Here is a 72089-nt window from a genome sequence, read left to right as displayed (position 1 = left end):
TAAGTCTTATTTTGACGTAACAAAGTGGTTATATCTGTGAGTCGTTTACTTATTTTACATTTTGTGTTGTTATTTTACTATGGAAGAAATAATGTCACAATGTGAGTTCGCAGTGACATGAGTAACAGTAAATGATGAAAGAATTATAATTTTGGGGTGAATAATCCCACCAAAATTTCCCAACAATTCCTTTCCAGTGTAAATTCGATATCTAAGCATGCTATAGGGTAGAGGGTGTAAGCATCCTATTTGCCGGAAGGGAAAATAATAGTTTTCTAAATTAGGCCCAGTGACTTTTGCAAAACTATATGTGAGTCAATGTTTTCCATCCAATTTACAACTCAAAGGCAAATTCCTAGATGAGTTTTAATTGTAAAAGGAACATTTCAGTAAACTTGTCCATTGCTAACAGCCTAGTCTTTGAAAACAAGGCCCAGTCTTTTCTGAGCAGGCATCATAGGAACATTATTTGGGCTTGAGCCCAGACTGCTATTGCAACATTAGTTGAGCTACATTTAATAATTTAGCAGTGAAAGTAGGTATTTCCGTGTGTTCAAAGCAATGGGCTGAGTGGGCGAGAATCATCAGTAATGTGCCAAGCTTGCCTCTAAGGATGACGACGGTTGATAATCAGTGATCGAAAGCAGAAGCAGCTTCTGATGCACCTCTACTCTGAAACTCTCTCTCTCTCTCATTCTCATTTCTGTCAACTGAAGCCCTTCAGACACGGTTGTCTAAATGAGAGAGCCACAGCTTGAGGGTTCGTTGCCTCCCACATCGACACTCCATTTCGGAGTATTTTACAGTTTGAGAAGAGAAAAATGGTTCATTTCACTGTTGCTGACATTATGACAAATGAGATTAGAGAATAGTTGATAATGTCTAATAGAACACAAAAGCTGTTAATCTAGCAGACAAGCACAGTGGTTAAAGGAATAGTTCACCCAAATATCAATAAATCAAAATTTTGCTTTACATTTGCTCACCCAGAGGCCATCTAAGATGTAAATGAGTTTGTGTGGATTACTTGTGCATTATTGTGATGTTTTTATCAGCTGTTCGGACTTTCATTCTAATGGCACCCATTCACTGCAGAGGATCCATTAATGAGCAAGTATAATGCTAAATTTATGCATATATAAATGCATATAATGCTAAATTTCTCCCAGTTTGATCTGATGAAGAAACACACTCATCTACATCTTGGATGGCCTGATGGTGTGTAAATTAAAATTTTTGAGAGAACATTTCCTTTAAAGTTTAGTTTATGAAAAAGTTATGATTTTGATGCACGTAAAAGAGCCTTAGGACTTTTTTTATGCAAAATGCAAAAATATCCTGCATTATGTTCTGCTACATGCAAAAATGGATTAAAAAAAACTTGACTTTAAAGGAAGTTATGCTTCTGTTTTCTATGTAACAAAGTGGCTCATTATAAATCATTCACATCACAAGCCATCTTTCATTACCATACATTTTAGTGAGGGTGACATCATAAAGGTTGTTTAGCTGTTGCCTCTTTCTTCCCTGAAAGAATATAGATACCTGAAGCATTATAAGCATGAAATATTTCTCTGGAGTTGCGTCAGGGTCATTCATCCTTCCCTGCAGTCAGTCTAATCTCTAGGATAAAAGCGCTTTGAGTCTTAACAGTAAACACTACTAATAAAGGATAACTGTGAATAATTGTGGATTTATTTCTCAATTAAAAGACACCGCAGGGAAAGCTCAACCAATGATGAATGCAGAGTAATTTGTATACTTCTTATAGATGCCCAGATAAAGCAGGTGCAGATTAATGAATTCCTGACACAAAGGAGTAAATAAGGTCAGTACAACGGGCAACAGATTTGAGCTTTAGTACTGTGGTCGTTTCACTTTACAAGAAATTTTTTAACAAATCACAGAATAAAATCTTGGATGTACCAGACTGCCAATATTTTACTTCTGTTGTCTAAAGTTCCAAAGTCTTTCAATGACTTTGAATGAAAAAAATATGGTATACAAATTCTTTGTAGTACTAGTCAGTGCTCTTGTCATTACCCAGACAGAAGCCATTTAAAAGCAGCACTGTGAGACTCTCAGAGGAATAAAAGAAAACACATTGTAGAAGAAAAAGTAAAAGTAAAAGACAAGAGCAGAGCGAAAAAAAAACAACAACCTTGGACAAGCAATTTCCCAGGAACAGGGACCTTAAGTGTGCCATGGGGATTTTCATCAATGCAGCTGAACACTGATTCAAACCCACAGAGAACACAGTCTTTGAGGAGTTGTGTTTCACAATGCACATATCTGAGGTAGACCACAGGCAGTTCTGAGATGCGGCAAAACACATGCAGAGAAAGACAGGAAAGACATTTTCTCAGCAGTTCAGAATACATAAGACACATACCGAGTCCTTAAGATTGACATGACACTTGTGCTCGCACAGAAGCTGAACTATCACAGTGTCTCCGCTGGCAGCTACAGGAAAAAAAAAAAAGAAAAAAGATAATCAGAAGCAGTTCTTTATCCCCACAGAGACACAAACAAGTGTTTAACAGCTGGCCAACAAACTTCTGTAAGAGTAATTACACTTCAAACTTTCCCACAGAGACTGAAACCAGGCTCATAGTGTGTGACAGCACTTATTCCAATTATTAACACCCCTCAAAAAATTATACCATGTCCCATTTCTCAACCAATCACAATCATTATTATTATGTGGCGGATGGGCATAAATGCATCCTCCCATCAGCAGAAGGATTTATCTGCTTTGTTTTTCCTCTGCAGGATAATGAGATCCTGCCAGCAGATTTTTGACCTCAGGGTGGCTGAAATCTTCTCGCTCTTCGTGGCCTATCCCACCCTAGTTCAATCCCTAACAGCTGGCAAAAGGCTCAATTATCAGCAAACAAGCTGTCAGGTTCCCACCTCCCACACCACATTTTTTAAAGAGTGAAATGGGTTTGCTAGGGAGCAATTTTCTGAACGAAGACTCTTCACAAATAAAAACAAGAGTTGTTTTTTTTTTTTTGGGGGGGGGGGGGGGGGTGTGGCTCCCTATGTCTGGCAATTTGGTGCAAACCACCTACAATAAAATTGTGTGCTCGAAAGTAAAGTGGCAGCGGTGAAGTCGTGGGGTTAACGTTTGGAAATGCACATTTACGCCAAGATGAAACTCTGAGCAATCAATCCTCAACCAAAATAATGAAATAAAACGAGACATACTGAAGAGGAAGCCTGCTGCTTGTTCTTGAACGGCTCCTCTATGTTTGTTTTTATTTTAAGTTGAAAAGTGTTTAAGCAAGCAAACTATTCGATAAAACACGAAAGGTTGCACCTCACCTGCGTGATGGAGAGCTGTCCTCCCGGAGCTGTCCGCAGCATCCACCACACACTTGGCCTGTAGAAGGAAGCACATTAGATTACTGCTTCAAACCCATCCTCTAAAACAACCATGACATGTTTTACCCAAGAGGAACTGTTGGACACCAATTACACCTTTCAATCAAAACAGCTACACTTTTCAATGCAGTTTTTGATTGGTGTGATTTAATGATGTTCACTCCTATTAAACAATTAATGTGTTCATGGAGGAACAGGCATTAGGCATTTATTTGACAGGCATTATCAAAGTGGAGGTGTAATATATTCAATCTAACTGTGGCAGCCATTCAGACCTAAAATTGTAGCTAAGGTGAAAGTCTCATTAAATGAGATTAACGACAAAGTAATTAAGCCTCCATACTGCTACTACTGCATAAACAAGATTCCATACGCCAATGGCTTGTCTTGTATGCCCAGATAAACTGCCAAAGCTTAATTTAACCAGTATGGAGGCCAATGAGTTTTTTTTTTTTTTTTTTTTTTTTGCCATTAGAAATTATCTATCTACTCTTTGGAAAAAATATTAAAGAAAGCATTTGAAGATTGAGGAGCAAGGAGTTTTGGTTTATTACTGCTGGATGAAACCGAATTACTACTGTCAAGCCCCATTCATTAGTGCAGCAGAAAATTTTTTCTAAGTCTTGTTTCACAGGATCTCCAGGGGAAAAAGGCTAATGAATTCAACGCCAGCCTGGCCGTGTGAAGGGGATTATATTTCCAAGGCTTTCCTCAGTGAGACGACACTATCGAAAACCTCAAATTTTTCACTTAATGTTGGATGGTTAACACTGGCTAAAAGAATAATCTACACTACCATGGGTTCTGTTCTAATTGTTTTTGAAAATCATTGATGTTCACCTGCACAATCACTGTTCACACAAAATATTGGCTGTTCAAAATTGAGAAAGTATTTGGATATTTTCTGGATTTTGTGAAATGATATTCAAACGTGTTAAAGTGTGTTTCACCATGTCCAAATACTACTGTGTGAATACAGCTTCACTGCAGTGTTAAATTGCTAATGTCGATGCCTCTTTTAATCTATACTGGCAAAGCCAATACTGGTACCCATTAGTGCACAGAGCTGACCTGCTGTGGATATTTCAGATCTGTTCAGCTCTTTTATAATCACATGGAACAGGGAATGAGTTGTCCATGATGATAAAAGAGATGCTAGATAATGTAACTGGCGCTTCGCCAGACCGAGCAGAGCCTTCGAACATGCCAAGCTGCCCACACACATCCAAACATACAACACTCTCCAAGCTCACAGAGGGAGGCCGTGGGATTTGCTAGTTTACGAAACTGAAAAAAAAATGTGCTTCCTTTGTTTAGCTGGCACACACTGCATGGCAACAGACATGGCTGTTGTTCCCATTAGCATTCGCTCCATCTGTGTGCGAACATTGCACTCTCAGTCTATGATTCACAATCAATCCAAAACATTACCTGAAGCAACTTTTTGGCACACTCTGGATGGTTGTTTTTGGCAGCAAGGTGCAAAGCAGTAAACCCTGATATGAAGAGGAGAAAACAACGCTTGTTATTTACATTTTATTCATGATGTGTTACTGATGTAACATAAAAGTAATGCAATAAAAAAAAAAAAAAAAAAAAAAAAACATGTTAATCTAGTTGTAACCAACCTGAAGCGTCTTGCAGAGAAACATCAGCCCCGTGAGCCAGGATGACAGCAAGGCACTCAGCTTGACCTCGTGTGGCTGCTACATGCAGACTGAAAAGGGAGGGGGGGGGGGGCGGGGGGGTTTTGATTTAATTTTAGTTGCACATTAGCCATGTCTCTCACATTTGGTAAGTTTTTACACCATGTACAACATCTCTATAACCTACATGCTGTAAATAGAGGGCTCTTTAATTTCAGAGGTAGGTCAAAGACATGCTCTACATATAAGCTTGTCCTAGGGCAATTGTAAAGCATTCTAGTGTGAATGAGTGACATTAGATCAATCCTATTCATTCTGTGTAGTAGTAAGTCAAGCACAAAGCAGCAATCAAAAATGTTGTCAACATAGAGTAAACTTTAAAAGGAGGCTGCATTTATTTGAGATGTGACATCTAAAAATAGCACAATTCACAATTTTATTTTAATACATTTAAAAAACGTAATGTATTCCTGTGATGACAAAGCTGAATTTTTAGCTGCCATTACTCAAGTATTCAGTGACATGTACAAACACTTGTGCTGCCTAATATTTATGTGAAAACCATGATTTTTTTTTTCAGGATGCTTTGATGAATAAAAAGTTCAAAAGAACAGCATTTATTTGAACAGGAAAACTTTTGTAACAATGTCTTTTCTCTCAATGTTAAATTTTATGTGTCCTTGCTCAAGAAAAGAACCATTTTTTTTTTTCAGAAAACAGGGTCTAAAACTTTTTAACAGTTATGTTTTTAACACATTTTGGAGGCGTTATTTGCATCTTGATGTTTCCATCCAATTTTAACCAAAATTTAATAAAAAATAAAAAGTGATAACATAATAATAATAAGTATAGTATATCCCAAAACATCCCAAAATTCACATTAAAATACATGGTTGGAAACCTAGCTAATGAGGAATAAATATGTGTGGGTAAACTATTACTTTAAATCCTTTATTAGTCATGAAATCTCTGACCTGAGGGCACAGAAAACTAGAAAAGGGGAAACTTTCCTTGTGATTAAAAAGTTTAGTGTTCTCTAGCATGTAATAAATAGCTCCCACTGAATCACATTGGTTTGATATCTAACATCTCTTCATTAATTGGCTCTTTGGAGGACAAACTTGAGAAAATAAATTAATTAATCTACAGGAAATTGATTACAACCTATCTGGAAGATGCACTGGGATCTCTCTTTTGGGCAGGAATAAAACTAAAGCTACACAAGATGTCCTGAAAACGACCTTGATAATTATGCCACGCACGACAGCAACGTCATGGGTCTGACCTTTAAATGAACAAACCAAGAAATATTCAAATCTGGCCATTTAAGAATAATACACACCACTCTAATGTTATTAAAGGTCAGTCCAGGAAAAACTACACTGTTTTTGGAAGAATTAAAAAACTTAAATCATTGGAGCTTTTAAATTGGTCTGAAACAATCTATAAAAGGATAGTTCACACAAAAATTATAATGTTCAATTCTTTTTTATGCAGAAGAAAGCCAAGTTGGCAACCAAATCTTTTTTTTTATTGTATGGGGAAAATATATTTCTCAAATTCTCTTCTTTTATGTTCCAATGAAGGTCAAACAGATTGGAAAAAATGTGTGTGAAAAATGTTGAGTTTTGAGTGAACTTTTCAAAAATAAAAACCTTTTTTGGTAAAGTTTTTAAATTATGAGTCCTAAGTGTTTGCTCTGTACAGGTCTGGTATAAATAATGTTTTTGCTCAGGTGGCCGAAATGTCCACACAAAAGAGAAAAGTTTTGCTCAGCAAGAAAAACAATTAGAGGGAACATTGCTAGATCACTGGCATTCTTAAATTTGATTAAATGTTTAGTCAATTTAATGTTCAGTCGCTCTGCATTCTCCACAAGGTAGAGAGGAGATTCTGTTTCTTTTAACCCTGAAAAGTAGTGGTAACACAGCATTTGTCTTGTGTTTTTGTAATAAATATGATTAAGACAGAGCTCTCACAGTCCTTTTCAAGGTAAATAACATGAGCAAATGATTACCTAATCACATAGGGTCTTGTGATCGACTCTTCATTATCAGGAAATTATATCTCCATGACCACTGTGACAGTTTGGAAATTCTGCAAGTGTCTCTCTTTGGCTTGTGATTCGTGAACCCTCTGGAGCGCAAACACTCAAACACAATGAACTCCTCAAACGGGCAGATAAGCATTTATTGTGAGCCTATGAGCGAGCTTCAGCTCGAGCCATCGTAACACAGGACACTGGAGACTCATTCAGGTCAGCAGTGTCCGAGTTCATTATACAGAGTGAAGAGAGCAAGCTCTTCTTTCTGTATTCACTGTAACTCATTCACCTCTGCTCTACTGTTCGTAGGAATGTTGCTAATGCTTTCTTAGTAACTGAAGCTTTCAAGGTATGTTAATAATTAATAATGGAGAGTTTTATTCTCATGAATTACATCATACAGTCTTACAGACTAACTCATGCTAATATTGTGGTCAAAATCACTGTGCACATTTTCATCACAATATGATTCTATACATCTGAGTGTTTTTGTTGTGAATTTATATTAAAGCCTCTAGTCTCTATATTTATGAAGTCATTCAGAACACTATAAATGCCCAAGCAACCAGATAGAAACGGACAGTACTGAGCTCTGCATATGAAAAAACCAAACATATTGAACATAGTGCTTTGTGATGGATTTTAATTTCCTGTTATTCTCACAAACACAATAAATCCATCCACATCATCACAAAACATATATATTTTTCACTAAAATGTAGACACAAGCATGTAATTACTATTTATATCTGCCAAAACAAAGAAACAAAGCATTCAAACTTCTTTAACTAGTCTAGTATATATTTATGTGTCCTTCCGATCACTTCTAAGCAAAACAACACAAAGTCGCTTAATAAAAAAATCAGAAAAGCTAAACTCTGATTTAATTTTTTACAGGATTTCAAGTGTTTAAGTCATTGTTGGTTCAAATGTGTGTCATGCAACATTTTTAAACTGGATGAGTTGCATAAACAAACTGAGCATTCACTTCTGAACATCTGTGTTCCTGCTACGGTAAATAAGGGAAAATGAAGTCTGATGTAAAGGCAATGAAAGAATGTTGACTGGGGTTTAAATTATCATTTCTACAGCTAAATAAACACTCTAATGAATGGATGCAAAAAAAAGCACAGCTCATATCTCTCCTTTAGTTGGAGTGTAAACACTCATACAAATTCATTTGTTCAAGTTCAGAAGATATAATCTAGAAATACTCTCAAAACACTGCTGAAGCCACAATTAGAGCAGTCAAATGGGAATGAGAGCAATATCAGTTCAGTACTCACGCAGACTTGCCCTCGCTGTCAAGCTTGGTGGGACAGGTTCCTTTCTTCGACAGGAGGGAGGTGACTTTATCTGCTTCTCCATGCTCTACTGCACTGAGGAGACGCTCATCATTCTTGTTCCATTCATGGGCCTAGAAAATAAAAAAGGGTAAAACAATTATTGGATGAGAGAGGCATATTACAAATAATGTTTAGTGAAGTTTAGTTCAGAAAACAAAGATTAAAAGATTTTTAAAAAATCCATCAAAAAGGTAGATTGCAAACTAGGGCTGTGCAAAAAATCCTCAGTAAAACCACTTCTGTGATTAGTAGTTAATCTCCAGCAACTGCTATCAGATGGAGCAGCATTTACCGTATTTTCCAGACTTAAAGTCACACTTTTTTTCATAGTTTGGCTGGTCCTTGAAGAAGCTTGGTCCTTGGCTTGGTCCCTGACTTATAGTCAGGTGCGACTTATTTATCAAAATTAATTTGACAGGAACTAAGAGAAAACATTACCGTCTACATCCACGAGAGGGCGCTCTATGTTGCTCAGTGCTCCTGTAGTCTACCACTGAAAACAGAGCACCCTCTCGTGGCTGTAGACGGTTATGTTTTCTCTTGGTTCTTGGGTCTAAATAAATGCGACTTATAGTCCAGTGCGACTAACTGCGTTCACACCGCCGGTGTCGAGAACGTCAAAAATCGTTCTTGCCACTCTGCTCACGACGCTGCAGAAAGATTCAAGAGCGCTCAGACGCTCTGACGTAGATCGAATTCTTATTTTATATTTAAAGTGGCCGCAAAGCAAACAAGCTTGTTGATCTCGTGCAGACTAACCCCAAAGAGGGTAACGTTATAAGTTAACCTCATTAAATATTGTTGTGGACGAAATATTAAGATCCTTTACTTAAAATGAACAAATCTCAGACACCTTGGTCCACGTATCACTTTTAATTCATTTTTTATGTTGCTGTACGCAAACAGGGACACATGATAGATTATTGCAAATGCGAAACAGCAATAATCAACCTTCATTGTGCTTGGGAACTAACTGCGTTCTCTGGAATCCTCTCAAGCGGTGGACTTCTACGTTCCGATTGGTTGCTGCCCAACCTCGTCATAGCTCATTACCATAAAGTTGCCTTGATTTCAACTCTCCTCGACGCTCTCAACGGCCAAGTCGCACCGTGCCGCTCCTCGCCGCTGCTCGACGCCGGCTTACATTGAAAATGAATGACTTACGGCCGCTTTGACACTCTCGATGCGGCGGTGTGAACGCACAGTTATAAGTTATAGTCCAAAAAATATGGTACTTCACAGAGCCATAGTTCGCTGACAAGCTACACAAAATCGTGTTCATAATAGGCAATGAATCACCTGCAATTTTGAATGCGATTTTGAATATACGGTAAGTGATCTACGACTCTGTATAGTAAATGCCGCTCAATCTGAAAGCGGCTTTATGACGAGATGTGCATGAAAATCGCATTCGATTTTTTTTTCCACAGCCCTATAGTAAACCCATTTCTAATCATTTGTAATGAAAAAAATAATTCACTGCAAAAACTAGCAATAATGAAACAATTTCACTGGTGGCCTCAGATTTTTGTGCCACACTGGGTCTAGCTTATATGATAAAGACTTGAACAATTGCAGTAACAAGGGACTTATGGTAGCAAACAAAAATGTGTGGTTTAGTAAGAGTTCCCATGAAGTGATTTCATCAGCTCAGAAACAAGGGTTATGGGAGCTGTTCATCATTTAATTGTCCTCTTTAATAGATGGAGCAAATCTGGTCTTAGTTAAAAAAATGTCTGTGAACCGGAAATAAACTTTGTCATTGTTTTAAATGAGTAAACAGTTCAAGTTAATGATTATTGGCAAACAACAGTTTTTCCTCTCTTTAGCAGACCCTAATGGAAATCGGACAGCTTCTCTCATTTGTCTTTACCCATGACCTTTGAAAAATGTATACTTATGAATCAAACAGAAAGAACATGAATTACTAGCCTTTGGACAGATGAGAGAGCATGTTGAAAGATCTTTTACACACTCAAAGAGAGGTTGAGAAGAGAAGGACAGAAGAGTTTAGATCAATCAGAGAAGCTGCTCTTAGTATGACTAAAAGGGGAATAAAAGATATGCCTCCTCCAAACTTCCAGCAAGAAAGAATGATCCAATGACACCAAATTTATGTATTTGTCACAAACCTGTGGGAAGCACTGCAATTACTCATATACTGTATCATTGCATTGTGGTATTGCTTAACAGCCCTTTGAAAGTGAAAGTGACATGACACACAGCCAAGTATATGGTGACCCATACTCAGAATTCGTGCTCTGTATTTAACCCATCCAAAGTGCACATACATAGCAGTGAACACACACACACTGTGAACACACACCCAGAGCAGTGGGCAGTCATTAATGCTGCTGACCCTGGGAAGCAGTTTGGGGTTCAAGTGCCTCGCTCAAGGGCATCTCAGTCGTGGTATTGAAGGTGGGCGAGAGTGCTGTACATTCACTCCACCCACCTACAATTCCCGTCTGCCCGAGACTCGAACTTGCAACCTTTGGAGTACAAGTCAGAATTTCTAACCATAAGGCTACGAGCTCCACATTTACAAGCATCTCAAAAGGAATGAAACGCCTGCAGCATGAATCACATTACTTCCTTCCAGTTCTTCTGAAACCTCACCACAGGAACAGACAAAACTGTTTCCTAACAAGGGCTTATTCGCAGCTGAGATTCAAATGCAGACAGATCTAGACTTTGTAGCAGTGCATAACAGTGAAACAATGCCTAATGTTGAACAGCAAATCAGATCAACTGCTTGAATACCCCCTCTGAAGTTATCAATGCAGGAAATCATTTGGAGAAGTCCACAGATACTAAAAACTTGAAGAGTTCTGAATGAACTGGAATGCAATTACTCTAAATGTAGTCGAGGCAGTAAGCTAAAATCAGACCGCAGAGGTCAGCCAGCGAAACGCAGAGGCCACTGCTTAAATCTGTCACTATTTTTAAAATGCAGTGTAACATTACACGAGCCACAGTAAACCAGCACTATTTTTGGGAGCTGTTTTTTGGGACTTTGGCCTACTATCTGCAATCAGCCGATGCTATTTAAAGTTGACTCATAAAACAAAATGAAGATAATTTGTAAAAGAAACAGAAGACAAATTTTAAAGAAACGGTCTGAATTTGCCTCCTGGCGTTCCCAGGTTGCTCAAATACACATACACAATTGATTTCTCTTTTGTGTAGTACTAGAAATTGAGAAATTTTGTAAAAGTGGTAATGAAATAAAATACATTAGACTTCAGCAATAAAAGGATGTGAAAATCTACATAAACTTCCAATAGAAACTTTAAACAACTAGCAACAGCCTGGAGATCTCTCTTTTTTTGTCATGGGGGGCCTTTGAAAAAACAGGAAACACTTAATATTATCTCAGAAGGGCCTGTCGGGACGAAATAACCACTGGAGAACAGGGATGTATGGCACAAACATAACCTCCACCCATCGCTCAGTGTAAGCATTTAACTTTCATCTGATAAAGGTCCTCTTCAACCATGCAATTTTTAGAGCCAGAGGCAAGACAAGTTGTTTAGATCAAACGGTTTTCAAGCTGAATTTGTGTTGTCTGCTCACAAATATATGCAATTAACTAAGTAGGAAAGAACATGGCAATTTCATTTAGAAGTTAAGAATCAAAAAACATCAAGCATATTTCTCTAGCACAATTTACCATCTCTGTCTTTAAAGTGCTCATACACTGATATACCTCCCTTCAGTAAAATATATGGGAGATCATTTAACTTCCTAGCCCACCGGCAAAACCATGTAGGCATGTTGCAAACTTTTGACAAATTGTACTTGACATGTCATGCTAAGTATTTTCAGTTCGCTAGGCCCTAATGCTAAATCAAACATGAGCCTTTTCATGCAAAAGAAGTGTAACAATGTATTCATACCGCCTGTACCTGTACATAAGCCACCTGGATCAAATTGTCATTTATCACGTCAGGCCATGTGAACCAGCCATTGGCTTTTAAACTAATGGCTTCTCAAATATGAAATCAGAAGCCGATCACCTTGAGAACAGACTCTACTGTGACCTGTTATCACACACGTCTCTGATCAAGCCTTGCACTAGTAGCCGTGTTCTCCATTTGAACGATTACACTCACACTGCTAACATTTGGACCATTTCTCTTTATTGGATTCACAAGACAAAAAAGCACATTCCTGTGCGAGAACGTTTAAGCCTCAGAATCACTCTCATATTATTATTATTACATGATAGATAATGACACGAAACAAACAAAAAAAGCTTCAATGTCCACATATGCTTGAAGTAAGATTAAAAGTTGAAAGTGCATGCAGGAAAATGCCAATTTTCCAACGCTCTGTCCTCTTTCACGCTGTTTATTGCTCTTTGTTGAACTTTTGCACTTATCCTAGGCTTTCACACTTAGGCCTACACCCAGATACCAAAAAGCTCTATGGTTTCACTCACTAGCATTCAAAGTTATTAAAGAAAGTTTTCTATTTAAACATGTTTTACAATTTTATTTATCTCTATGATGACAAAGCTGAATTTTCAGCAGCCATTAATTTAGGTCTTTTTATTGCCAAGAATCTGGCGAAACAATACGTATCACGATACTGTGGTTGCGATATGATATGATAATAAATTATTAAGCACTGTATGTTTTCATAGCATTCAGTTGGCAGGTTTGTTTTAAGGACATTGGGCAGAATGTGGAGTAGTGTGTTTTTGTCAAATTTTGTAAAATTGAAATAGGGGTTTTAATTAGATTAATTGAAAGAAGAGAGAAAAAAAAAATTGGCCAACTAATCGATTATCAAAATAATCGATTGACAGCCAACCCTAACCCTAACCCCTAATCTAAAATCTGTATTAAAGTTAAGAATGTAAAGATGATATCTGTTAAGATATAATTTGGAGTTTTGGTGCTCATTAATTTTTGGTGGGTGCTCCTAACCAGTGCTACAGAGTAAAAAAAAATATTCATTGATATTTATCAAAGATGAAACTTAAACCATAAAAAAAAAAACCTATAGAGGTAACACCGTGGAAAAAAATATAATTCTCAAAACCCACTAGTTCAAAAATAACATTAAACCTGCTTTCTCTGAAATCTGAAAGATGATGTGAATGAAATATAAAAGTTTTATTATTTGTCCAGCTAGCCAGTGATGCCAGTTCAGGAGGGTGAAAGTACACTAAAGTCATAATCTCCCTCTTAATCTCATTATTAGATTTTCTGCCATGTGGCATATTGATAAAACCCCAGTGAATAAGGAAGAGCTTGAGGGGTTGAAACGGAAGGCTCTGGATATTCGTTCAGGGCTTTACCATTAGCATGGTCTGAATGCAAATCTTTGTTGTGCTTCACTGTACAAAAGACATCCAGATAGACCTACTGAGACGTCTGAGAGAAAATCCTTGGTACAGATTCACTCAAATGGCATGTCCAGATAAACAACAGCTGTTAAAGCCACATTGTTATTCCCTAAAGCTTGTTTTCACGCATATTGAGATGTTCTTAAAACCTGGTTTTTGAACCATCCCCCATCTCACTTAAAGCACACTCGACTCGTATAACCAACCGCCTCTTCAATAAAAAGTAAAGAGTCTTTTTGTGGGAAACCTTTATTACATGGTGTACAAATGCCTCCCTTTTTTTATCCAATACTGTGGAAGTTCATAGATTTTAGTAACCGTATCTGTTTTGCCAGTAACTATAGAAGTGGTTCATCTGTGGATTAACCTCTAAACATATCCCAAAGATGTTGTCCAGGTCCAATCTGAAGCAGACTGAAGTCATATGAGGGGCAAGTATCTGTAGCTCTGGGAAATAATTGTGCTATGACTTCCAGTATTTTAATGCCAACCACATGAACCAATAGCGAAAAACAAGGAATCTTTTCTATTAAACTACATCTGCAACTGCTTAAACTTTTGAACAGTGTGGGGTAGTTTACATTGGTCTGAATAGATATGAGGATTAAAAAGTCAAAAACCACGTGACCTGTTTGAGGTTCTGCGAACAAGACTTAAAATAGACCTTCTGTACCTAACTTTGCGCATCCATTATCAGATTCCACCAGACTGATCCGCTCAGAAAGAATGTGCTTTTTAATCCCTTGAACTTGAATTACGTCCATGCCAAAATTCTTGGAGGAACTCTAGAGATAATTTGCCTCTGAAAAGAGATGAAACAAAGAGTTGGAAGAAGTTGTAGAAAGTAGAGTTTAGAGGGCATGAAGACTGAAAGTCCGGAAATCTGGATTGGTTGTGATTAGAGATCAGTGAGGATTGTCTGCAAAAGTATGAAACTTTACAATTCCTTTTATTAATAAATTAGCCCCAAATGAAATGAATTACATAATATTACTTTATTTAGAGCGACATAATTCTGGAGGTGACACTGCTACTCATTATAGCTTAACTGCATGTTTGCTGTGGTTGTCAACAGTCGCTGATTCGATTATAGAACAACAGTGCTCTCTCATGTTCAGCTCACTCACCACCGCAGTAATACCCTAAAATAAAGTGCATACAAATATACCCCCACTCGTGACATACATCCACTGACATGCAGATGCAGTTTTTGTATCATATAGAAAAGTTTCACATTATGCCATGTATTTGAGGGAATTATTTTCTATGGTCAAGGTAGCAGTTGTTATTTAAAGTGGTGACATTTTTTCTACCGTAATTTTATTAGAATTTTATGTCCTTTTATTTCATTAAATTAACAGCCCTACTATTTTCACCAGTTGACAAACACAGTCTACTTCTGTCTTAAGATAACGTACAAAAAAAACAAAACGAAGAACAGTTGAAATATTGCACTGTTGTAATAAATCAACACGCACACATTAGGGCTGGTCTGAATATTAATTTTTTGAGCTTCAAAGCTTCTGTAGTAATCAATACCGAACATTCGAAGCTTCGGAAGGAGAGGGCTGAACATGTTCTTCTTAACACCATGTCTACACTGGACGTGAGCAGCATGGCATGACAAAATACAATAGAACCTATTATGCTTTCTACACTGGATGCGGTGTGCACGGCTGACAAATTCTGGACAGTAAACTGTTGCTGTGTTCTATTTATGATGTACTGAAACAAATTTCTAATGATTTTCAACAGTCACTTTGTCATGTCCAGTGTAAACAGACTTAAGCTGTTGCAGTGCTGGGTGACACGACAGCGGTCACGTCTGGTGTAGACACGATGTAATAAAGGCAAGAATCTCTGTGTGTCTGTTTGCATTTTTATTATGTCGAGAACCGTTCATCCAATAGACTTGTGGCGGGTGTGTTGCTGCGGACCCAAGGGAGTGAAGAGTCACATTTTGGTGCAATATGGACATGCAACACCTTCAGAATGAATAAACTACAGAACAGTGTGAGCCAGAAGCGGCATACCTCACGCAGGCAGGGCTTATATGCTTTGAAATATTTTTAATATAGACAAATTATTATTAGGCTGGGGTTTTTTTTCCACAAGTATTTTACAAGCAAATTAAGTGCACGTTTTTATCATGAGTAAAATTACTGATTAACATGCCGGATAAAAGCAGTTTTTTTTTTTTTAGACCAAAAATATATTAGATGCATTACTTATAGAAAATAGGTGATTTTTCTAACTTGATGCAATGTTGTGATAGGCCAGTTTTAAATCACATATTTAGCACACTGCCTTTGTCTTGTCCTCACTCGTTTTAAAGTGCTTCCACACAGCTGAGGTCTTGACATTTTTGTCTTCTCTTCCAGATGAACTGAAACATGATGTTCACTCATGGGCGATTTATATTCGCTGGGGATGCCAGGTATTCGAGAAAATAATAATAATAATAATAATAATAATAATAATAATATTCAAACCTCAAAATTTTAAATCGAATGCCAACTCACCGAAAGAATATTCTAAAAATCTAATATTACGGTCCAGCCCTAACACACAAAGACTTATCTGGGATACTAACAATGATATTAACAGTTAGTAGTCTGAAGCCAATTTAGAGAGCCAGACATGTTTAACTCATCCTGACGGCTAATTTCTCAACCTGGAAAGCCTGTCATTACTTCACCACCAACCACTGTTACTGAGATGACTCATGACTTAACCTAACTAACTAGGCTCACAGAACTAAAGCTCACAGAATGTCTTAAGTCACTGGGGAGATACAGATGAGCCATCTTGTACTATCAGTGCTGCAACATTATCAATCCACAACTAGCTACACACAGGGAAAACAAGGCAAATGACAACTGGAATCTGGGATAGCTGTATTAGGCCAGAGTATGTTATATGTAGACCAGAAGGTCTGAGCTGAGGTTAAAGGGAGAGGGGATTGCTCGGGCTAGATTTGCAAATCTTTAAGAGCCAGGCAGCTGGGTCTAGGCTAAAACAGAAACCACCTTCTTAGTGCGGATACTTGGCATTCTCTACTCTGAGTGGTCATCTGGGGCTTCATCTGATTGGTCCTGGGCCAAATGGATGAGAGCTGTAAACATCTGATTAGTCAATTGAAAGCTGAACTGAAAACAGAAATGGTATTGGGGTCTGCTGTTTAAATAGATTAAAATGACCAGAAAAGTCCAAATAAGCTCACTTTTACCTATGTTATTTTTAGCAATCATTTCAATGTTTGGATGGCACGACCAAAGACATGAAATTAATACACACCTGGCACTGTCAATAGAAGATGCTATTTATAAAGCAAGCTACTCTTGGAAAGGCTGCGGAACTGTTACATGGGCAGCCTAGAGTAGACCATCATCCACTCCCTTAAAGGTTTGAATTAAAGGGGTCATATGATGTTGCTAAAAAAATAACTTTATTTTGTGTATTTGGTGCAATGAAATGTGTTTATGCAGTTTAAGGTAAAAAAAAAAAATACATTATTGTTTCTCTATGCCCTACTTTTCTGAAACGTGCAGTTTTTTATTACAAAGCTCATGGGTCTGAAAAGCAAGGTGTGCCCTGATTGGCCAGCTATCCAGTGTGTTGTGATTGGCCGAATGCCTCAAGCGTGGTATGGAAATCTTACTCCCCTTGCCATACTGTGATGCGGAGGGCGTGGACGAGTCTAAACTTTTATTAAGAATATTTCTTTGCGTTTAAGACTTTAGTCTTTGAAACTTTAGGGATCAAAACTATTCACTAACAGCTTGTAACGTTCCATAGATAAAGGATAACTTGAAATCGCATCATATGACCCCTTTAAGCTGTGACCGACTGTGAAATGTGTCATTATACGATAGAGGAAAGAAAGGAATTAGCTTCTGGACAGTCTGCTCCAACCAAGCAAATAAAGTTAAACTCTGGTGGGGATGGGGTTTGACTACCAAAACTTCAACAGGACCTGTGAAATCACATACAGTCTGATTCAACCCAAAAAAAAACACAGGATATACGGATAAAAAATAAATTATAGCCTGAATGCACTAAAAAGCGTCTGCTTAATGCATAAATGTAAAATGTAATAGTCTGACATTTGAGGTTATACAATGTAATAAAAGGTTGTGTGTTTTACCCACACATGGCAGAGACCCGGTTTCTAAATCCCCTGGCAGCCATATCTTACTGATGATGTAATTCCACAAAACACAGCAAGCCTTATCACCAGCCAGACAACCCTGCCTCCCTCCTCAACCACTTTAACCTCAGCACTGGACACATCTAATTCTTTTCATAATGGATGCACTAACTTAAGGTGAAACCATAATTTCATTAACAACACTTTGATGCTATTAATCTACCTTTTTTGTTGACTTAAGTTTTATGGGAAGAGTAAAATTATATCATCATGTTGAAGGTTGTAATTAATGTGGTTAAGGAAACTAATTAACTGCTGTGCACGTTCCAGATGAGATCAATCCAATCTGATTCATAATTCATTTATTCAGACAGTACACTGACTGAACTGCAGTAAATAAAGAACTGAAGATGAACATGAGCCGAGCAGCTTGTTTGTTGTGCTAACTTTTCTATGTGGACTCGGAGGGCTGCGCAGCCTGGAGCCTGCATTATAATAATTTTCTGCGCAATCAAAGATTATTAATAATAGGGGGAGTCGTGGCCTAGTGGTTAGAGAGCATGACTCCCTACAGTTGTGGGTTCGAGTCCCGGGCCGGCAATATCACGACTTAGGTGCCCTTGAGCAAGGTGCTCCTGGTTTCATTCATTATTTTTCATTAAAATTAAGTTGTCTATATGTAGTAGATTGTATTTAGTGCAGGTATCGGATTGGATTGGTATCAGCAGACACGGATCGGATAGGTTCTGAAAAAAAATGGTATCATTGCATCCCTACTCTAAACTATTCAGAATGCAGAAATAACCTTCGAATTCCAAGGTGACGATATGTTCATCTCATTTGTCTGAATGGGTTCTCTTTGTCAACTCTTTCTATGAACCTACCTATGGATTTTTGTAAAAAAGTTTTGTTACTAGGCAATCACATTGTTGTGCAAGCAAACACCCACCATTTAGTAAAGAAAAACAGTAAAGCACATCTCTGCCACCATACAAGGAGAAAAATCAATATTATGAGCTGTGAATGTGGCTATGGCAGGCTTGCTCTTAGCAACATTCCGTGCAAATGTTCAAAAAGCCACTGAGACCATGTGCTGGCAGAAAGTATATTAAAACTCAGCTTCACAGTAATCTCTCTCTGCTGACTCAGCCCAAGTGGCAATGATTTGCCAAGCCAAATCATGCAATTATAAGCAATAACGTTTTGTTCAAGTACATTCCAATACTTCTCCCTGAGACCGATGAAGATCTTTTACAAGCTTAGGAATGATTGCTGAATCACATTTGGTGGCAGGAAGCTCCTCTGAGGCTTGTTTTTTTTCTTTTCTTTCTTTCTTTGGGAGTGCAGAAATTCTCAGCCTTAAAATCATACTCCCAGTTATGACTCAGTTATCATAATAAAGCTGCAGACAAGTCTGATTCTGAGTCATTCACCTCAGTCTAGAACATTCACACAAGTCCATTATGAAACTAGACCTCAGATTCCAAATGAATGAAAATACATGAATTATAAACATCATACGATAAGTTGTTAAATTATCATCTTATTTCATCTATGACTTATTGGACTATTCTCAATATAAGTGTACAAGACCAACACAACATTCCCAAACCAGCTGAAAAATACACTAAGTCATACTTACATCACTCTTCCTAAACTTTGCCTTCAGGCTCTTCATATTAGTCCATTCAGATTCCAACAGATCCCAGGATACCTGAATAAAATCAAACTTTAGTTAGTCCGTACATACACTCCAAAGCAAACTTTCGCTTAATACGGTGGAAACTAAGGATGAGGTCAGTACTGTTATTAATGGCAAAACTAGGACCAAGCTCTTGGAGGCAATGCACAGAGGTGGATCAAGTTACAGTGGCCCCAAGTACTGAATCTAAAGTGTGGTCACTATGCGAAGTTTACATTGTCAGAGCATTTTGTGTTTCCTAAACTTGGAGAGTTAACTGTGTCAATTGTGTCAAGAGTCTAGACACTGAGAGCTCCATAAATACACATATACCGGGGTCACCGATATTCTTGGATCTTCCCGAGTCTCCAGGGGAAAGTTAAAAGTTTGGACGGAGTGTTCAGAGAGACTTCAACAAGATAAGAAAAGCAAACAGGACTGACCCCGCGCTGCTCTGATGAACAATGGCAAAATACTGTGTCCAAATATAACTGACAGGAATGATGATTGTAAACAACATTGGCATGTAGATGTAACACTGAAGCGAAATTACAGCTATTTTTTTCAGTAGCGTGAAGTCTGAAACTTCCAAAGTTCAGCAGAATTCAAATGGAAACATCCTGAAATTGAAAGGAAAAATACACGGGAAAAGAGTGTTTAGATTTCTGCACTTACCCACTTTGCAAAAGTTAAGCCGCACACACAGACCTCAGGGGTTTGTTGCTAACACTTTTCCGAGTGGTGTTAAGTGCTTCATTAACCATTTAGTGCACTTTGGACGCGCGAATATTAGAAGAAAAACTGCAGAAAATGTGAGCGGTGGGCTAATGGGTAGAAACCAAAAGCAAAGTTATTCACCGACACAACAATCCATTCAAGTGGAGCTCGCGCTGCCTCTGATTGTTCCCCGGGCAGAGCGAGTGACGTCACCATCCATGTGTCCTCGTGACCGAGCTTGAACATACACTCACACGAGCCACGTTATTCCCCTTACAAATTGTTACTACGGTAATCAATAATGTAATGTTCACCACATATCTGCGTGAGTCTTTAATTAAACGATGATTTTAAAAGTTTAAAAATCTAGATTTTGCTGAACTTTAAATAATAATAATAAAAAAAAACATTTAACATCAAATTACGAAGCATTTTCCCCTTAGAACCTAGGAAATAATACAAATTTTCTGTTAATGTAGTATGTGTGTACAATATATATATACATATATAAATTCATAACAAATTGATTTATTTGTATTTTTATAAATTGGCTGCTACTTTTGTTGTGTTAAGAAAAAGCTTCGATGAAATACTGAAAAACGTCATCACACGCCAAACGCGGCATTTGATTTAACAGTGAATTAAAATGTAAAGCACTCGTATTGTTAATTCTAATGCTACTGTATAAAAGACGATCACACATTTATTTTAGGCTATGCTACTATTTTACCGCTGTAACAAACTGTTACCAATATTCTGTCTGAAGAAAGCATTTACTGGTTTCAGTAATCGCTCGAGAGAGGATATCTTTATGATTATGCATATAGGCAATAAATGGAAGTTGTCAGCGATAGGCTATGCTGGGAACATGAAGTGCCCTCGGGGTCTGAAGCCAAACGTGCGGATTTATGTTGACCTAGAATCCGGTTCAGCAGTGCAGTGGAAGGGCGCCGCGAGGTGGACAAGGCCAACGATTTTAAACCCGTGTTGGTTGCAAATGTACCATATACTCAGTCAGAACACGTTTATACAATCTCGTGGCTTGATAATATAGCACAGCACATATGGCATCAAATAGAACTGTGTGGCCCACCGACTAACATTGGGAAAGAAAGATGCTGATAGAATGAGTTTTTGCTGTTTCTTCCAAATAAACCACTAGGGACAAAGCTTGTATTAGAATCACTGCTGTAACATCAACCACATTCATGCTTCATTATGTAATTTTGGCTTTCACTCTACAATAAAATGCGATGACAGTAGGACTAATAGCAGTCCGCCCTTGTGATTTGCGCAGAGCTGCAAAGGTCAGGTCATGCGCAGGTCATGCAGCACCAAAACAAAGCCTAACACCAATACCACAATTGCCTCTTAGGTTAAAACTGCTGCTGCTGAGGTGGGTTGTTCTGTGCCTTGGTGGTCCATTGCCACAAGCAACAGAGTAATCAACACAACAAGTTCAAACCAAAAGTTATTTATGTTACCTATCAAAAACATTGTCATGAGGAGAATATGAAAAGAGTCCACAAAAAAGCAACAGTCTCAGGCTACATAAAAACTTGCAACAGAAGTGCAGATTCCTGTTCTTTTTAGAAAAAAAAAAATATATATATACATATATAGCCTAGTCACAGAATCATCCAGGCACCCAAAGATAGATCCCTCAGCTCCACCACTCACAATTAATCCTAACTTGAGCCACCTGCAACAGCTCATCACATTTTTGAACATAAAACACACTGAAACACACACACACACACACACAAATAATTATATGGAATATGAGCTATAACATACAAAAAGGTCAAACCACTGTTTGGGGCAAACAAACAAATTAATGCATTTTATAATTTTATAACATGATTTAAAACATGACAACTCAACCCCACAAATATAGCAGGTTTTAAGTACATACATATAACAACCATAGGGTGCAGCATTTCTTGATTGTTTTGCTCCATTGTAACCTAAAACCAAAATGACAACATTTCTACAATCTCAGATAGTTAATGGCCTACAGTACAGAATAATTAGAACCTCTACCAAAGCCATGTGTTTCTGCATATTCATTGAAACAAGAATCTGCAGAGGGCTGTTAATTCTTGTCCCACACTCATTCTCACGGCCAATATACTGGTCCATCCCCTCAAAAAGGAATGGAGAAAGGCTTAGAGTTGACAGCCCCTGACCTCACTTCAATAACTGAAAGTGCAGGAAGATTCCATTGGGCTGCCAATGTACCAGAACAGCTATATGTCACAAACCAAGTACGATAACTTTCAGCTTTTCATAATCTAAATTTCCCAGGCTTGAAATATGAAATATGAAAAGTCCCAACAAGGTTTCAATGAGTTCTTGATTCCCATCGGTGTAGACAATATATATATATATATATTTCAGTAATGATGCATATTCAATTTCGGAAACCCATCATGAATAATATATTGCACACATAAATGCAAACTAGAATTTTAATAAGCATGTTAAAATATGCAAGCACTGGACATGCATCACTCCTACATGATAACAGTTTGGAAAAAAGTTTAGAAAAATAAATTAATTAATTAATTAAATGTGATGAAAGATGTGAAGATTTAAGAACAACACTGAAGGAAAAATACAGGCTTAAATTAATTGAAAAAAGTAAAGAAATGTGGTGAAAGGTGTCCGGCAAGGATCACCTCAAATAAATAAACATCTAATCTCTCAGGGGAAACCTTCTCTAAAATGAGGCAAAGTACACGCTGGATAATTGAAGTTTTCTGTCCAGGAGGGGGTAGTACTGTTCTGTTATAACTAGCAGTTTCATTCAAGTCTTTGGCATTCTCTCTCTAGTCCTTCTGGGAAGAGCAGATTTGGAGAGGGTCTTGCATCATATGCTTTCAACGGAAGATCTTTGAATGTTATCCACTTTGAGCTGGCAGAGAGCGTATTCAGTATAAGCACAGAAAAATATTCTGATTATATTGATCAGTAAGTTGTGTCTCCACATACACTGATTAAAGTCCCTACAACACTGCATCCACACCAAAAAGATTTAAGCTATTCCCAAGATTCAAGGAGTTTAATGCATAATGACCAGGATATGGTGGTATTTTACATGATTTTTTAATGGTATGGCATACACTGTTTATTTATAATAAAAATATAGTAAGAACTCTATAGATTTCATGGATTTAACTTACATTTACAGTAAATCATGTACTGTATCATATTAGCTAAAATACCAACCTATCTGTTTTGAACGTTTAATGATCTTACAACCGCCACAAACGCAGCCATGATGACATTCCACAAGCTGAAGAAATATACAGAAGGTGGACATCATACACAACGCCACCATGGCAACACACGCTGCTAAACAAAGTGCAATAAACATTCATTTAACTTATGATGTAACTTTAAACTCTAATGTACCTTGACTCTGTTTCCTCACCACGAGGTCTTTGCTTGTTTTGACACTTTGAATTATTTCGAGGAAGTGTCTGATTTTGTTTTCACAAAGAATATTATAAAAGCCAGTGGGAGTTTACTTGATGTGCTTTGGTGCTAATGTAAAATGTGTCTAATGTCAAACAGAAAACATGACTAATTAATCAATTCACAGTCATTAGCTAGTGAAGTCTCGAAAATGTAATCTTTCAAATTGAGAATAACATTCAGTATTGATTGGCACACAAACCATAAAAAGGAATATGATTCCATTTCATAAGTTTCACCAGCCGATGTAGGTCAACTTCCGGCCTTTGTTTAACCATAACAAGATTCCATCAATAATAAAGCACAGTGGAAAACTGTTCTTCACTGAATTTGTATTAATGCAATACTGGATACAACCAAAGGTCTATATACTGAAAATGTTCGCTTTTTAAACAGTTGTGCTGTTGCTTTTTCAGTATATATCAGTACATTTCTTTCATAGAAAAAAAGTGTACACAGTTGGTTTCTTTGGATTAACACATCCTTTCGACCCTTATACTACTCTGACTATGTTTTTCTTATATTCCAGAGGTCCTACCTGAAAAAAGAACACAAGGGTCTTTTTCCTTTAGAACAGACAGGCAAATGGATGATTTCAAAGAACCTGCAACCAGCCACAAATCAAAGACTACAATATGACATACCCAGCAGGTGCCTCTAATTTCTTCCATGCTTCCTGCACACATCATGTCTTTAGTGATCAAAAAATCTTTATTGTAGTATAGTCCCTATCAGAAGCTTCCAAGACCTTATAATCAGGAGTTCCCCAATCTGTCACAACACATTTAGCTCCAGGTGGAACATCTTTTTTCCTTTTTAGGGATTTTTGGGGGTTTTGCTTTTACTTCGTTCTTTAGATGCAGAAAAAAAGGCAAATCACAAAAGCATACTGCGAACAAAAAAATCATAAGCTCACCATGTCTAAACAACATTAAACTACCACATTTAGACTGCGAAAAATATTTGTCCTTACCTTAATGAGCACGATGTCATCTTGTGTAGTCCTTGCATGAATGTGTCAGGGAAATCATATTTGAGGATGCCAACACCTTTACTCTGAGACTGTGATCATATGAGAATGGGTTGATGTAATGGGTTAACTGAAATAGCAAGCTGAATTTAGTATCCTCATAGGTCTAGATACTTTATAGTGAGCACCTTAAGATAAGAAAAACTGAGGGATTAGCATTCAAAATAATAAAAATAATACATAATAAACGGGTTATGCACAGTACCAGCCAAGAGAATTTGCCAAAACAAAAAAATAAATATTTAATTAAATAATAAATGTAATTTACAGTAAAAAAAAAACAAACAAACAAAAAAAAAAAACACACACACACAGACCTTTTAAGAGGGAAAAACAGGGACATACAGGTGACTGACATTATATGCTCTTATTTATACTTTGATATTTTCTTTTGAAAGATTATATTATGCTTCACTTAGATTTTTACAAGTAAATATATAAATATTAATAATATAAAATAAATATAAATGAAAATGTATTAAATAACTGTATCTTCAATTTGAACAATTATTTAAGCAGAAATACAAAAATACAAATACAAAACCTTTATAAAAAAATATGAATATGAATATGAAATATGAAAAGGTTGCTTACTCTTTGTGCTGAGGTTAAAACCCACTGGTTTTTAATCATTATTCCGCCACACACATGGATCTGATCTTCTGAATCTTCTTTTTTTTTTACATCTTTGACTTCAACAATGAACATCTCAGAGCAAGCTGGAATAGAGATTTCAAAGGCAGTTACAGATTCAAAAAACCAAACTGAAGAAAATGTAGTGTGAATTTTTGATTCAACTCTTAACATATAAATAACCATTAAAATGTGAACACCAAGAAGTAATGCACAATCAAATATCTGCAAACAGCCATATCACCTCCTGTTCTCTCAGCCAAAGGTCAATGTGTTTTCTCAAACATAGGGCCCCCTAAAATGCTTTTCATATACGAGATGCGCATTCATGAGTTTAACTCATTGCAATCATGCGATAAATCACAATTACATATTTTAATTGATTGACAGCCCTAACTTAAAATGACTAAAATAAAATGTAGGCTTATGCTGGTAACTCATCAGTGGACTTTCCTCATCAATATAGGCTATATTTTTTCACACTTTTCTCATTGTCACTAATTCAAGTTTATATATGAATGAACCTCTGAAGGGAACTGATTGTCTTCAGAAAAGTTTTGATCGCATTTTCATTTTACCTGATAAAGTATAATTTATTAGCTGATCTGTTGCATTACCAGGGAAACCACTATATCTCTGATCAAAAGCACCTCCTACTGGCAGAGAATGAATGTGCATTTTCAATAATCCAGTCTGCAGTGTTTGTTCAGACCAATGTGAACTCACCCACATAGATCCGTTTTAAATAATATAATAATTTATACTTCCAACTCATCCAATTTCTTAAAAAATGGTTTAAAGGCTCAATTGTAAGGTTTATAATTTTATAATTAATTTATTTTTTTGTTAAAACTTGAATCTCTACAGCAAATCAATTGTTATTTTGTGGTCTACAACATGAAATAATAAAGGTGTGTCCTAAATTAATAAATGTAAATGAAAGAATCCCATTATAATATGTACATAAAAAAAATTAGAAAACTTGGACACAACAATGTGGCACAATTGTGCAGCAGCAAGCACCACAAGAAAAAAGGAACCTTAAGGTTGATCTAAGTAAATGTTTGCAAATTTAAAGGCTCCCATTACTATGTTTACCTGGGGCCCCCAATTCACTAAATCCACCCCTGATCGAACGCACCATTTCAAGTAAACAGAGGACACTGCGGTATTATTAGATTCTTTCTAAAAATGTCCTCCTCTATTAAAATGAGGCTAAGAAGGGGTCTTTGTGACATAAGTTCAAGACATGTGTCTTGAAAGGAGAAGTCTCAACGGGGGACATGTACCCCTCACCAACAGATTGATGTGAAGTTAAATTGTCTAAGTTTTTCCAACATTCACAAGTAAAGTAGAAGCTTCAAAGCAGAACGCACACCTACAGACTCCTGCTGTGCCAACCTTACAAACATGTGAATCACAGCTGGATATTCAAATGAAGACTCAGAGGGTTTCATTCAGCTTCAAAAAAGATCAATAGAGGGAAAAATGAAACAGTTTTTATAAAAATGAGTTACGATACTTGAGTTACATTTTACTTTCTTTGACAGTTACAAATATAGAGCTTGGAAAATGTATGTTGTAAAGCATTTCAAAGGGACTGGTTAATAATGTTCACATTATCATATGATAATAGCATGAATAAATAATAATTTAGATGATAAAATAGATACATTCACACCAATAAAGAAAAAAAAAACAATAAGCAACTTATCAGGTAACCAGTGGTATTGTGTTCAAGTCAAATGATGACTGGAACTTTGTGAAATTGAATCTTTCTTTCAGCACAGCAGACTAAGTACACATTTCAATCTGTTGAAAATGTCGTGTTCTTGGGAACAAACACACAGTGGCACATTCTTCCAGATGCTGCTGCCCAGATGTGTGATCAGATTTGTTAACACTTTTTGAACATCTGCTGATGATCACCACAAAGAGCTAAATATGCATCAAACCATGCATATCACCATGACAACCAAAAACAATTTGGGGTTTCCATTTATGCCTTATTTTTCTTCATGTACTGTAATTGGTGGCAGTGCGAAGATTGCTTGAGGCAGAACTCAAAACATCCTCGTTAGTTTTAAAAACAGCTTATATTGATGCCAATCTGCCAAAACGACAGATTGTGGAATGTGCCACTTTATGATGTAATAGTGTGACTAAACATCACCAAAGACACTGAAAGGCAAGCCTGTAACCTTAATTATAAAAGCGGACTGGCTAATGCTATTGCTTCCACTTTGGCTGTGCAGGGAAGGAAACCAGAGGGGTTTGTTTTAATAGATGTCAATGGAGGAGAGGCTTCACTATGCTGAATAAAGAGCTTTTTTGAAGAAACAGCTTATCATTTAATGAAATGAAAGCCTATCTGCTAATTTTCAAAATGTTCTTCACTAAACAATAATTTTGTATTTAACTATTAGAGATTAGAGATTAACCTTACTCTTTGCTCCAGGTGGGATACATCTTACAGTGATTCCCATTGGTATCCATAAACAGAGATTGAGTGTTGCACATCTCTGACTGAAATTCAGTGACGTCAAGGATGTAATGTGATGATGATCTCTGACATCGCCTTCGCAGAGGAAGATCAACTTCTACATCACTGCCTCTTTAGCTTCTCCCACTGATTTACACATGTAGTGTAAATAACAAGAGAGGAAAAAAGGCAGGTCCATGCAGATACCAAACAGTAAAGATGGCTCCGAAAACATATATGTTTTTTGATGTGAAAATCTAGATTACATTATAAGTGGACCTAAGAAAACAGTCCAAAATAATTATATAAGGCAGTTCATTATCCCTTTAAGAAAGGAAAAATATATAAGGTAAGGTGGCAAATAGGTAGGCTAATAAGAGTCAAGGAAAAAGCGGGTTGCTCATGTGCATGAATCGGAGTGTAACAGAGATCTTGAGTAAGGTGAAAAGCATGAAGTTAATGGTTAACATTCACCTGTTTGCAGCAACATCACAGTTTGGTCAGTAATCTGGATGCACGAACATATTGGAGATACACTGATGTAAACAACAGCATGGACTGCATGGCTAATGTAAGATGTTTTTCTACTAATTCATGAAGTGTAAACCATGGAGAAAAACGTGTGGAAGTTGCTAAGTTACATAGAGAACGACGTTGTAAGCAGGAAGAGGTGCAATATTTTGAGTAACTTAGACAACCTGACAACTCTTTTTCCTATTTCTTATCCCAACATAAGCTGTGTTTCCATTACCCTTCAAACTTAGCAAATTGAATTGCAAATATGCACAATGGAAACACCTACATTAAAAAAATAAAAATTCAGGCACTTCAAAAAAGGAATATTTAGCAAAACTGCAATGAAACAGTTTTGACGCATTTATTTATGTCACCTGGCAAACATAAAAGTCACATGATTATTCTTTGATTTACTATTACCTCCAAGAAACACTTCATACATTGCCACTTTCAAGTATAAAGGGCTTTCCTTCCCATTAATCCTTGGATAACCCCTTATTTACACTGCACACGTCTGCAGTGCATTACAACTCCACCACTTCCCCCTGGAGCTGATTGTGTCCACTTTAGTCAATGATTATGATTATAGCAGCCGTACCGTGGCACTTTTCAGAAGCATCTCAGAAACAGCTCTCCACGCTGCTTTGCTAAATATAAACATCTATGTCTCCTTCAATTAAAAACGACCAAACCATTTTTTGTGTAAGGTACCAAAGAATATAAGCAGACCTGTATTGTCTGTTCGTTCACAAACATCTACTGGATTGGCATCTGCCTTTAGCGATGGCTTGACCAGTTACCTCCATTGTTAAAAGCATTCGGGTCAATAGACTGTGAGTGATGTCACCTCCAAACACAAATATATAGTATACCCCATAGTATAGTCCCACCCCTGACACTGATTGACAGCTTTCAGTTTAAGGCATCGGAAATTCAAATGCTAAACGAATTGCATATCCATTTTAGTTTTGTCAGGTAACATACGCAACGCAGAGAGTTTTGTCTGGAATATCCTTCCAAAGGTTTTAGTCATGGCACTTTAAACATGACTGATCTTTATTAGCAACACTCAAGATTCGGTAACGCACAGAAATCTCTTTAAAGATCTCTGACTGTGAAGTGTTTTTCTTCAACTTGATGTTCCTGGATTTCCCATGTTTATGTGTTATTGAAAGAGCTGACAATCAGTGAGGGTCTTTCAGATTTCTCTTCAGACATCTCTAGATGCTATCGTTAAGACGAGAGTTTCACAGATGAATACATTTATGACAATTTGGTTTAATTTCCAACAAATTTATTTCTGTGCCACTCTTTAGACCAAGCAAAATAATGTTTTACAAAGAATTATATAATATACTTAAATATTGCGTCATAGTCTATATGTCTGTCGTTTTAATCTATGACTCATAGATCAAAATGACAGACAATAACCAAATTGGAAATTATCAGTCCACTGAACGTCTGGGAGTTCCCCATTCATAAACTCTCAATGATTTTCTATGTAAAAGTCTTAAAAATATCCTTGAGAATGGGAGATCTGTTTTTAGATTATTTTTGTTGTTCAGATCTTCATGAATAGACATATATTTAGTAAACTACAACTCATAAGGCCATGGCTTGTGCTTTTCAGCTGATTAAATTGACTGCACTCATGCCTTGGCAGAGTCGGTCTGGATGAACAGGCAGCTTCAAATAAATGCACTTGATGCAAACCGTGTATGTGCAGTTAAATGAAAACCTAGGGTATAACATAATTCCCTGTGGCCATGCATACCACCACAACATTGCTGAACGATAAATTAAATCGTTATCAAAACATCAGTGCATATCGTGAAAGACCCCACTTCCAATAACTGACAAAATTGGGAACCTCTTAATATGTTCAGGTCTGTTCTGCTAATATTGTGTAAAAAACCTTTCACGAACATCATCATGATGTTTTGTCTGAACTCTGAATGCTTGGGTATGGCAACTGCTATACTCTTTCATATGCAAACTCCACCAGTGGTGTGGTGTCTATTTCATCAAGGAATTCTTGTGCTTGAAGGCATAATTACAAAGCTCAAACAACTTCAGCGTATTTATTCATAGATATGGAAATCCAAGAGTTTTAATCTAATTCATGCCTTTAGCTTGACAGCCTTTATTTAAGAGGCTACTCCCTGAGATCTCTCAAAAATGACTGGGGTATTTATTTATCTTGTTGTATATTTATTTACTGAACCTAAAGTGATTCGTTAAAAGGATGCTTGCGAAAAAGTGATCCGGGTCATGGTCTTCCCAGAGAACAAAATGTTTTATTTCATGGCTCGGGAGACTTGTCGTCCAAACATTCATAAAGAGTCTATCAATGTTTACTCACCTTTGTGTTGTTCCAACGCACTTCGGCTTTCTTTCTTCTGTGAAATACAAAAGAAAATATTTTAATGAATGCTTCATCCGTCTTTGCCCACAAAAAGAAAGCCAAAAGCAGCCAAAATGTTGTTTTGTACATTAAATGTATGGAAATTTTTTTTTCCATTTCTGGTACTTCTATCTATAATTGTTTTGTGTTCATTCAATGGAAGACAAGAGAGCTGAGCTAAAAATACAGTTCTTTTTAGCATGTATTTACTTTTTATTTCATAAAGTTCTGTCTAACCTGTCATAGTTGGAAACTGGATTAGGTAACACAAATGAAATGACACATGTATGAGTATCACCGACATTTTTATATAGTCTGATTTGCTAACTTGTTGAGCAAATGTATCCACCAATTTACATCCAGCAAGGCCCTTATTTTCTTCAACTGGGAGCTGTGTTCCCTGGGGAAATAAAATGATAGAATGTCTATCAATTGACTAAATGAAAAAGTAGATGCAAACAGTGGGAGCAGCTACCTGTGACAAGATTGTGACTCATCCATCAGGCAGCCTGAAGCAAACAGCAAAGCCAATTACTCCTTAAGACATTGCATGAATTCAAACCTAACTCGAACTGAAAAGTGCAAGGCTTTTTTTTTATTTTGTTGAATGGGGAACATTCAGATGGCTGAACAACTAACAAAAAATTTAATGTCAATATTTAAACACATACTAGTACAGAAAGTCACTTGTCCTGTCACTCGCATCTTACACACACACACACACACACACACACACACACACACACACACACACATATATATATATATATATATATATATATATATAATACTGTATTATATAAATAAAAAGTGAACATTGTATTTGATGAATGCATAACGAAAGTTAGTAGTTCTCACTCCATTTGCGCTTGTCATGTTTAATGAAATATTCAATAAAAGTCATTTGTTCTGGTCTTTCTTGCTTAGAGTGACATCGGGAAATCTTCCCAAGACTCACATCTGACCTGTCTGACCTAAGTTTGAACTCAACACAACAGAAACGACTTGTCTTCAGCTTTGAAAACATGAGCTGAGACAGTTTACGAGTGCGGAGCCATTCATAAAGAACAGAGGAAATGCTCTGAGGGAACAAGAACGCTGCGCTCCATTTTCAGCTATTCAGGTCCCCTTGTTTGGATACTGTGAGGAGATGTGATGAATTATTCATGAGCACAAAACAAGCTGCTGTGGAGACTTAATTACTGATTGATCATTGGACTTCAATATTCTATATGCACTTAGATTAATAGAAGTCTTGCCAAGAGTAATGTTTGAGGACGGCTTGAGTCAGTAACTCCCTATAGTAAGGATTTGTTACAATTTTAAATTGATTTTAGCATGTCAGAATTGGATTTGTAAGAATTTATTTCCATCTTCACTTATTTTGTTTCCAGATTCAGGGTAGCAAAGGAAATGTTTCAGCTGACCTTGTCTGACAGCAGAAGGACTAGGCCTAAACCTGCAAACCTCTAGTAGAAGGCTATTTCATAGTACAGCATAATTGCAAACTGGTAATCCTTGCTGTTAAATACAGCACCTACTTGAGTAATATGAATTCCCATAACTATATTGGTGCGTTAATGGGTGCCTTGGATGTCCAGTACCCAATTATATATAACTATATAATTAATATACAATAATATAATTATAATACAATGATAGCATTAGCTAAATAACTAAAAACATTATGAAGAATGTTGGGCCACGTTCCAATTCAATTTCCTTTATCAAATCCCTGGACCTTGCACTTTTCACTCCACACTTGCATCTACAGACCTGGAAAGGTCATTATTTAAGAACAGACAAGAGTGCAAAATGACTAAAGAAAGTAACTCTGGTAAGCAATAAGAGATTAAAGAAATCCTGCAGTTGAATATCTTACTTCAGCGTATCTCTGGTGCCTCAAACATATTATTTAACTTGAAGTATTGAAAAAATTGGATTTTCACTCAGCCATTAGGAAGTAAAAATGCTGAGGAATTTAGAGTTTTTCAGTAAACATGTTTTTCAAAACCATACACATTTATGCACTCTCGACTCTCATCCAGATCCAAACAAAAATCCTACAGGCACCGATTCATTAAACCGCTTTATTAAACAAGTTCTGAGCACCATCGCAAGCTGATGATGAAGATTTGGAGAGGGGCAGAGATCACTTCATTAGATCTGACCTAATTCAGCAGCATATGCACTAAACAACCTTCAAATATTATAAGGCAACATAATAAAACTTTTAAAGGTGCCTGATGCTAATAAACAGAAAACTAGCCTGGTCTTGTATCGATTAAAAATGTTCCTTTCTCTTTGAAGTGTTTCCATCTCTTAGTTCATAAAGAAGATCTGTAAAGTTGCAAAGACTAAAGTCTCAAATCCAAAGAGATATCCTTTATAAAAATTAAGAATCAACCACGCCCTCCTTAAATGGCTCATTCTAACATGCCCCCACATGTCTATGTCACGATGTGGGAAGATTTGCATAGCCACCCAATCATTCGTGTAAAGAAACAAGGCGTAACTTTTATTCTCATTTTTTCCGCCGCTGCCATGTTGTGGAGATGCTGTGTGTTTCTTGGTAAAAGCATAACTACTTTGTTTGGCCTTCCAAAAGATGACACAACTAGAAATCAGTGGTTCAGTTGTATTAATTTGTTGCATTTATATAGTGCTTTTCTAGACACTCAAAGCACTTTACAATGTACTCATCCAGCACCAGTGTGCAGCATCCACCTGTATGATGCAACGTCAACCATAAAGCAAACAAAGTAGTTTCTCTTTCACAATGAAACACACAGCGTTTCCACAACAATACTACAGTGAGAATCAAAGTTATGCCTTCTTTGATGTCCAGTTCTTGAACGAATCGTTCAATTTAACCAGTTCTTCTTAGTGAACCTGAACCAGTCACCAAATTAGACTGAATCGTTTAAAACAGTTTGCATTTCCAGTAAGCATTAATCCACAAATTACTTAAGTTATTCACTTTTTTAACATGGCTAAAACTCCCTCTGATTCTAAATAAACCAAAAATGAACATGCATGTGCACTGCTGGAGTGGTTCTCGAGTCAAGAACCGGTTGCATCTGTTTTTGAATCACCAGTACTCTCAACCGAGAACCATTTCTTTCAGACACGTCTGATTTAAGAACCGATGAGTTGATGATACTGCGTATGCCTGTTAGAATGAGCCTTTTAGGAGGTTGACTCATAACTTTTGAATATCTCTTTGGATCTGAGGTTTTAGTATTTGCAACTTTACATTATGCACCAAGAGTTTGTAATACTCCAAAGAAAACGGAAAATTTTAAATCTCATCATATGACCCCTTTAAAAAAGTATAATTTCAAAAACAAAAGTAATTTATATGCAAAAAATATTTTTTGTCTTGAGGATACAATACAAAAGATAAAGTGAAACGAGGGCTAGTCGTAATTGAAACTTTTTTATTTCACTTTAAGCTAATTTTAAACCAGCATACTAACTACTGATATACCAACAATAATTTCCGTAACAGGACTAAAAACATATTAGCCATTATGATAATTAGCCCCCGTATACTCTATCTGCTCAAATAATGCTTCAAAACTCAATACGGTGCATCAATTTTAAATGTTAAATGTAGAATTTATCCATTTCTTCACTCTGTTTGTCTATTCACTGCACCGCATCACAGGGAGCACCGCTGTCTGTGCTGCGTAAAAGCGCACGCCATCCAATCCATCGACACTTGGCTCTATAAAAACACAGGGAGCTGTCAACGCGACTGAAGCTACGCACGAGCAACAGATTCTTGCGACAAATATTATTTAAAAAAATCTCATAGTTATATATTTTAAACTGGATAAACTTGGACTTATCACAGTTGGGATGTGCGCGCAAAGACCTTTTTATTTTCCTTACTGAAACCTAAAATGGCAATGACAGACAATGGAGACTGAAGAAGTTGGAATGATAAGATTCAGGAGTGAGTAACTCGACCAGGATGGGGAAATTACACTAAAACGAGCAATGCAGAAAACTTCCGAGATGCAAGACGAGCGCACCGAGTACGCGTCGGGAAGTCTCCTGTTAAGTGAATACAACACGAGCTTCACGGCGAACAGGACTAATCTCTCTTGGAGTGACTTTCAAGATCTCGCCGATTTGGATAAACCTGATTTTATGGGAGACGGATCCGCGGTCCTGAGAATCATCATCTCTGTCATTTACTCGGTTGTGTGCGCGCTGGGTTTAATCGGTAACATCCTCGTCCTGTATCTCATGAAGTCCAAACAAGCATGGAAGAAGTCTTCCATCAACCTCTTCGTGACCAGTTTGGCGGTCACCGACTTTCAGTTTGTTTTGACACTTCCCTTTTGGGCTGTGGAGAACGCCATGGATTTCACTTGGCTGTTCGGGAAGGCGATGTGTAAGATAGTTTCGTATGTCACGGCTACGAACATGTACGCCAGCGTGTTTTTCCTCACGGCTATGAGCGTGGCGAGATACTGCTCCGTGGCTTCGGCGTTAAAAAGTAGAAGACGCCGGCTGCGTTTCTCCGCGCAGTGGATGACGGTCGTTATCTGGATAGCAGCTGTCGGTGCCGCTCTGCCCAACGCGATATTTTCAACAACCGCGACGGTTTCCAACGAGGAACTTTGTCTCGTGAAATTTCCCGACCGGAGCGGAGACGCGCAATTTTGGCTGGGTTTATATCACGCGCAAAAGGTACTTCTGGGGTTCCTCATTCCCTTCGGGATCATCAGTATCTGTTATCTGCTTCTCCTCCGCTTCATTACTAACAAAAACGTGAACACCTCCAGTGCTAAGAGGAGATCAAAAGTGACTAAATCTGTTACTATAGTCGTTTTGTCTTTTTTCCTGTGCTGGCTCCCGAATCAAGCGTTAACAGCGTGGGGAATCTTAATAAAACTCAATGTAGTACACTTCAGTTACGAGTATTACACCACACAAGTGTATATTTTTCCAGTCACAGTATGTTTGGCTCATTCAAACAGTTGTCTCAATCCCATTCTGTACTGTCTGATGAGAAGGGAATTCAGAAAAGCGTTGAAAAAGCTGTTTTGGCAAATCACATCTCCTTCTGTCACGAACATGAGACCGTTTACCGCCTCCACGAAGCCCGAGCAGGATGAACACGGTCTAGTACTGGTCCCGCTCAGTCGCGCGGAGCCCGCGCTTATCTTTTATCCTCCGGGGGCTGTCATGTACAACAGCAAAAACGACCCTCTGCCAAATAGCACATAACGCGAAGTTGTTGGTGTTGATAAGTGCTTCAGACTCAGACAAAATGGAAAATTAATAAGTTTGTTTGTTTGTCTTTTCTCCTTCCACTAACGAAACTAAAGAGTAGACTAAAAGAGTCCCGGGCTGGAACACCTTGCAGAAGTGGAAGGGATCCTCCTCATTCTAAACGCTGTAATCCACTCCGGGTGTTACGTTTACACCCTCTCACTCAAACCCTTTAACTTTGCTCCCTGTTCACCTCTAATATGGAACTGTGAAAACAATCTAATTAAAAAGGCAAGAGCCTATTCACATAGCACAACGTGTATTCATATTTAATTGAATCTAACTGAACTCCATTTTAATTCTAATTTGATTCTACTTTAATAATGTATCAGTTAATTTACAAATAATAATACATTTTCATTGTTCTATATTTTTTAAACCATGACTGTGTCAACAAAACCGGAATTATATTCAACACAAATGTGTTGTAAGGTTATACCCTGCCAATAAACATCTTACATTAGCCAGTGATGATGGGTTGCACCCCCCCCCCCCCCCCCCACCCTGCAAGTTAATTACTCTGAAAATATATACATAAAATAAACTATTTAAGCTGTTTTAAGATGGTTTAAGATGTTTTTGCAGCAGGGTAAATGTAGTGTAAATGTTGTCAGTTATTTATGTTTGATTTTATTATGTCTACCTTTGTCGTCTTATTAAAAAAATAATAATTAACACCACCTGCATTAAGATGTTTGTTTGAATTAAATATATATATATATATATATATATATATATATATATATATATATATATATATATATATATATATATATATATATATATATATATATAAAAGGTATAATTTACAAGCTGAAACACTTTATATCTGATGCACAGCTCACTACCATCAGTTCATTGATTATCACTGAAATAAAGTAAATCTGAAATGTTTGAATCCGGTCATTTGTTTTCTTTAAAATGAATATTATATGGAGTTTGACAGTTGGACATGATAAGATTCATTCCCTCAAAAACAATTCATCTTAAAAGAGCGATGAACATGCATAAACAAAACATCCAAACCTTGCAATCTTGTCAACTGTTCTTTGAATACATATAATCTTTCTTTCAACCTGACCGATGATGAAGGTTGTTGTTTAAGAATGTGAACTGGAGTGCACAGAGAAAGACTTGATGGAATCAGCTAACAGTCAAGCTGAACACTATGGCACAGTACCCACAAAATGTGTCTTTTTCCTTTCTTTTTCCTGCTCTATCTCAGTGAACAGAGTAGATAGACCACATGAAATAGAGAAAGGGTGTTTATTTGAGGCTTAATCTGTACATCACATGAAGAGAGCAATAAAGAGACAGCCAATTAGGGATACTGTTGAGGCAGAGAGAACCACTACAATCACACTGCCTGCTAGATTGACCAGGGCTCCAAGACCAGCTCCCACTATGACCTGACCCAGCTGCACCATGCAGGTAAGAGCTGCGCAGTCCATGCCGGTGCCACGGCCCTCAAGAGCTGGTTCATCACTGCCAAGTTTCCTTTGCACCTATGACAAGACAGATACTTTGCATGAGAAAAAGTCTAAATCTAAAAGTAGGAATATAATGATGCACGCCGAGCCTGAACATCGATTCAAATATGTGATGATTCAAATCGGTTGAGATGTTAAACAAACCATGATACATTTTGGGGGTGGATGTTTATATATGAATGTACATCTGAGGGAACTGGCCATCTTTATAAACGTTTAGATGGTCGTTTACTTTCATCTTGTGTCTGTATAATGCATATTAATGTAGTGTTCATAAGCGCCAGAGCTGTCAAGAGAGTGAATTTGAATTTCATTCAGCCCGTCTGCTGTATTTGTTTCATGCAAATGAAATGAATTTTCAAAATGAAAATGAAATACTAAAGTTAGAGAATTCTGTTTTTGTTACAATTTTCAAAACATACAATCTAATTTAGATTACAAAAACTGCCCATGATGCATGCATAAAGCATCTTTATTTGGGCTGTGATTCAAATGCAGTGATTGCCTCTTATTTTGAATGGAAAAAGCACAGGCAAAGCTTTGGTTTGTTTATATGAAGATATATATTTTTTCTTATTTGATTTGGGGGTTGTTTTAAAAATTATATTTAGTTTAGTTATTTGACTTATTTCAAGATACATTCTGCATTTAAGTCCAAGCAATAATAAAGGGATTTATAATTTGTCTTAAATCCAATCCAATGTTAGTGTTCTCACAATCCAAAATGTGAGAAAATAATATAGTGAAATCAGTTGATCTACAGATCAGGAAGACTTGCAGAGAGCATAGTGTTTGCTCTTCATACAGTCTAAGCCAATTTTCAGCTCTGTGAACCAACACATAACAATAATTCAAATGTAAGTAACAAGCTAAGTTGCATTTGCAGGATTGAATCCACCTTTTGATTATAATTCAGTCTGAGTTTCAGGGGTCGATTTAGATTTGTAATTTAATTTTCTGTGTTCTTGCAACCTCATGCTTTAATGGATTTTAGATAGAGGCTAACCAAAGTGAAAATCTATGTTTAAAACAAGTGAAGTACTTAGTAGTTCTTGAATTAAGAAATGTTCTTAATGAACTCATCTGGGGAAACTTGTGTTCCCTAGCTGTGCACATCTTCTGTCTCTCCTCCAGCTCTACAAAGCAATTTAATCATTTCAATTCAATCATTATTTATCAGTACAAGATATTTATGTTTTTACATATTTGCTAAGTATCCATGCAATAAGTTGAATAATGTTCAGGAAGATGTTTTTTGTATCACAATAAAAGACCTACCATCTTCACATAAGGATCCTGATTTTCCTGTGAGTGTTTAGTTTGTTATAAAGACTGGCTTGAATGTACACTAATCCTTAATGATAAGCATTTAAATATCGTTGCATAGATTAAATTATTGAAAAAAAAAAATAATTTACTTTTACACAATAACAAGCAAGCAATATATATTGTATATCAGCAGGCATTATGTTAGTCTTCTGTGTCACATGATCCTCCAGAAATCATTCTGATTTGTAACATGTTTTGTTATTGTTAATGTTGAAAACAGCTGCTTAAGGTTTGTTTTTGTTGTTTGTTTGTTTTGTTTTGGAAAATATCATTAAGAGTCTTTGAACAGAAATTTCAAAAGAACAGCATTTATTTGACATTACCCTTTTTTCCCCCCAACCCTACACCTAAACCTAACCCTCACATGAAATATTTTTTTTTGCACTTTTGGATTAAAAAAAAAAAAACTCATTCAGAATGATTTATAAGGCTTTTGAATTACGGGGACACTGAAAATGTCTTTATAAATCATCTCCTCATTGTAATACTGTACCTATGTCATAACCATGCCATTATACACATTGTGACCTCATAAACCACATAAACATGCTCATACACACACACACATACAAACGTGTGTGTTTGTGTGTTTATAAACGTCCTGTCCTGTTTTAACAGTCTAAAACTGACCTCTTCAGCCTTGTGGTACTCTGAGATGAGGTTGAATGGGATGGTGTAGAGAGTGCTGGACATGACTCCAAATACACTGCAAAGCACCAGTGTGGCCACAATGTTTGGAAACAGGCCAATCAGACCGGTTCCCAGACCAAAAACAAAGTAGCCAAGGAAGTACAGTCCCTTCAGGCCAATATATGGCAGGAGAAGCCTCTGCACATCTGGATGGACACATATGGAAATGGCATTAAATACAGAACAAATGGTGCATCGGATGAATGGAAAACAAAGATTATCATCTGATGAGATATTCATATCACTGATAAAACATCTTTACTGATAAAGCCCTCTGAAAAGGGCTTTTCAGTGACATATGACTTGAAGCTCTTATAAGAATGACATGATGTTGAAAAGGACTGTGATTCTCTCATCGAAACATATTAATAACTGAAAAAGTGAATTATCCATTTTCATTCCCGAACTGATGTACTAAGGCCATGTATTATCAAACAGTAACTGAATAGTATTCTTTAGTCTGGATGCATTAAGGAACAGCAGTTGAATAAAGTAAGGAAGAATGAACAGTTGAGTCATGGTTCAATGTTACTCACATGAATAGAGTGCAGAGGAGACAGCGTTGATGCACAGGCCCCAGCATCCCACTTCAACCCCTCTCTCATACATCGCATAGGAGGTGGAGTTGTGTTCAGCATAGGGGTTCCCCTTATATACAATCTACAGATGTACAGTCAGATACCAGGAATGTAACATAAGATAAAGCATGTGACAGCATCACATCCTAGGTGATGTTTTGTCAAATGGGGTAAAAACACTAAGTACAAAGCCAGAGATCCTCTCCACAGGTGCATCTGCTTCTATTATATTACTCAAGTAAAGTTCAGGAACATCACAAGGCTTTTTTCCATTCAGACACCACGTGGAAATTCAAAAGGACATCATCCTCTGCTGTGATCTTGTGGGTTGGTTTTAAGGTTACTGCGAGTTTTATAACTCTTACCTCAAACTACCCTTCGATAAGGTTCACATGCATGCACAAGACATACTTTTCTTTCAAAAACTCATTTATACAGGTCATTAGGTTCATATGGTTTCGTTAATGACCCTCGGCTTTCAAAGATGGCACCTTCTTCCTAAATTCACCATGCCTTTTGTTATTGCTATTACGCAGTGAAGATCTAATCATGGTTTCATACAAGTTTATATCTATTGGCTGAATCAGTGGTAAAATGGCCAGTCATTGCCTTCAACAATTATCACCTGGTTGAGGTCAGCAGAACAACTTTCTCTATACTTTAGCTGGCTACAAGGAGACTCATTTATCTCTATTCAACTTTGACTAAGCCAGTAGTGCAAGGGAAAATAAGATAAAGGAGCTATGCTCCCTTTTAACCACAAATCAAAGCATCCATTGATCTATTTTTCAGTTTTGAAATGCTACTCTTTCAGCAGTGCTAAAATTAATTTTATTGGTCTGGTAAATGAATAAAGACAAATGCGAGAACTAGGATAACTTTCTCATTTATTTTTTCGTATCACATATTTATCAGCTAAGCAGAGCCTTGGTGAGCAAAATAGACTGCTTTTGTTATAATAATAATAATAATAATAATAATAATAAAATCTTAACATTTGAACAATACTCTTCAAAATGTTTGAAAACAAAAATTCCAAGATCATCAGTGATTACAAAACCAACTTGATTTTACCTTCAAGAATAGATTGAGTGGCTTTACCTATGACAGGAATTTCAACTGAAGGCACTAGACTGTGGTGCGCTAACATTAGGAGTGTCAGTGTATTTTATGGCTGTTCTGGGCCCTCTCTTTAAAGATCGGGATATGCAAATGAAGCACAACTCAAATACCTCATTCACTCACCTGCCCCATGAAGTCAGTGAAGAAGAGCATGTTGCAAAGGAAGGCCGTCCAGCCCAAGAGATGACTCACACACAGACAGCGGTAATGGCTGGGCATGCTAATCACAGCTGACAGTAGAGATTTCAGGGTCATTCTCTTCCGTACCTGAAACGCAGTAATGCACACAGGCTGATAATATCTACTGGAAGCTTCAAAAACTCAAGGTCAGGGACACTTACCAGTGAAAACTTGAAGTGCTCCTATTTCTATTATGACATTTTAAGGTTCCTAATATTGTTTTGGGAGTCTCCTGCAATAGGTTTACATGCATGCTATATCAAAGAACGCGTTCATTTTCTTAAAATATGCATTTAATATCACCTCATTTTCCAACGATTTTTAAACGATTTGTTTGAAGCAGTTCTAAGATTCAGTCTCTCTAAGCCCCTCCTTTCTGTGAGCCTACTCTTCTCTGATTAGTCAGATGGCTGGGTCTGTTGTGATTGGTCTACCGCTATTTATTATACTTACAGGTTGTGATTCCTTGGATCTAGCTGGTCCAAAGTAATGGTTGTAGCTAGAAGAGATACAGAAAACAAAAACGGAAGCTAACAATAAATTGGTTTTCTACCGATTACATTGTGTTTTATTAAGGTTTTTCATACCTAACCCATACCTAAATATACCCATTAAAATAATGTGAAAAAATAGTAATTATTGTTGTACAGTGTGAGAAAAATGATGTTATACTGATATGTGCATGCCCAGTCGTTTTTGCTGTATGCCATCTAGCCTCAACCCCAATTAACTGTGTTCTGAACCATTAGTTTTTTGAATACTGCATTGAAGTGCCAGGATTAGAGAAGCAGTTGTCAGTAAAATACAAACATATAAAGATTGGGGTTGTACCGCTGTGTTACAGTGGAGAAAATTCATTTTAACCACTGATCCTTTAAAGACTCATCTTACTATGGAAGCCCATTTCTGCCACTGAATAAAAAATTATAATAATAATAAAAGGTTATTGATTGCAAAATATAAACTCACAATTGCTAGTAAATAATCAGAATTGCAAGATACAGACTCGCATTTGCGAGAGAATTGTGAATCAGAATTGTGAAGGGAAAAAAAATCAGAATTTTGAATTTATATCACACAATTCTGACAATTCTGTAAAAAATGTGTGATATAAACTCAGTTGCGGGATAAAAACTCAACTCGCAGTTCAGTTTTTTTTTCTCTCGGAAAAGCAAATTTATATCTTGCAATTCTGACCTTTTCTACCTTAAAATTGTACTTTATAACTAACAAGATATAAACTCGCAATTGTGAGAAAAAAGTCTGAATTGTCCGAATTGAAAAAAAGTCCGAAACAGGCTTCCATATTTCTTTCGAAAGTGAAAATAAAACAAATGTACTTTCACAGTGTAGGACACAGCATCTTCTCGACATGATTTAAACCACACAAACAAGTTACAGTGTTTGAGGGTTGTTCACGTTGTTCACGGCCAGTCAACGTAGAACATAGATGGGTATTATGTAAATGTGTTAACACATAACATGTAGCCGTCATGGAAGTGGGATTGGAATCTTCGACAACTCATTTCGGTTGTTCAGAGTCGATTCTTTAGACTAATTCTAGTCTAAGGAAACATTAATATGAATGTGATATGTTTTCATAACCACAATGGGTTGGTTTCATTAATGTGATATCTCTATAGTGACAGGGATCTCTCTGTAAATAAATGGACTCACTAATGGAAAAGAAATATAAATTGGTTGGGCAATGGTGTGAAATGATTGAATTAATATTCTTTATGATTTGTTAAAGGTCTTGTAATGAATATGGAGATTAAGTCAGAAACTCATTACTAAAAACTCTCTCTCCTGAGGAACAAATTTTCACTCAAAAATGTGCAAACTGACAGTAGTACAGATACAAGCATAATACATGCATGGAGTATGTATCAGTTATCATGTATACATGCATTTTCATTTAAAATTTACTAGACATTTTTGAGGAAGGACTTAAAAAATGATTCTCCGTTGCCAAAATTAAACTTTGTCGATGTCTTTGTAAACTTTTTCCTGCTTTGCATTTTTACAACTCTCTGTGTTTCATTCAAGACTTTTATCAGCCTAATAAAGCTAGTGTTCTATCTCCTGAAACAAGCCTCCCTTCACACTTGAACATTAACAAGAACTATATGTTCTGAACATTTAGTCCAAGAGCAGTGTTTGGTCGAATAGAACTCTTTCTCAGGGACAGATGGCAGATTATGTGAGGTTTGTAGGAGGTTAATGATTGTGAGACTCAGTTGGGGTTTAGACTGACAGGAGTAGTGGGATTTACAGGTCTTTTTACCTTAGTGTCATTAACAATTCAATATGAACATTATTTACATAAAAACATACATTATATATATATACATTATATATATATATATATATATATATATATATATATATATATATATATATATATATATATATTCTGAGTAATACAGAGATACAGCATTAGTAACCATAATTTCTTTAATTTGTTTGTATGACTTATATATACATCATTCCAATTAATACTGTTGTATATTTATTTAGATGAAAGCAGCGCTTAATTATTGCTGTTATGATGAAATATCCAGCATGAATATGAGTCTTATTATTTATTTATTTTTTCTAGCTATATTAAAGCATTAGCCTACTTGGTGTGACTCACTGGCCTGACAAACAGCAGAGGTTTTATAAAGAGCATGCCCAATTTCAATGATTTGAGACACTCTAATGATAATCGAAGACTTTAGGGTGCAAACATCTGAAATGTGTAGTTTACAAGCTTGTAAAAATAAATAAACAAGAAATATTTAACATTCTGCACAATTTTAGATAATTAACCAAAAAAAATAAAAAGTATGTACTTTTGTACAGACAATACAATGTTCTTGCTTCCATTGAAAAAACAAGATGTTCTCTGTATTATCATTATATTTATTTGTACAATTATTTAATAATAATTATAGTAAATATTAAACTTTTAAAAGAATTGCTATTATTACGAACAGTAACAATGACAACAATAATAATGCATTATTATTATTATAATATTATTAATTCAAATGTTCTCAAATTATTATGCTGAAAATATGATATATATAAATATATATATTATTACTAATGCAAATGCAAAACAGATTTAATTACATAGTGGTCTCAGAATTGTAGTCTCGACCAAATAATGAGATGCATATGTCTAAAATTCCCTGCTATATTATGTAACTATTTTTAACTGTAAACATGGGCCTGTTTTAAAACTTAATGATTTAATAAAAAATAGTGTCAACTTTGAGAGCCATGTAAATTTTTCACACCTCATAATTAAGTTACACACAATATGGCCATGATGAGTAATCATAACGTCATCACATCACTACAAAGACCTCTTAACATACCATTGTTTGTTAGATTTTTTTATAAAAATGGATAAGGCATGTACTTATTTTCATTATAGACCAAACGAGGAATTGTTTCTGTGAAAGGCATGAGTATCTAGTCTAATTACAGCTCAAAAAGGCTGATGCTTCGAGGTGTGAAACAAGTCATTAAAATGTGAGGAGAAATTGGGTCCAGGCTGAAAGCAAGAATAAAAGCAACATGAAAGGGATTCAAGGTAACACAAATGACCAACCTCGCTGTTAGGCTGCTTGGCACTGGGTGTGACTGCATTGGCTTCACTCAGGGCAGAAAACGAGCGCTGCCTCATTTCAGGCAGAGGTTGTGGATCTTTGTATACTGTGCCATAGCCATTATGATGTGGGTCTTCCAGGAGCAGTGGCACAGGTGTATGAGAGTCTGAACTGTGATCTTTGATTAGTGGTTTCTCTGGGATGCTGAAAAGGTGCATGGTGAGAAACATGCCCCAGGTCAGTGATGAGAAAAAATAGATAACTTGGTATTCTGAACCCAGTAGGACACCAAGAGCAGAGTGACCCCAGTCCATGGCTCCAATAAGGTATCCACAGGCTCCACCAAGGCCTGCAAGGAAGCACAGCAGGCTGCTTTAAAAAAAATAAAAATAAATCAAGCTAAGAAAATCAAACACAACTGAAAGTTTCGATGGGATGTGCTCTGTTTGTTAAAGCCAAAATGCTTCTTCAAACGTCAGATAAGGCTGTGAAAGTATTTTAACAGTAATTTAAGTGTTGTTCTTGTTTTAGGATGGAATTATAATGTCTTCGGTCTTGTCTTGTTCCACCAATTATGACCTTTATAAATGGAATAAGATGCATAAGATAAATGCATAAATGTCTGACAGTCTAAAGTTTCTTTAGCAAGTAATTATTTTTAATGCATTTGTTAAAATGTTGTGTAAAAATAAAGTTTTACGAAATCTGTAAAACTTTCCTGCAATTAAATACAAACATAATGTGTTCTGTCATTGTTAGATATTAGTTATAAATGTTGACAAATCTGTAAAACCTAATGATTTTACACAACTGTGAACCCTTTTAAAAGAGATACATTTTTATATTTGCACGGATATAGGAGTAATTTTCTACACTACTGTTTAAACGTTTGAGGTGTTATGATCACCAAGTCTGCATTTATAGGTTTAAATATACAGTAAAAACTATAATATTGTAAAATATTATATTATATTATTAATTTAGAATATTTAAATTTTAAAATTTTAAAATCCCATTGATTTTACATTGAGTAGCCGTTATTCTTCAGTGTCACATGATCCTCCATAAATCATAATTATATGCTGATTTGCTGATTATGAAAAACTGCTGCTGCTGAAAATATAATATATATGACAACAACCCCCACACATGAGATCACTCTTTATCAGATCTAAACAGGTGGAGCTGGGGAAGGTGGAGAATTTCTGAAGCACACTGCAACTGCTACATCAAGCGCTAGCCAAGTATTTAAATGTTGAGCAGCAAGCTCATCGGCTGCTGATGTGAAAAGAAATGTATACAATCATGTGATTATATCAGGTTGAGTAAGAACCTATATAACAGTATAATAGATATTTACATTACACAACAAAAATATAAATAGGTATTATAATACATACTTTGGAATCAATAAGGAGTATCAAGTTATAGTCTGGGGGCAGTTGGTTCTATAGGGGTAGTGAGTGATAAAATTTTAATACAAAGAAAACTTAATTTAAAGCACATTCTAGTTATTATAAGGTGTAAATGTGCTATTTTAAACATATGTATAATATGTTGCATATTTTGCCCCAGTTTGCTCCAAGAATCAGTAAAAGCAGAAAAAAGAGCACTCTGTTTAGAACAGACCCCTCAGTGCCAAAACCTGACTGAGACAAGATCACCATCAGCTTTACTGTCACTGGATAACAGTCTTCAGGAAGGTCTTACAAGCATTAGCTTTTTTTTTTTTCTAGGGTGCTATTTTTGCTTAAATGGTAATTGTGTATAAAAAAACAACAACAATTATGCAGACTGGGTTTGATTCATTAATTAAAATAAAAACAACATTTATAAAAGCCTGTTCCATTTACCAAAGATGAGTGAGTACAAATACGCAAGTGTTTTTTGTTATATAGACATTATTCACAGACTGAAAGCACACCTGTCTCTAACCTGACTAATATGTTGTCTTCACTCTTTTTGTAAAGAGATTAGAATGTTTTTTTAAGATTACTTTTTCCATTTCAGGTCATGGAAGTTAATGTATGACAATGATGAAAGGCACAGGGGGAAAAGCTTTGAAAGATATCAGGACTTCGAACAGTAAACAACCCAGATTTTACTAAGGATGCACCAAAGCAGGTGTTTTTAACACAACCAAATCCCCAGGAAGAATTGCTGACAGCAGGATGTTTGGTTACATCAATAATACAACACCAAAGCACCCTACCGAACATATTACAGATGGTGAAAGAAAAACTAACTGTAGCCATAGTGCTGACTAATCTTACAGAAGGATCTGGAATTCAGTCCATATACGGTAATACACTTGAAAGCTTTCAAATGTGCTGCCATGAAAAACAAATGCTGAAACAAATGCTGTCAGTCATCTTCACACTGCAGAGCAATCTGTATTGTACTGGTTCCTGTAGCAATAATTGCAGAGAAGCATTTAAATCTTAAAAATCAAGCAAATAATGGGTTTTCTCATGTTTGAAAACTATTATTTCCTTCTTTTTAAGTCTTTTGGTCTCATTTTACAGAACTCCAGATCAATTCAATGCACTTTGAAACATTAATAAAAAATGATATGAAGCAAGGCCAAGCTAATCACTGATTATTCCTCCTTACCTGTGAGTAAGGCATGATAATGAAGCCCTCTCTCCTTATCCCGATGAGAACACACATCAAACAAATAGGCTTTAATTGGCCCGTCAATGAAGTCTGCCGCAAAGTCAAACATCACCACTCCAAACATAACCACTACGATCGCCCATGTCCTTTTAACATTTCTGTCCTCTAGTACAGCTGAAGGAGAGAAACAACATCATGCTTAGTTTAATCAAAAACACATTATAAATTCAATGCTAACGAATACGATTGAATATAACGTTTTAGAAATGTCAAAACTTAAGGTCAGGCCATTGCTCAGAAGGCAAAAGTGCAGTTTATGTTATGTTTACATTCGTTGTAGTCTTTTGTAATGCATAAATAAATAACAAAAATAAATAAAAGTGTGAATTTGTTTCAGTTTTTGAAAAGGCCAAAGGACGCCTACTTCTAGTAATGAAAACAGAAGTTTTCTTCAGTATTTCAAATGCTTGGTAAATTAACAAGTACCTTTATTGCAAATAAAGACATCCATGCAATGTCCAGCTGTGTTATATTTTCATTTTCATCACATTTTCAAAAAGCTATTTGATATAATGTGAAAAACGCAGTGGAAGAGAAAACCAATTTGTTTTTTTTATGAGCCAATACAATTTTTGTAATTATTTGCAGTTCCTACCTTCCTTCCTTGGTCATTATTTCCTTTTTAAATTTCAACCTAACCACATTTTAGTTTTTAGAATTGCATTGCATATCTGCAGATCGTTTAACTACCAGCCTAAACAAAAGTAGCTCCTGATTTCACGATCTGGACGGATCCATCACATTTATTTCATCAACACCTTACCTGATGTGACCGCATCTCCATTTAGAAATAAAGTAAGGCCCACTAACATCATAATCCCAAGTAAGACTATGTATGGTCGCCTTCGGCCCCATGGGGACCTACAGTAGTCACTTGCTGAGCCGATGACAGGCTGTAGGATAAAACCCAAAACAGGGCTGATGAACCACACCAAGCTGTACAGGTGTCTGGGGAGTCCCACGCTCAACAACACCGGCGTGACAAACGCAGCCTCAACGGCATAGCAGAATTCCCTTCCAAACATGACCATGCTGTGCATGATTAGCCTTCCTGTTGAGAGCTTCAGAGGCTCCACTGCTTCAAACACAGCTGGTTCAATGCAGTCCAAATAGTCCTCTTTGTGTCCCGAATCCACTAGGTAGTGCTCCATGGATGTGAGCGGGCTGTCTGGTGCAGAGAACCTGCAAGGTTGGTCCTCGGTTAGGAGAGTCATGGTCTCAGTGTTGAAAGTCTTAATTCCTACTGCATAGATGAGCGATAAAGCTCAAAACTAGTATTTACAATGTCAGCTGAGCTGAGAAGAAAAGGTCGTCTGGTTGGGATCAAGGAAGAAACCTTGCCTTTTTTCCTCGTTTTTGTATCCAGTTAAGTAAGTATTGTTGCCAAAGGCCACTGGGGGAGTTGTCATATACACATGAAACAGATTACAATCTGTGGATGTTCGTCTCTTCCTCCTACTGGGTTACAACAGAAAATCAGTGCAAAACACAACCAACAATTCATACTTACTTTAATAGCAAATCAGCTATCAGATCAATAGAAACACATAGTGTTTAGGAAAATTTAAATGGAAGAAAATGTAAATGGAGACCTAACAAACATTGTTTTGTGGTCTTGTATAATGAGATGACCAGTTAGTTAAATCAAGTGACGTACCATGTGATTCCTCAGGAGATGGCTTCAGTGGTGTTGGAAGACGAGAAGGCAATGCATTTATAGTCAAAGCACACATGCCCACTTCATGTTCCTTCTCCATTCACACGACTAACCTCTACTCCTTTGGTCTCAAATCTGTCATGAGACATTCACAGAGTCTGTTCAATAGTCATGTGAGTGTGTCACGGAACATCATACACTCTCTCTCTCTCGGTCTCTCTTGGACTTACTCTATAGAGGTCAAGCTGTGGATCACAGGGATCCGGTCAGATGGTGCCACATGGATTAAAAAGCCACATTCCTCACATATCTCTACGTGAATGAGAATCGATTTCAGGCTCGAGTAGCTAGGAAACATCATTCAACAACTCATTCTGTGGGATTACTATAAGGATGATTCAGAATGTTATATAGAGAAGTATTGTTTGAAGCCAAACAGTCTTTAAAGTGTAAACTCATGCTTTAATACATTTCACAAAATATGATTCTATTACAAACTTCAAGCATAAGAAAATGTGTCTTGCTCTATAAAATCTATTTTCTAAATTTTAAAAACACTACTTTTCAAAAGTTTGGGGTCAGTAAGTTTTTTTTTTTTAGTTTTTTTTTTTTAGGAAATTAATGCTTTTATTAAACAAGGATGCATTAAATTCATCAAAATGACAGTGAAGACATTTAAAAACTTACAAAAGGTTTGTCAAAATGAATGAATGCCATTCATTTGAAATTTTTATTCATGAAAAAATATGTATCTTTTACCACAAAAATATCAAGCAGCACAATGATTTGAAACATTGATAAAAATAATAAATGTTTATTGAACACCAAATAAGCATATAATAATTATTTCTGAAGGATCATGTGACATTGAAGACTGAAGTGATGGCTGAAGATAATCAAACTTCCATCACAGGGATAATTAAAACTGATTATAGTTCATTTAAATATTACTGTTTTTAAAAAGTAGCCCTGGTAAGCATAAGGGATCATTTATACTGCACCAACATATGCAGACCAATACAATGGTCCCCAGATTACAGTACATAATTTCATAGACATTTGAACACCCAAAAACACTAATTCAATAGGCAAAAATAAGAGCTGACCAAATGCAACAGACATGGATGGGCTAAAACACTGATACAACAAAAACCCCCAAAAAAACTTGTCTGTTGTCTTTGTCAGTACAGTGAGAATTGGCCTTAGGTGACAAAAACAAAACTCACTGATTAAATACAGGCCATAAAACAGATATCTGTATCATTCAAAGGACACTACTATGTTCAGCAAGTGTCACATTTTATACAAGTAGCGAATGCGATATTATGACAACAGATTACTTTATCTTAAGCTTAATCACTAATTGGTTTTATCCTAATACTATTATCTTGGCTCATCAACGCTGCCTAGCAAATAGGTAAAGGCAAATATGAATTAGTCTATGACTCACACTCAGCTACTCTTGCTACAGGCACTTATTAGTCAAGGATTTCAATTCAGAACCAAAAGTGGTACACTTTTATCCACTACAAAAAAAAAAATGCTCTCACAATCCTATTATTAATTCAGAACAGTCTTAAAAAAATGAGTCAATATTAAATATCTTTGTAGAATGAGGTTGCTGACAAAAAATAGGGATGTTAAAATTAACACAGAATATTTCCAATAGGCTTTAATTAAATCCCACTTGATTCTCTCTACAGCAATTACAAATGAGAGTTGAAATATTCGGACATTTTAACTTAAAAGCCCAGACTCATTCAGACCACTTCGACAGCAGCACCCACTTATTCACAAGGGAGAGTAATTTTGTTCTCAAATGCCCCTTCACACTCACTCAACGAGACAGAGAAGTTCAAGTGCTCAGATTCCTTCTCTGCATCGCTGGCCGCAAAGTGTAATGATTCTCCAGTCAGTCTTTGATTTATAGCCGCGCTTTAACTTCGTTACACTCTATGATACCAGCAGACAAGAGCTGTTCTATTTGCGCTTGCTCGAACCCATACTCCTTCAGCACAGAGCGAGTGTGCTCTCCGATGAAGGGGTCCCGGGAGTGGCAGGGCTCTGCAGGGGAGCGGGACAGAACGGGTGCAGGTCGGGGGCTAATTTCCCCCTGAGAGTCCTTAAAGAACGACCCCCGTGTCTGGTTGTGGGGGTGAGAGAGTACCTCATCCAGTGACAGCACAGGGGTGACACAGGCATCTGTCCCATCGAAAATCTGACTCCACTCTGCTTTTGTCTTGGTGGCAAACACCCGGGTGAATGTCTGCCTGAGCTGCGGCCAATCAGATACACTCATTTGTGCGGGCAGGTCAGCATCAGCCAAGCCCAGACCTGTGGTGAATTAGATGATGAAGATAAAAAAGGCGAGGAAATCAATAAAGGAGTTTAGAGGACAAAGATCAAAGAGATCATGAAAGACTTTGAATACAGAAGCCATTAGTACATTGCACTGGCCACAGTAGGTGACTTATTAGGAGACTTTCTTCTTTTGAGGGCCAAACATGAATAGCAATAGAGTCATTATGGTTTCAAAGCAAGATTAAGTACGCGGCATTAGTACTTGGGTCATGGGGTCATAGGGGGAACACCTATGCACATACTAATGAAGCAGCCTGTGGCTTTTCCCTAATGTCTACATGCCTATGCAAAATCGACAGCCATGTAGTCAGACAAATGCGACCATGAGAATCTTGTGGTTAATTGTACTGAGATGTCACTGGGGTTATAGTTTTATTTCAGATGAATGAAAAGCAGAAAGTAACACACAGAGCTAAGAGATAAGAAAAAATAACACCATATAATTCCAAAATAATAGAATAAATATTTTAAAAGATCAAGAAAATAATACCAAAAATTATAAAAGAAAAAAAAATCTATAAAAATAAGATATTTTATTGTATATATTTTAATATATTATATTAAAAAAAAAATATATATATATATATATATATAATAATAATAATAATAATATTATATATATATATATATATATATATATATATATATATATATATATATATATATACACACACACACACACACACGAAGGGCAGAACTAAATGGAAAAAAATATATATTTCAACAAAATAAGACAGATTTTGCAATCTTCATCGTGTTCAAAAGTTTTCACCCTTGATGCATCTTGCAAAAAAAATGACATCTGAAAACTATCCTGAAGAAGACCGCAAGCATTCATATCACCGTTCACACCATGAGGACATCCACCGTATTCAGAAGATGTACAGGAATATATTAAGAAGAAATATAATGCACAGACCTTTAATAAGCTGTTGATAGAACTGAGGCTCAATCGCTCCCACTGCCATATACTTTCCATCAGACGTACGGTACGTATCATAGAATGGAGCGCCACTATCCAGCATGTTTTCCCCACGAGGACGATTCCACAGGCCGAGGCTACGGGACTTCCACATGAAGGAGCCCACATATGCTGCCCCTTCCACCTGCACATAAAACAGATGTGTTAAAAAAAAAAAAAAAAAAAAAAAAACATTTAATCCATTTAAAATTGTAAAATTGTAAACCATTATTTGCCATTATTCTGTCCTGCTGAGCTTTCAATAGAAAGCAACAAGGTCCTTGTCACAAAGGAAACATTATGAAGGACTAAACCCTCATTAAAACTGTAGTTGTTATACATGTTCATCAGATTCAGTTTACAATAACTTCATATGAAGCACATGATGCAGATAATCACATATAGTTAACTTACATACATGAATGCAATGAACAAGATAGAAATGTGGTACGACAGGGGAAGATTTAAGCATCTTTGTGATTTAAGAACACCACAGTAAAACACAATCTTCATTTCTGTTTGTCAGTTTTGTCAGTAGTTGAATTTCTACATCCAGGGCACAGCAGGACTAGAAAGCAACCATATCATTAGTAATCAAAATGTCTTTTATCTTTTATACATAATAAAGCTTGATGTCCTATGAAAACATAATGTAACCTTCACATATTTCATCCTCAGTCCACAAAAAGCATTAATTGATAATAAAAATCAAAAATTTAGTTACTTTTGCAGCGATATACAGAATTTATTAAATACATGACCATCCTTGCTCATAAAAAATTGATAGCATTTATTTTTAACAAGGTCCCTGATCTTTTTAGTGTGATTTAAAGAGTTTGTGTGGCATATTAATACTGTAGTCTTCACAAAAGGCTGGTATTAAAAGAAGGGTAAGGTAAAAACTTACATTTCAGGGTTAGGGTTAGGGTTAGGGGACATTTCAGAAAGCAATAAAGAATTCAATAAAAAACAGGCTGTTTATTTCAGAGAAAGGGTGAAACTGGCAATGAAATCTAGAATATAACTGTCTAACACAAATAAACTCACTAGCACGAGTAGACTTATGTCAAATATGTATGATATGACCCCTTTAAAGAATAATAGCACTTAGATCTTGACCTGAATCTTTTCTGAATTATAAATTTGGCATCGAGCCTGAGGTTAAAGGGTTTGTAGCAAGTGTTCCAGAAACATTTTCACACATGAAAAGAAATGTTTGTAGGTCAAATCCTCCAGACTCCTGCATAAAAATAAATATATATGCATTTCAAAGACTGTGACCTTGCCAAATTAACTTTAATGTGGATATACTTCATATAATCCCCAGTGAACCCAGCCTTCAAAGAGACTTTGACAATCTGGGCTTCTATTTGAGCCCATGATTGGCCTGACCACCAAGAAGTCACTCTCCCGCTAGTCGCTTGGCCTAATACTGAATGCGTTTTCACATTTTTGTCGTTTTCTTTTTTTTTTTCTTTTTTCTCACACTTCCACCTTTCATATAGGTCAGAGAAAGACATGTTGAAAGTGGAAAAAGTGACGTGACATACACGTCAAATGTGCACACACAGAGCAGTAAACACACACACACACACACACTGTGAACACACACCCGGAGCAGTGGGCAGCCATTTATGCTGCGGTTCAGTGCCTTGCTCAAGGGCACCTAAGTTGTGGTATTGAAGGTGGAGAGAGAACTGTACATGCACTCCCCCCACCTACAATTCCTGCCAGCCCGGGACTCGAACTCACAACCTTTCAGTTGTGAGTCCGACTCTCTAACCATTAGGCCACAACTTCCCATGTGGAGCAAAGAGCAAAGTTAATGTAAAGTGTGTTAACTCACTTGTTGCCTATGACTTATTTGGATGTCAATGTGAAGATGACAGTGGTCAAAACAGTGGTCCAAAAAATTGGATATAAACTGAAACATAGTACTATAGCCCCAAAACAAATGAATAGCTAATGAAACACCCAGGCCGCCTTTTAAATTTCAAATAAGCATTTAAATGAAAAACTTTGCATAAAGCATAACGTTTGCAGGTTATAATCAGGTTATACATCCAAAATCCCATGCAAGGGAAAAGCAATGTGCCGCCTTGCGGGTTAATAACACTGGCATTGCTAAAAGCGGCTGTCAGTATCAAACCACAGGTTATCAAAGAGTGGCAAGGTGACTCTCACAGGCACGTGCTTCAGATATCTTTACTGCCCAACAGACAAACATCTAATCATCATTTTCACAGCTCCTGCCCACACTGACATTAGAATCTTTATTGCCATTATACATCCTATTTCAACATACACTGAACTAAATAAATAAAAGAACAATATGTTTATAATACATACAACCATCCATAAACACACATGCACATGCATTTAAAAATAATAATATATATACAGTATATACTTTAAGCAGCAATAGTTGCATATCCATCACAGTTGCAGCAGCTTTTGAATACACCACTGTGAATAATTGCAGAGTTCATCTGCACTACAATCATCATTACAATCACTAAGATTAGCTTGGCGCACAGGCGGCTATCAGGAGAAACTCTCCACTAGCACCGCAGCTCAGCTCCAGGTCTGAATTGCTGATGTGAGAGGAGCTTAAATATTGAATGGTCACATATTAAGTTTTATGTTTACCACAGCTTATTTCCTTAAGGGTTTAAAGTGGCAGAGATCAGACTGTGTTAGAACAAATAACATAACCTCAGTTGAATTAGAGCTCCACTGTCTGGTTGAGGTTTTCTAACGCATAAAAATGCACATATAATGTCATAATGTCATGTTTAATTAACAGAAGCAGAATAGCAATTGCTAAACGTCATTATTTTTCAGCAGAGAAAACATAGTGTGGTGTGAACAATGTGCCAACAAACATTAAACTGCTTTTTTCCCCAACTGCTTCAACAAACACCAACAGGGTTAGCACAGAGATTTAATGCCACAAGTGTGAACTAGACCCTAGCGGTTTGAACAAGCCTTTATGTGTGCCAGATGATTCACCAGAAAAACCTAAATAAATTACTCACTTAATTAATTATAATCAAATACAAATTAAATGTTAAATCACCCTGCAAAGACTTCAGATTGATGCAAGCTATGGTTGTAATTGCTGCCAAACATGTTGCATCTGCTTAACTGAATAAATGACTTTTTAACCACATAAAATGTCTTATACTGTATATTACTGCCGTATGAATATTGCTTTGATATTTTCTAATACAGAATACTTCCTAAACTTAACACTGAAACAAGCATTTTCTGTGATTTGCTGCTTTATATCAATATTGTAAAAAGTGCTATATGAATAACCTTGCATTAAATTTTTTGCTCATTTTCAAGTCATAACATAAGTATGCATGTGTGTGTGTATATATATATATATATATATATATATATATATATATATATATATATATATATATATATATATATACATATTACAAATTATTACAAATATAGGGAATGAAGTATGAGAATCACAGTGAGCTGTAAAATAACATCAAGATGGTAATTTCTCATGGTTGAGCGACCTACTCCTTAGTTATTATACTTTATTGGTTTGCGAGCATTAATGATGAGCTTTGCAGCCGAATATTTCAAGTCCAAATTCAAACGCATATTATCAGTGAATACCTAGCTAAACAATTTAGTTTCTTGATTTTTTTCAAAATGAATTACAGTACACTGATTTGGAGGAACGTTTAGTTTCTCAAGGACCCAATGGACAGGCAAGACTATGATATTAGCTTTTCCTTACTTACTGGGTCATAAAAATTATTGACAGGCTGGTCAGAACATGGGGTGATCTTATTGAGATAAACAAGGCTTATAATTCCCTCATTGAATGCAGTGCTTGCTCAAAAAGGAGAAAACAATTTCACAACACCCTCAGTAGGATAAAACTTTGAATGTATGGAATGAAAGCAAGTCAGCACAATTCCTCTTTTTTCCTGTAACTCTTTAACTTTACCTTAACCAGCCCAAAAGAGTCTGTAGGAAACAGGATGTTGTTCTATTGGTATTTCAAAGAAAAGTTAATAAAAATTTGTTAGCAGAAACCCATTTTAAGACGAAGTGCTGTATCTTACCATGCTGGCATCAATGATCTGGCCTTGTCCTGACCGGCTCCTTTCCAGGAGAGCCAACACAATCCCAAAAGCACACGTGAGACCTCCTCCAGCAAAGTCTGCCACCAAATTCAGTGGAGCGTAGGGTTTCTCTGAGCTGCGGCCCAGCATGGACAGTAACCCTATTACAGACAGAGAAAGACATAGACATGTTGAGAACTGTATAATGAAGAATAGCTGAATAATTACTGTAACAGTTATTTTTCAATTACAGTTAAAGGTCAGCTAAAAATATCACCAATTATGCCAACTGCATCACATGCGATCATCGGATTAATGCACATATGGCTTTATTTTATGGAAATTTTGTATCTAAAGCAGCTTAAAATGAATTTTAAGTAAACACTAACTATTATTATTTATAAAGCTTTTATTGTAATAATGACTGCATTTTATTCAGATTCAAATTATGATTTCAATGTGGAAACATACATTATTAATGCATTTTCTCTCGCAATGCCTGAATATATAGTATACGCATTAGGCCTGTAAGTCCTGCATCTATTCAGGCTTCCACATATTCTGCAGCTAACAGAAACAAATTAATTTAAAATATTAGCACTGGACACCTCTAGGCTAAAACTGCACCTTCCTTATCTTTTTGGTTGATCAGCAGCAGTCAGTTTCACAATATGCTAAAAATAGATATTCAGTAAAAGTTTGGACTGAGTACCAATCATGCATGCATATACAAAAACTCCAACTAGGCCAACTGATCTTTTTCAGCAAAAAAACCCCTCAGAAATTCCCTAAAAGACGACAGTTTTGGGCACTGTTAATGTTGTACCTACAAACTGTAGAACGTTATTATATCAAATGTAATTTTTTGGAAGTCTTTAGGAAGCTGCATTCAAAATCTATTTGGCTCACAAATCTGAGAGGGCACATTTGAATGGACTTGGCGCCTCTGGAGCTATATGTAAATCATAAAATATTCAAAAAGAAAAATATTTAAAAAAACCTCTCATGATCAAAGATCAACACAGCTTAATTTGCATTGAAATTATTTTAATTATTAACACCACAGACCCACACTGGTCCACATGGCTTCAGTCTGCATGCAATCTGAAAAGGGCTGGTTCACAGTCATGTCTTAGTGTGGAGGACACACTGACTTTTTTTGTATAAAAAGTGCAAGAAAAGATTTCCACCAAAGATATTTTGAACTTCACATGACTCAAATCTTCTCTGCTTTACAACCACTACGCCTAAAGGCAGTCTGGGAAAGCTTACTAGCCAGGCTCCTCTGTAGCGGTTTAACACTGGTGTTTACCTGACATGGCCAGGTAGTTGATATCATGGCCGGCAGCCTTGGCATAGGATCCGCTCTGACCGTAGCCGGTGAGTCGTGCATAGATCAGGCGCGGGTTCTCTTTTAGTAAATCTGCAGGACCTAATCCCATCTTCTCCATAACACCTTAATTATACCGGAGAGAGATATAACATCGAAGCATGAAAACAAAAAAGCCTTGAAGGTAAATAAATTTGAATTTAGAAGACCAGAGGTTAAAAGGTAGCTAATTATTCGTGCTTGGATGTAAAATCAGGAAAGAAATCACAATCGTCAATTTAAGTCAGGGACATTTTTATTTATTTATTTATTCACGTTAATCAACAATGCTTTCATTAAAGCAAGTGAATGTATTTAGGTGAAATAAACAATATGGCCAGAAGGTTAATAGTTTAAAAAACAAAGAGTAATTAATTCGGAAACAAAAAGAACTAATTGTGCTACAACATGCTGTACAATCTTGCATTAAAATGGAAGAACGTTGGTTCATTTTGTAATTACTGTTTATCAGAACTGCTGTAATAATTAAGATTAGCAGAGGCAACATTATTCATTTTTAATCAGAAGGAGACAAAACACAAAATAAAAACAAATATGTATTTTTTTAACATTTTATTTATATTAAAAAATATAAAAATATTAAAAGATAAATGAATCACAGGCGCTGTTCTTAAAAACTCCTATTATTGTGTCAGGAAGATACTACATTATAGCAACAAAATACACCCTAGCTAAATTGATTAACTGGAAGATGCTGTGTCAGTGTATGTAGAACATTATGAGAATTAATCATGTGAATGTGGAGTCATGTTTCCTTCCTTTAATTAAGACACTGACCTTTACGATAGGGCTCCAGAAGCACATCTGACTGGACACACAGTCTTCTGAAAACAGCCACACCTTTGGGATCCTTCAGATTCAAGGCCACTGATCGTTTGCCTCTTGCCTGAGTATCTACATTCATAGAACCCTTCGTCCGATCTACCCGGATCACTCTTGCACCGAAGTCCGCCAGGATCATCCCGCAGAAGGGTGCAGGGGCCAGTCCTGCGAGCTCTATTACACGCACTCCTGCCAGAGCCATCATGTATTCTGTTCATAAATAAACACGTGAAATAAATACTTTAAAAATATTATACAGTGTACAGTAGGAGTGGAGGAAACACACTGAAACATGTAGGCCTATCTACAATATAATTACACAATATGCGATCCTCGGAGAAGAAAAAAAAAGATATTAATAAAGCACCACAAACAAATGATATTGTTATTTGGGTCACAGTTCACTCCAGCTGTCAATTTCAAACGTATTATAAAACTAATATAGCACTATATAACAACAGTTATTTATCTATGTTTTCTGTCCAAAACACCTCTGAGCAAACAACACAAGATAAAACACTACGAGACACGACTTTGATACAAAGTAAACACTACATACCTTTTAAATGTTGAACTTCGAAACTAACGGAGCGGCGCGCGTTTATGACGTCTATGTACAGGATTGTGGTTGTTGTAGTTTTAATGATCTCTTTTAAAGACGTATACATTTCAATAATATAAATCGTGTAACTGACAAAGTTACTGATAAAATAATAAAATTAAGATAATGTAACTTTTTTGTGACCTTTCCATTGAGTGATTGGGTTAGGCTTTTCAACTTTCATCCATTTTTATTTGATTGGTTCAGGATTTATAACTATAAATAAAACTAAACTTTAAAAAATTTTAATTTGTTTAGAAAAACAAAAGACAAGAGAAAAAGAGACCAATTTTGGACTGTTTTTGCCGTCTGGCGGTCTGCTGAAGTATAAATTTAACATTTTTGTAGATGATAATGATTTATGAACACTCCATTTCAAACCAAATCAGTATGCACATGACATGTGAAATGGATGATATGCCTTTGTATTCAATAATTTCTATTTTATTGAATCTTTCTAAATCACTTTGTATTTCATTTTCGGCTACGAAAATAACAGATTGTTCCCTCAAAATATGTCATGCCTTTACAGAGTTTGCAAATATTGCAGTCAGGAATGAATCATTGAAAATGTGCTAAATAAGTGACAAACGGGATCAGATTTAAAACATTGCTTGAAAACAGCCACACTCAGTATTCCATAAATAAATGATACTGCCAGAAAAATGTTTGGAGATTTGCTGTAGCATAAATTAATTTTCCAACACTGCTCTACATCCATGCATGAGTTTATTTATGAGCTGATTTCATGGCCTTTCACACAATAGCAGTTTTGATCAACATATCAGTTCATTTAATCAGTTCAAGTAGTGGAGGGAGAAGATATACAGGACATGATATTGAAAATACAATGGGTGTTTCAGGAAGTACATTTCTAAAGATGTTTTGAATAATTTAGGCCTGGGACACAGACGAATTTCAAGTCAATCTTTCGTTCGTTATCTGGCTCGGCTCGGTGTTCATCTTCAGTTCTCTCTTCACATCAGTTCAGTCAGTGTACTGTTTGAGTAAATGAATTACTCCGGGATATTGGTTTGTTTTAACTCAAAGGGAGTGTCAGCCACATTAAAAAAGTTAGCAGCTTAAGTCATTTGTGGATTATTTGTTATTGGAGACGCGAACCATTTAGAACGATTCAGTTCGATTTGGTGAACTGGTTCAAAAAGATCTGGTTACATCGAGTGATTCGTTCACAAACTGGATATCACTAAACTGCAGTGTTTTGAAATCTCAACACATTCCCGGATGAGAAGACAATGCTGAATAAAGGCGTAGTTTTTGCTATTTTTGGACCAAAATGTATTTTCGATGCTTCATAAAAGTCTAACTGACCCTCTGATGTCACATGGACTACTTTGATGATGTTTTTCTTACCTTTCTGGACATGGACAGTATACCGTACACACAGTTTCAGTGGAGGGACTGAGAGCTCTCAGACTAAATCTAAAATATCTTAAACTGTGTCCTGAAGATGAACGGAGGTCTTACGGGTTTGGAACGACATGAGGGCGAGTCATTAATGACATAATTTTCATTTTTGGGTGAAATAACCCTTTAAGTACAGCTACAGCTACAGCTACAGCGTGGCTTAAGTTCAGGCGGTACAACTGTAACATGGTCCAAGTCATAACTCTCAGGAAAATTCAGAGCTTACAAGTTGGAGCATGCGAAGGCTTTGGCACTGATAGCGTTGCCATAGAAACACATAGCTCAGGTCTGTTTTGTCATGGCATGAAGGCAGCTTTACAATCCTCTGAAGGCACACACTAGAGGTGAGTTCCTATTGACAGGGTCCCTATGCAGTGTTCACCGCCTAAGTATAGGAAATTCGTTAAAATGGGCTTCGCTGACAATAATCACTTATTAGGAAAACTCTGCAATGTCATCAGAAAAAGGCAAGGATGGGGTCACACAATTATAACTTTCAAAATTAAATAAATACACAATTATGTATCTAAGAAAAATAGTTGAAATTGATGTTTAGGGAATGTAGTGGTTTCATCTCATGCGCTTTCTTTCCTATGTGCAGCCTCATTGTAACTCTCCTGAGGTAGGCCTAAATATAAAAATAAAAAATAGCAGAGCCTAAGCTGTTTCTTGCCGGTTTTACTTAGTTTCACCTCTTTATACAATATGCAAACCTAACATTCTGCCATAACCATTCATAAATATTGTAATTTGAATAATAATAACAACTTTTATTGCAACCCCTCCATTCTTTAAATTGACTCTGCTTTATCATTAGTTCTGATTGGGGACACAGTATGCAATGACAGTTAGGTGATTTTCCCTCTCCACTTCCTGTGAATTGATGTATTGATGTTCCCTTATTGCCTATGCCGTTCGCAGTGCCCTTCAAACTAAACATGTCCACTCCCTTGGGAATTGGAATCTCACTTAAGATGGCCTAATACCATGTAAAGTCCACTTCGCAGTCCACAAAACGCAGTGAACAGAACGCTCCTATGATGATGATTCGACCAAACCGTGAGACCACACACTTGTTGACTGTAGGAACAAATTCATAGTGACAAAAAAAAAGGCTTGCTTGAGATGAGCAGAATCTGTGCGGAACTGATCACCGGTGAACACTGCAAGATGCATGCCAGTTAGAAAAGTGTCTGAGTTACATCTGACTTATGGCATGAAAAAGAGTCAGAATTACGCTATAGATTAATCGCATAATTCTGAACTTTTAAGCTTACCATAATAATGCACAGTATATTGTCATACAGCAAAATAGAGTGGAGGCTAGATTGACCGTGCATTTCAGACTGGAAGCTCTCTTGACCACAGTTATTTACGCTCAATCTCATTGGCTATCATGGGCATCAAGAGTCGCAAAATTAAGACATGTATGATATTGACAATTTGTGTTCGGGACACTTTCAGCTTTTAACATTTATTTACATCACCTTGGAATATATATGTGTATATATATATATATATATATATATATATATATACACATATATATTCCAAGGTGATGTAAATATATATATAAAGGTAAATGAATCACGAAAAAGTTATTAAAAACTCCTATTATTGTGTCAGGAAGATACTACATTACAGTAATAAAATACACCCATAGCTAACTTGCTAGAAATTGATTAACTGGAAGATGCTGTGTCGGCGTATGTAGAACATTATGAGAATTAACCATGTGAATGTGGAGTCATGTTTCCTTCTTTTAATTAAGACACTGACCTTTACGATAGGGCTCCAGAAGCACATCTGACTGGACACACAGTCTTCTGAAAACAGCCACACCTTTGGGATTTGAAGTTTTGTTGACTTCTACTTTTTAACTTCTTTATTGCTAAACAATAAGCTTATGTCACTACCGATATTATTTTTTCATGCTGCAGTGAATACTGGGACCTCGCAGAACCGCAACTTTATACAATATAAAATGTGCTGTTCAGGCCACACCATGAGACTAATTAGAAAACATTTGGATTTTCTTAGTATCTGTGAGCAGTTTCTTAGCATTTGTGGATTATCGTCATGATGAAATTTCTCAAAATCTGTTCAGATGAAAATATAAACTATAAATATAAACTCCTGGATGTCCTGGGGGTGAGTAAAATGTACATTAAGGTGTAGTAATCCTTTGAAAGCCCCATAGCTCCATATCAAACCCACAAACATGACACATTCATTTATAGCATTTATTGTTCTACAGAAAAACATACATAAATTCAAGTTGTTATCCAAATCACCATTTTCTGTCTAAAGTGTTTCTGTATTTTAATTATATCAAAATGATTCAGACAGTGTTGTCACAATTAACATATGTATACAGGTATAAAGTTTCAAATAAACACATCCAAAACAACATGACACTAAATTTACAGAGTCATTTTGAATTCATTGTCAGACTTCCAGCAGCGTCAAGGCAATTAAAATTTTGCAACCTTATTCTCACTGAGAAGACCTAGTTTTGCTTATAATTTCTTGTTGGTTCATGAAATAAAATGTTATTGCGCTTCAGATGAAAGGAGCTGACATGACTTGACACTGCCTAATGAACTGATGAAAGAAAGAAGCGCCCTCTCTTTGAAGAGAGAAAAGATTCCAGCAGTCATTTAACTAATGTAAGTCTTATTTGAGTTGGTAAATTCAATGGCTTCAACTCAGCACAAAAGTATCTATTTAAGTTTGACATCCCTGGTGTTTTGTGGATAGAATGAATTGCTTCACAAGATTCTCGTTCTTTTCAAAATGAAATTATACATCGGAAATCATACTGTCTCAATTTTCACCTTCAAATTAAATACAGTAAATTCTGTACAAAAAAGCATTTCTTTGCCAGTAGTAGCACAATGCTTGTTCCAATGAGAAATGTTTTCCTTTCCAAAATATAGTAAACTGCCTACATGATATAATAAGTGTTGGGGGTGACATATTACAAGTAACACGAGTTAAGTAATTAGATTACTTTTTCAAATAACTACTATCTAATTACATTTTAATTACAAGAAAATATCTGGGTTACCTTTTCAGTCAGTCGGCATGGAAGCCAAGACACACATAACCATGAGCCAGCAGTGTTAAGCACGTGTGATGGCAGATGGAGAATTCCGACCTTTTATGGACCTTGACACTGTTATTTACTTGGCAATCAATGGGACAGTCTCAAGCCTCTGGGTTTTCATCCAAAATATCTTATATTGTGGTCCGAAGATGAACAGAGCTTTTATGGGTTTGGAACGACAATTTAAATTTTAGGGTGGAGTATCCCTTTAATTCAGCTCAGTGGTTAAAAAAAGCTACTTCATTCTTACTAATAACTGATTCCAAAGTTCACAATCCAGTCCACAAATAATTAATAACAGCGATATATGTTATTTTTGGGTGGAGTAACCCTTTAATAATTCAATGTTTCATTCTATGATGCCAATTTATTACTTGTTTTGTCCCTTAATTTTTTAATGAATCAATAGAATGAATGATACAATGATTTAATTAGTTTTTTTTCCTAAATAAATCAGAATTTTTGAACAAATCATTGGAATAAATGCTGCTTCATTCCTCAACAACAAAAAGTTATTGCTGTCTTTATGAGCGAATAATTTAATCTTTCATTCAACCGACTCACTCGTAAAGAAACAGTGGACACCGAACAGTGGACAGCATGAGGAATCACAAATATTAAACTAATTTAAACATTTACCTTTAATATACACTGCTCAGATACTGTATGTCAGAAGCTCTGTTCACACCAAAGGAGATTTATTAATTCATATGTTCAAACATACTCTGCATAAGAAATTCTCACTCTTAGTTAACATAGTGCACGCAATTGTTCTACATATTCATAATTCAGTCATGCATGACTGATGAAAGATTTTGAAGAAGAGAGAATGGTAATGATGTTGAACTCCTTTTGATCCTGGAGAGAATGTAATCACAGGCAGGTTCATCTCAAATTAAGACCATCCAATTACTGTCCTGTCTTAATATAGGACAGCGCACACCAACACACCTAAGTGTAAATGCCACAAGACAGCCGTCCTAATGTTGCATGAAAGTTTTAACCAATTATCAAAATCTGCAGAAAGAAAAACATCAGTTACGATGCTTATTTTGCATTATATCACTGTTGTCGAAGACTATTACTAGCAGTTTAAATAATTTAACATTTGTAATAATATATTTTTAATATGGAATATACATAAAATATAGAAATTAGACCATATTCCTGTTCAGTTAACATTTTATTCACACACTGAACTTGTCCAGTTGAATAAATCAGGTAGATGTTTCTGTTCAACTAGTTATGAAATGTAATGAAGTGAACCGTTATCTTAATATGTAACCATGTGAATGTTTCCCTTCAGAAGCCTACTTGCACATCAAATATGAGATGCACAGAAAGGTTCTTCATAAAATTGCAAAGTAAGATCTCTCCTAAGATCATTTATCTATCATTCGGAGGAGCTGAGCAGTTTTTGATGGAAAATAAATATGAATGAGAAAGGCTGAGGACCTTGTTACCTAATCTGAACTGTTGCTGAAATTCTACGGCTGCCGGGGAATGTTTGATTTTACAGCGTATTTTCATCAAAAAGCTCTGTTAGATATGCGAGCAAGATCTAGGAGGATAAAACGAACATAAAGCCTCAAGGTCCTCTGCCCAAATAAAGATTAGTTTGGACTAATTAAACAGATCAAAACAAATGTCCCGATTGCTTATTCTGGGATGTTTACAGCTCGTGAAAGTCAAACCGCTTCCCGGGTCTCCTGGAGCATCTGCTTTACTGCTTTATGAATTTCAAGACAGCCCAGACTGAACGTGTAAATGTCAACCACACACTCTTTCTGAATTACAAAACTGGCAGAGATGTTCATTTCCAGCTGACTGCAAAGTTGTCTGTTTGGTATCAGCTCTCTCACATTTGCATTAGTCATAATTATATATATAAAATACAGCCTATTTGTACATATAAAAAGGCAATGTGACAGACAAAAAAAAACCATTGTCATAATGAAAGAAAAATGTCTACAGTTTATCTATATATCTATAAAACTGATATTCTATAAAACATACTCTTTGCTTTGTTTTACTACTTGCAGTGTAAATAACTAAAACAAATAATAATAATTATAATAATAAAAGCCTACATGAAACACAATAACCAAGATATTATATGTGCTGTATAAAACGGAAGTGTCATGTATATAATCTCTAAACCAGCTATTCTGTGTGTCCTTGTGCTGTTCCTACTTGAACATAATTTGCACGTGCAGTGTAGTAGCTGGGACGAATATGAAGGAATTGATTCCTTGTTCTCTGCTTGGCCATTTAAAATGAAGCCCCAATTCCCAATTGAATTCCCAATAATGTGTCGTCCAAATGATTCCGTGTTGATTCTCTATGAGAAATTCATGTTTTCTGTCATTGTTGACAATCATAGCTTTTGATTTTAACTTAGCTTCAGAACAAACACACTTATAGATTTAAATGTCACACTCTTCATAAACAGGAGAAGGCAATGCAGTATTTTGTGACTCCTTGGGGATTTGATTTAAAATGTTGCTCCTTATTGTGAAGAACATTCTATGTATTGTTTTCCTTTGTCCCCTTTCTTCTTCTTCTTTTTTTTTTTTTTTTTTTTTTTGTTGAGCTATGTAACCACACACATCGTTTCTAAGCAACCATGACAAGTACTCTGCTTCAAAACCTATTGAGCTGCCTACAACAGAAGCATTTTAGGGCATAATAAGTGATGTCAAGACTATTCTATTCTATTCTATTCCGAGGCTTTACCACTGTGAAAAAACATAGCTAAAGAAATATTTAATTACTGGATACTGAAAAGTAAATATATAAAAAATAGCTAAATATCTCTTACTAAATACTTGTGTAATTTATGTTTATGAGCAAACTGTGATTTGTGTGAGTTGCTGCCTATGTAAAGCATTGAGCAGTGTTGGGGAAAGTTACTTTTAAAAGTAATTCATGACAACATTGTGTTACTATGTTATAAAGGATAACTAATTACACTACTTAGCTACTTTTTATGGTGTGTTACGTTACTTTTGTCTTCTTTTTTATCAATGCACATTATGTTTAATTCATTGACTAACTGGTTACTGATACATGTGAATAATGATGTCATTAAGAGTTTCATGATAAAACTTTGTATTTTATGCCAAAGGTAATATTAATTTAAACTCCAGCAGTCACTTCATAGATCTGCGCCTCAAGCCAAACAACCATAAGATCACACTTATTTCAGGATAAACCATTTACACATAGATCATTTTTTTAAAGTACATTAGGGGAAGTGGGGTAAGATGTGCCATTATATATATATATATATATATATATATATATATATATATATATGTGTGTGTGTGTGTGTGTGTGTGTGTGTGTGTGTGTGTGTGTGTGTGTGTGTGTGTGTGCCATTCTAAACCTATATGGTCCTCAAAATAAGGGAAAAATGGACAAAAATGTCACTCCTCCCGTGTGTTTCTCCTTTTCACAGTCTGCCAGAAATTATGGGTTTTTCCCAAATACAAGATCACATGACAGTAAAAGTGCACTGTTGCCAAGATACAGGCGGTGGGTCAACTTATCCACTGGCTCAACTTACCCCAATCTCCCCTATGACTTAAATGGATGCCATACTGACATTTAAACTATAAAAAAAGGATGTCAAAAATGTGTGTGTCTGCACCATGCAGGAAGTCTCACTTAAGCCCGATTCGGACGGTAATCGTTTCTCATATGGACGGATGGTGATTGATTCACATTGGAGGATCGAGTTCTGTGATCCTATACCTGGGAACACGCTGCTCACGTGGCCAGACACATGATTGTCTGCTATAAATAAAATTCATTTTATTTACAAATGTATTCTTTTTGTGTCAAATGTATTTGAAAATACCTATGTAAAATGTATTCTTATTATTCCAAGCATATTTTTATGATATATAATCCATATAAATTCCCACATGACCTTGGTGTTTGTCAAAAAACAGTATAGCCTAGATAATTCGGCCGGGGATTTTTACGGGGGTTGTGATAGAAAAACACCAATATCCTGGATTTGGATGGCAATTAAATAACCAACTACCCCCTGTAAATGGCGAAAATCACTTAGGCTACGTCCCCCTGAGAAACAATTACCGTCTGAATAGGGCTTTAGATGCCAAATCAGTTGCTCTTCCTCACACGATGTCAGCGTGATTTCTGAGGCAATTAAGAATAATGAGCAACACCTATCTCACATTGCACCATATGACGTCTGACATGAGCAGCACAAACAATGACATACTTAGTGAAACACACTTTTGTATTAAAGAGGTCATATAACACTGCTAAAAAGAACGTTATGTTGTGTATTTAGTGTAATGCAATGTGTTTATGTGGTTTAAGGTAAAAAAAACACATTATTTTCCACATAATGTACATTATTGTTGCTCCTCTATTCCCAGCTTTTCTGAAATGGCGGTCGGGGACTTGCGGCAACCACATGTGACGACCCCGGGGTGGTCTCTGCTGCGCGAAGTTGATGTATTTACTCAGTGACCAGCACGGATCAGCTCTAGGCATTATGATGCAGATATTGTCCTCTTTTGGACGGCCAAACGAAGTATTTTTGCTTTCACAGTGAAACACACAGCATCTTTTCGCTCGACAGATTGTCTTGTTTTTGTCCTAATCTAAAATTGTGATTTTCCACTTGTCCCCTGATGCTCCACATGTTCTGTTCACCTTCCATTGGACCATTTACCAGCACAAAGATGAATCAGATTTTTTGATTTTGGTTTTACTATATACAACAGGGTGCAGTTAGGTGAATTTCAGACAACAAAGAGCTGACAAAAAAAAAAAAATTCATTCTCAGTCTGTGCTTTCAGCAAACAAAAGTTGTCTAAAAAATATCAAAGCCACAACGAATCTTACCTTGGCTGAAGAAGTATAGCTTGATGTGAATTGTGAACGCATATGGGCCTGCAAACTGTCACCGCAACCAGCTGCTGTGTAAATAAGATGGCTATAAATGCTTTTAGCACACTAAATACATCCCCAGCTGCTTAGATACAGTCATCTCTGCAGCTGACATCTTCGTAATTAAGTGATAGTGTGACGGACGTCTTTAAATATTCACTGATGGTTCACAAAACTAAACATATTCCCCTTGTTCACTGTGCTTAGCAATTTTCTGAATAAATGACTACCCTGCTAGAGATAACTGTTCTTTGACAAATCAAACAAAAGGATTTCTATCCTGTGACAACTTGTTTTTATAACGGTTGATGTATCATGCACATATTTGTTTAAATAATGAGTATTGCTTTATCGTTTGCAACAACCCACACATATCTCTGTATGTTTGATATTTTCAAAGCACCAATAAATCGTTAATGTCTAAAGTTGTTTTTGATTAAAAACCTTTATTATAGAAACTAGAAGCGTCAATAAATTAAAATTAACTTTGATTAATATGGTGTAACCAGACGTTTCAACAACTTTTTAATTTAAGTGACATTATATCAGTCCATGTTGTACATTTTAGCTATTTTACTTACATCCAATTATTTTAATATTTTCATTTTCCAACATTTTAAAGTTTGTGAAGGGCCCGGTTAAGAACCACTAATTTAGATGTCCTCTTTTTCTGACTAAATATATTATTAAATGGCACATTGTCAAATTATTATTGATTGTGAAAGAACACAGGATTATTTGTCTGTCTCTGAAGAAGATAAACAGCATTTCTGATGTTAATTGTTACCATGACAATGCAATAAAAGCAGCACTAGTGCTGTACACCTCATAACTGTGCAGCTATATAAGCTTGCAATATTTAGAAATTATCAAATTATGTATTTTTCAAATGTTTCTTCATATATAGCTCCTTTTTAATATTTGGTATTTTTAATCAAGACAGCATCACTGCTTGTTGGCACCCTATTGCCCTTTTGGTTAATGCATTTTTGGTACATTTTGGTAAATTAAAATTAAATCATACACAAACACACTCCATTTAAAACATTTCATATAATTGCCTAAAAATAACAGCACTATCAAATAACCTTGACATTCACTGACCTTTTAATTTAACCCTCCTTTACTGTACTGGTCACTTGCTATTGTAGGGAATTGCAGTCACCTCCTCTCGGATCTCTTCTTTATCCTTATATAATGTGTGGCGTGTCATGCTGACATTCCCATATATATACTTTTACACAGTAGAAGCATGAGAAGGAATGAAACATCATTCACCTTTAAGACCATGTCAAGATCAAAAGACCTTCAGAGTAATATAAAGATCCAGGTTTGGACCATGCAATTTAAAGTCTGCCAAATGGACCGGATCCCACTCTGCTGGGTCAATGCATGGTCAGTTACTCAAAGCCCCCTGCTAGTGCAATGCTGCTGGTCAAGCTCTGCACAGCTCTCTGACAAAAAGCAGATGGACTTACAGCTGTTCCATGATTATGAAACTGATAATTGGGTGTGCGAAATGATTGCATTGTACCAGTTTTGGTAAAGAAAGACATGCAAAAAAAATCAGGTTTCTGACTCTTAAGGGGACACACGTTACGCTGTGGGATTGTAGACAAAATAAAAAAAAATGGTAATCTGCCAGTAAACACAGGCTATAAAGGAAATACTAAGCTTCTGGAAAATCTTTCAGTATTTAATTTCAAAAAACGTTTTTTTTTTTTTTTTTTTCTGAAAATCTAAATTAGAATAGTTAGCCAGAATGTGATTTTAAACACAATAAGGCTGTGGAAGTGGACTAGTGAGTAGATGAGTTTATCTGTTGGACATGATGAGGTTTCATGTCCCTGATCTCTATAGTTCTATTTAGCCATATGCATCAGCAGCCAACCACCTTTTCAAAACAAGTAAAAGCTTAAAAAAAATTAAAAACACATCACAAGTGGGTGTTACGGATTTATTTTATGCCATAGACTAAAACATGTAAATATGTTGAGCTTGCATTAAAAGTGCATCGACTGAAAAGTACCAAGTGAGTTCTAAAATGTTAACTTGTTTCCAGGTATTGGCCTACAAAAACACGTAATCCCTGCAGCACTATGAAACTGAAGCAGGATATGAGCTAGTGATCTACAAAACAGCTTAAATGCACGAATGTCATTAAAAGCTGTCCATATGACTTGTGACCAACATTTCAAGTGTTCTGAAGCAATTCAGTAGCTTAATTTAAGTCATTATTCACCAAAAGTCTACCTCGCCTGAAAGCTATTCATAAGACTTTTTGTCTGTATGTCAATGAATCAGTTGATGCAACGAAGTGATTTGCTCACAAAGCTCACTGTCTCACAGATGAAGATATCATATGGCTTCTGAAGACCTTATCTCCTGCTGAAAGAGTGAGACACACCTTCTGCTTTTATTTCCTGCCACTTTAGTTCAGGGGAAATTCAGCTGAAGGACACATTCGTCACATATCATTGCTATGCTAGAAGGAACGGAACCTTAAAAGGGCCTAAGATCCTCTCATCTATCACAGCCTTTCCATCTTGCAACAATTACTATAAAATCTCTTTTTCTCTTTTTAAATCTAAAAGCTTTTCAAAAATATCAAGAAAACATGTTTGAAATCAGTGCATTCAGTCGTCTGGTTAAGTGATGTTCTGATGAAACATTTGACACAGCATTAAAAATATAATGGAAAAACATCTGCCTCACAAGAACCCACCGAGGTGCTGGATTCCTGTCATTCTCCAACTCCTGACATCAGACAAAGGCAAGCTATTTATGGCCGTGCTGCTCACACCAGCCAGTTTCTATTGGCATCAGACCACGCCGAGGATTCAAACATATATGAGTAATAAAAGTTCTTAAGACAAGACGGCTCTTCAAAGCTTTATCTATAA

At 36.2% G+C, this 72089-nt stretch overlaps 4 protein-coding genes and 1 pseudogene across 11 annotated transcripts in view; 1 reads left to right on the top strand and 4 right to left on the bottom strand.

Annotated features, from left to right (window-relative positions):
- Nucleotides 1–20568, bottom strand: part of LOC127942113 (ankycorbin) — a 31740-nt gene extending 11172 nt beyond the window's left edge. The window contains exons 1-7 of one of the 3 annotated variants that reach the window (XM_052537692.1): nt 20286–20568; nt 19572–19643; nt 8364–8494; nt 5016–5104; nt 4819–4883; nt 3328–3385; nt 2393–2463 (exon numbers count right to left, since the gene is read on the bottom strand). In XM_052537692.1, the coding sequence (XP_052393652.1) occupies nt 2393–2463; nt 3328–3385; nt 4819–4883; nt 5016–5104; nt 8364–8494; nt 19572–19607 (450 nt within the window). In that variant the 5' untranslated portion in view covers nt 19608–19643; nt 20286–20568. The remainder of the gene's footprint in view (nt 1–2392; nt 2464–3327; nt 3386–4818; nt 4884–5015; nt 5105–8363; nt 8495–19571; nt 19644–20285) is intronic. The other 2 variants (XM_052537694.1, XM_052537693.1) reach the window with 2 other exon arrangements.
- Nucleotides 20569–24243: 3675 nt separating this feature from the next.
- Nucleotides 24244–26202, bottom strand: LOC127942284 (granzyme K-like; annotated as a pseudogene).
- An 8399-nt stretch (nt 26203–34601) lies between these two features.
- Nucleotides 34602–36637, top strand: LOC127942102 (relaxin-3 receptor 1-like). Its single transcript, XM_052537665.1, has one exon. It carries the CDS (start codon nt 34878–34880, stop codon nt 36114–36116), a length of 1239 nt encoding a protein of 412 aa, XP_052393625.1. The 5' UTR covers nt 34602–34877; the 3' UTR covers nt 36117–36637.
- Nucleotides 36638–37413: 776 nt separating this feature from the next.
- On the bottom strand, nt 37414–49827 carry LOC127942127 (membrane-associated transporter protein-like). Of its 4 annotated transcripts, none has more exons than XM_052537717.1 (10): nt 49716–49827; nt 49486–49620; nt 49111–49286; nt 48592–49010; nt 47766–47942; nt 45155–45501; nt 41494–41637; nt 40207–40330; nt 39611–39816; nt 37414–37666 (listed from the first exon to the last, which is right to left on the bottom strand). In XM_052537717.1, the coding sequence occupies exons 4-10, from the start codon at nt 48977–48979 to the stop codon at nt 37451–37453; spliced, it is 1602 nt and encodes a 533-aa protein (XP_052393677.1). In that variant the 5' UTR covers nt 48980–49010; nt 49111–49286; nt 49486–49620; nt 49716–49827; the 3' UTR covers nt 37414–37450. The 4 variants fall into 4 exon arrangements, with proteins under 4 accessions (XP_052393677.1, XP_052393673.1, XP_052393676.1 ...); XM_052537713.1 differs by having other exon boundaries at nt 49170–49286; XM_052537716.1 differs by having other exon boundaries at nt 49170–49283.
- Nucleotides 49828–50283: 456 nt separating this feature from the next.
- On the bottom strand, nt 50284–59728 carry LOC127942128 (alpha-methylacyl-CoA racemase-like). Of its 3 annotated transcripts, none has more exons than XM_052537719.1 (6): nt 59679–59728; nt 59075–59329; nt 58220–58363; nt 56908–57068; nt 52766–52952; nt 50284–51819 (listed from the first exon to the last, which is right to left on the bottom strand). In XM_052537719.1, exons 2-6 carry the CDS (start codon nt 59322–59324, stop codon nt 51410–51412), a joined length of 1152 nt encoding a protein of 383 aa, XP_052393679.1. In that variant the 5' UTR covers nt 59325–59329; nt 59679–59728; the 3' UTR covers nt 50284–51409. The 3 variants fall into 3 exon arrangements, with proteins under 3 accessions (XP_052393679.1, XP_052393678.1, XP_052393680.1); XM_052537718.1 differs by lacking the exon at nt 59679–59728 and adding an exon at nt 59439–59663; XM_052537720.1 differs by lacking the exons at nt 58220–58363; nt 59679–59728 and adding an exon at nt 59439–59663.
- Nucleotides 59729–72089: the final 12361 nt, after the last annotated feature.

This window comes from Carassius gibelio, chromosome A21, assembly GCF_023724105.1.
Source record: "Carassius gibelio isolate Cgi1373 ecotype wild population from Czech Republic chromosome A21, carGib1.2-hapl.c, whole genome shotgun sequence".
NCBI classification, from domain to species: Eukaryota; Metazoa; Chordata; class Actinopteri; order Cypriniformes; family Cyprinidae; genus Carassius; species Carassius gibelio.
This window is presented reverse-complemented; position numbering and strand designations above follow the sequence as displayed.

Excerpts from the sequence above, each read along its gene's own strand:
- LOC127942102 (XM_052537665.1), top strand. The coding sequence starts at position 34,878 with ATGCAGAAAACTTCCGAGATGCAAGACGAGCGCACCGAGTACGCGTCG.
- LOC127942128 (XM_052537719.1), bottom strand. The coding sequence starts at position 59,324 with ATGATGGCTCTGGCAGGAGTGCGTGTAATAGAGCTCGCAGGACTGGCC. Across the intron at positions 58,364-59,074 it reads TCTGGAGCCCTATCGTAAAG|GTGTTATGGAGAAGATGGGA; the intron begins GTCAGTGTCTTA and ends GGTATAATTAAG. Across the intron at positions 57,069-58,219 it reads CAACTACCTGGCCATGTCAG|GGTTACTGTCCATGCTGGGC; the intron begins GTAAACACCAGT and ends TGTCTGTAATAG.
- LOC127942127 (XM_052537713.1), bottom strand. The coding sequence starts at position 49,237 with ATGACAACTCCCCCAGTGGCCTTTGGCAACAATACTTACTTAACTGGA. Across the intron at positions 45,502-47,765 it reads TTATCATGCCTTACTCACAG|GCCTTGGTGGAGCCTGTGGA; the intron begins GTAAGGAGGAAT and ends GCTTCCTTGCAG. Across the intron at positions 37,667-39,610 it reads AGTACCACAAGGCTGAAGAG|GTGCAAAGGAAACTTGGCAG; the intron begins GTCAGTTTTAGA and ends GTCTTGTCATAG.